The sequence below is a fragment of the Camarhynchus parvulus genome, chromosome 3 (genome assembly GCF_901933205.1).
Source record: "Camarhynchus parvulus chromosome 3, STF_HiC, whole genome shotgun sequence".
NCBI classification, from domain to species: Eukaryota; Metazoa; Chordata; class Aves; order Passeriformes; family Thraupidae; genus Camarhynchus; species Camarhynchus parvulus.
The window spans coordinates 35,007,915-35,080,003 of NC_044573.1; the positions used below are offsets into that span (position 1 = coordinate 35,007,915).

At 39.2% G+C, this 72,089-nt stretch overlaps 1 protein-coding gene across 3 annotated transcripts; it reads right to left on the reverse strand.

Annotated features, from left to right (window-relative positions):
• Positions 1–4,196: 4,196 nt before the first annotated feature.
• On the reverse strand, positions 4,197–50,359 carry RMDN2 (regulator of microtubule dynamics 2). Of its 3 annotated transcripts, XM_030946362.1 has the most exons (11): positions 49,947–50,053; positions 48,979–49,445; positions 42,751–42,946; positions 41,695–41,797; positions 37,782–37,842; positions 26,617–26,692; positions 24,875–24,952; positions 16,325–16,423; positions 14,518–14,571; positions 14,349–14,429; positions 4,197–4,427 (listed from the first exon to the last, which is right to left on the reverse strand). In XM_030946362.1, the coding sequence occupies exons 2-11, from the start codon at positions 49,431–49,433 to the stop codon at positions 4,374–4,376; spliced, it is 1,257 nt and encodes a 418-aa protein (XP_030802222.1). In that variant the 5' UTR covers positions 49,434–49,445; positions 49,947–50,053; the 3' UTR covers positions 4,197–4,373. The 3 variants fall into 3 exon arrangements, with proteins under 3 accessions (XP_030802222.1, XP_030802221.1, XP_030802220.1); XM_030946361.1 differs by lacking the exons at positions 4,197–4,427; positions 49,947–50,053 and adding an exon at positions 50,251–50,359 and having other exon boundaries at positions 13,521–14,429; XM_030946360.1 differs by lacking the exon at positions 4,197–4,427 and having other exon boundaries at positions 13,521–14,429.
• Between the last annotated feature and the right edge of the window lie 21,730 nt (positions 50,360–72,089).

A 72,089-nucleotide genomic window follows, 5' to 3' on the forward strand; every position in this document is an offset into this window, starting at 1 on the left:
CAGTTTGATTTGTTTCTTCTCCAAGGAACTTGGAAGTCTGTAAGAAGGAAAAGTGCTGGAAAATAAGAATATAACCTTACATGCAGAAGGAAAAAAGAGCAAATAATAACATTGGCCTTTCAGACTCACTCCTTCTTGAGTTTGCAATGGATGAATGCTGCAATACAATTTCATCACATTATCACAAGATTTTCTGATTTGGAGTTGGTGTAATGCACTACTGTGCCACTGAAAAAACACCACAAGACTAGCCTTCCTGTCCAGGAAAATTCCAGAAAACCCACCAATCTTGCTGCAATTCATAATACCTCCCTACAGTTCTAGGTACTTCAAGTAGAATGTGATCAGGTAGTAATGGCTGAAGGTAAGTAGATCCAAATAAGCTGCTATGTTTGGGTTCAACATGGTTGGATCTCTGGGTAGCCATTCCTTCATTGCATTTCTTTTGTCGTTGCTTTGGTTTCGGTGCTGCTTTTTGCTTTTGGGGGTGGTTTGTTTGGTTGGTTTTTTAGTTTTTTAGTAGACTTTTGCTACTATAAGGACAGAGTTCTAGGCATGGATTTACGTGAGGGTTTTTTTTAACTTGAACTGGACATAGAACTTGTCACTTTCTTTTCTAGATCATCAGCCACTCACCACTGGGGGACAGCTTTCTAACTGATTGCAGAAGTCAGTGTATTGATATTACTACACAGAAATGCATATCGCACCATGACTCTGCAAAAGGAATGACAGTGCTCTAAACAAAGTAGTAAGAGAGGGTATCTCTGTTAACATTTCCACAATGTGTCGTGCCATTACTACAAAAATGTATCACATGCTTTGTGTGTTGTGAGGGACAACTGCAAAGGAATTAGGATTCAGTGACAGAAGCCTTAGCCTCACCACAAGAAATAAAACTTACCTCAGTCATCACAGAAGGCAGAACTAGTAGTTTTAACTGTAATGAAGCACATAAATCCTGGTACCAGGTCAAGGCCCCCTGAGCTCACTTTTTTTCAAGTATGTAAAGAGACAAATTACAGAGAGGATTTACACTGTATGTACTGGAGCAGAGACCAAACAAGAGAGGCCATAGCAGAAGAATTGAAGGAGGTACCATGGCTTCAGGAAGCCTGCAGCCCCATCTGCTCCACATGGCTTCAAACCCGCAGGGGGTTAATACAGAATCACAGACTCTAGCTCCTCCACAGAGACAAAACTACGGAAGTGACTGTCTGCTTGTGGATATTTTAAACAAAAAAGAAAACATATGGCCTCTGGAGCTATGCTTGCTTTTTCTTCAGCTGGTGTGACACAGAGAACAGATAGCCTGGGCCTACAACTAAAAGCAAAAGCTTTATTCCAAGGAGCAATCTAGGGAACGTGCTTCAATTTTAAAAGTTCTCAGATTAGCAAATCAGTGACAAAAATTTGAGAATGCTCATGTATACTAATTAACAAAAACTTTTAAAAGCACAAAATATCTTAGCTGTTTCTTACCTGTGTGACTAATATTTCTGCAAACTACTAAAGACAATTTAGAATTAAATAATTAAGCCCAGCATTTCTCTCACAGATATTCATGTGTAATTCTACACATACACTAGTAATGAGCAAAAATTAAGACTGAATAATGTGCTTAATTCAGAAGGCTGAAAAGAAAGATCAGTCATTTCATTTATAAAATCATAAATTTCTTTAAAAATGTAACCATGTGGATTAAAACCACAGTTATAATAAAGAAATAGTCAACAGCAGTCATGATGCACATTTTTAAGTTCAAGTCTTGAAACATGCTGATAAATACTTCAGAGCACAAACTCATTTGGTAGTCTGGGCCCCAATGCTGAGCCAGTGTGTGCAGACACAGCCCACTGACTTCTGAAACCCTGCAGGAGTGCCTACGGTTCATAGGGAGCTGGAGTTGTGCACTCCCCAGGGACAGCAAGGCCAGGAGGGATCTCAAGAAGTCATCTAGTCCAACCTCTGCCAGATGATGAATGTGCCTTAAACGCTGCCTATGTATGAAATCTGATTTATAAGTTTTATACTAAAACTTAAGTAAATGATTTTCTAATGTTCTCAGGAAATGTATTGCAGAGCTTTGCAAAGCTACCATCAGGATTATTTTCTCCTAATGTCTAATCTGAAGGTAGGCAATTACCTCTTGTCCTGTGAATAGGGAATTTGGAGAATAAGGTTTGGGGCTCTTTTTTTACCGTCTTGTCTGCAAAAGCTTTTACAAATGTGAATACTCCTTGCTCGTGCAGACTAAACACACCAAATTCTTTCATGTTTTACATGCAAAATAATGTTGTCTAGCACTCTCATCTTTCTTGTCTCTCCACTGGATTCCTTCCAGTTATTCCTTCCCAACCTCCCTCAAGTGTGGTGCCTGAAACTAGATACAGTACACCAGCTCAGACCTCATTAGAACTTATTAGGCCTAATTAGAGTAAAAGGTTAGTTCATGTGAATTTAATGGGGAATGTTTATTTATTCAGTCTAGTATGAAATTTGCTTTTTCACAAAAACATAACATTACTGACCCATGATTAACTTGCCACTCACTGGAATCTGCATGTCCTTTTCCACAGAATTACAACTAGCCTGGCCTCCTCCAATCTCTTTCTGCTAATTACTTCAATTCAAGACTTTGTATTTGCCCTTAATGAAGTAAATCCTGCTTACGTCATGTAATTTCAGTAATTAAAGTAAGTAACTTCTTGTTCTAATCTATTTCTCCAATACACTTTCAGCTTTTATCAGCAATAAGTACTCGTAAATGAAGTATCTATTGCATAATCCAATTTATTTTATAAAGGATATAAATTACCATAAAATTGATTTCAGGAAAGGCCTCCTTATTACATCTTCCTAGGTGACAGTGAACTGTTAACAACAACCCCAAGTATAAATCACTCCTGTAGATTCTTTTAAACTATGCTTCCTGCATTGGCTAAGAAAACATCAAAAGCAGACTTTACCAAGAGCCCCTTACCAAAATCATGGTGTGTCACCTTTCCAGCTTCCCCATTCACAAGCCAATTACTCTATGTGAATCACAAGACTATGTTGTAGAAGGAAGTGTTAGGATTAATCTTTCATTTTCCCTTTTCTCTGAGATTATGTATAAAACAAAATAAGAACTCTTGAATTGAGAAAGACATATAGAAACTATTTTTCCCACAGGATGAACATTAAAAAAAAAAAAAAAAAAAAGCTTATTCCAATTTGTGAAGATCTCTCCATCTTTGCTATAAAGTGATCCACATTATCTTACACATCAAATTGATCAAGGGAACATATAGTTGTCCCTACTCAATTCTATGTTCTTCAACAGAAATGCCAACTTCTTCAAGGTACACTCCCTGCATCTAGATTAAGATCCTGAATTTAAAGTCAATCACAACTGGCCTCTTCTCTTCTACAGACTCTGGTGTATTCTGGATCAGTCCAGCAGTGAATGGAAATTCTTTCCCTATCTGCTACATTTTACTAAAAACACTGCTGTCCAACACACTCACTCAGAAGTAGCAGGTCTTAGTAGTCTATTTTTATGTACAGGTTATGTTATATAGATGGTATAAAAGGTTAGTGATGGACACATGCTAGACTAGGCTCTTCAAAGACTCTGATGAAACTAGGCAACTCTTCAAAGACAGAGAGCCAGACTTCACAAACTTGATGGAGATCCTGATACAAATCCATGAAATATCAGAGCTGTAATAGATTATTCTAAACCATTTTATTTAATTGGTCTTATCTTTAATATTGTAATTGATATTACAAATAAATTATAATATTTAATTTATAAAATTTTCACATTTCTTTGTAAAACCAACAATAGGTTTAAAGTAAAAAGAGCTTTGTTGCGGCAACAGCTTTGTTTAACTTCAACAAGACTGTAATATTTTAAGAGTAGAGAAATGTGTAAACATAAATATTAATGATTTTCTTCTGTACACATCTGTGTAAATTAGTTGATATAAATATAATTTACTGTAGAAACACTGTTTTGTTTGTTTATGCTACACACAGTTCTATGCTGGCATCACGTACTAGTTGATTCATCTTTCAAAGAGTGAGATTTATTCCTTTTGCATTCAAACCCCCAGTATGTCCATTGCCAGCAGTGGACTTCATGTTCAGAGAATCAGACTCACAGTGTCAGAAATCTAAAATTAAACTTCAGTACAAGATTATAAATAATCAAAAATGAATGTATTATTTTAATACCATAATTGCCACGACACTTAAAGGCCATGATCCAAGCCAACCAAAATCAATGACTGTTTTTCCATTGACTTAGCTGAAATTTACCCGCAGTTTCCAGTCTCATTTTAGTTTTACAATTTTATTACAGCATGAAGAGTTAAAAGTATGTAGTATCAGAGCTTCAGTGTAAGAAGTAAAGCCTCTAAGTCTTTCTGGGCCTCTTTATCCTGAAAGAAACAGACAACCATGCATCAATTTAGAGAGGATAAATCCCTTCATTTGCCTAATACATGCCTATCCACATTTCTTTACTAACGACAGACATAACACACAACTGCAACAGCCACAAAATGTAAAGACTGCATAGTAAGTTAATTTATCAGTGAATACAAAAATAAAGTTTGAAGTGAAAACAAGAGCCAGATGGCGGCCGTCCCTTTACAGCTCTGTTAAAGCACTTAAAATGTTAGCCCACAAATAGCCTTCTCAGCAGACCAGTAAGCCTTCAACCCGGGATATAATTTTTATTGGTGTACTTTGCATAAAGTATTGCCTTGCCTTATATCTGATGTAATCTTGCATTCTGACCACATGCAGTTTCTCTAAAGATGTTCTGTGATGTTTGCTAATGATTTATTATGCAACTAAGAAGAAAACATTGGGAAACATAATTAACGACATAGGTTAGATTGTGGTTTCAGAGTATACAGCCATACCTACCTGTAATAGCCACCACGGGCTGACTGCACCCTAAGTAGCTTCCAGACTGGGCTCTGCCCATGCTACTGGGCTCATGGCAGAGCCAAGGTGGGAGCAAGTGGCAGGTGACCTGCTGTGCTCAGAGCCAGCACTACACTGTACTCCTAGGGCAGCAGGAAAAGGCTCCTTTTAGGCCAATGTTTTAAGTGCACAGCTTGCACGGGGCTTCAAACCCAAGCCAGGCCTAAGACTGTCTTACAAGTACCCACTGACATATGTTTTGGCTATTCCATGTATAATCTGCTTGGAAAGGGGCACATGCATATAAGCATGTAACCACAGTACAAAAACTCCATTATTCTACTTATTTTTAAGAGTCTCCTGGACATAATCTGCTTCCTTTAGCTGCTGCTGCTGTGAAAATTCTAGCTTGCAAAATGCACCTTGGTTTAAAAACCACATTTCTAAAATGTCACCACCTCATGCCTGAAGGCTCATAAGGGTTCAAACACCCAACACATGCACCCATGGATATTTAACAGTGCAAGTGAAAAGTGCCTGCACATCACAGATTTTGTGTAAGCATTTCTAATGACAGGGTCCAGTAATGATAATGCCATGGAATATTCTGAAGGAAAATACTGTAGACAGTCAGTGAAGTAATCACTAGATTTCAGGATCACTTCATTACTCAATCAACCAAAGAGCTGGAACAAAATACAGAACATTTTAGAATATATTTTATGGGTGAAGAAATTCCTGCTTCTCTTTATTTTGGTTAGTTGTCTATAATGTCATGGAGGAACAGAGAAGAATATTGAGATGATAGAAACCATATGCCAGACATGTCAAACTACATCATATTATTGGTCTGGATTAAGGCATTAATACATTAGCTGGACACTTCTCTTGGAGTTACTGCCTTACTCCTACTGGCAACAATAGGCTAAACTATCTGCCTAATCATTTATCAGAGGCCTTTAAAGGCACACACTGCAAAGCCAGTAAGCTCTTGCCAAAATACTCTAACAGAAGGAAATGTCATACAGCATTGAGCACCCCTTAAACTCCACGTCACTACAGGCTGTCTGGAGCACCATGCCATTGCTTTCAACAAAAATTGAAAACCTCAAAATTTTCCCTTAATTCAGGGAAAATATACTCTTTTCTGTACTGACTGTGGTCAACTTGTGAAAATGATTCTAAACTCCACTAAATAAAAAAAGTAAAAAGCCAGATATTGTCCCATGCTAGTAAGAAATGGAAAAGCTTAATTGTAACTGGTTGTGCTCTTATGATATTTTTTAAAGTTGAAAATTATAAAGGTGCAGGTTTTCTCATATCTGAATAGTGTTCAGCATTTCATGAGTTGATGGGATTCTCTACTCATTTTGCAGGATACAGCATTTTAAAAATATATCTCCAAACAAATTTGGATAATTCTCTCTTTAGAAGTAAAGGATTTTATTGGGCAATGAGCTTTACAAGTTGCAAAGGTCCAGAAAACATTGGGCAATCTTCCCTGAATCTTCCTCTGGGCTTAGGAAAAAGAATGGAACAAAACCCGAGATTGTTCTGAGAACTGTCTGGAAAAGAAACTGCAAATGTGCAAAGCATTCTACCTCTGGTTTGCCAGTTCTAAACAGGCAAACATCAGTTAAAGCAGGAATTATTGTTGCAACCTGCTCAATGGGTTGCATTTATTGAGCCAGCAGCTTCCGGTCAATAAGAACTCGAACGGCAAAAGCATGGAAAAAAACCAGTAATGGCATTAAAAACAGAGCTGAGAATGGTCAGTGAAGGGAATATTATGTCACCTTTGGAGAGACTCCTTCCAGACCAAGAGGTGTGTCATGCTAAAAGGAGAAAGAAGCCACAACTCTGTTCAGTGTACTAGTTTCTGGTTTTAGGGTGAAAACTTCATTATTGCCCAAAGCTTGGCTGCTAATGGAAAGAAAAAGCCATAAATCCTGTCCTGGGCCAACTCTCTTCCTTGTTGATTTCTGGTTCTGTAGCTTTCTGAAAATGAACAATAAGGTCAGCCTTTTTTTTTTCTTCTTTTTCTTTTTTTCCCCAGACAGCAGGGTTTCTCTGTAGAGTGCGGCAAGCAGAAGAAGAGGTGCAAGTTGTAGGAGGAATGCAATATACTTGTGTCAGTCCCATTTGTTCACCCTGAGGCTCAGTTCAGCACTGACTGAATACACAGCCATTTTCAACCTTGTCTTTCTACTGTCAAGGCTTACATTTATTAAACACTCCTTATACCATTTTCAGAGTTGAATATGAGTTCAAAATGTTCTGCAAACTGCTACACAAAATGTATTCAAATTACAGGGTCAGGGACTGTATTTTGCCTTATTCCTATTTTGTTGCTTTACTTTTATGTTTCATGATTCACAGGGGATATGCACAGGAAAAAAAGACTTGGGAGGCCAGGGACTGAACAAGGGGAGAGAGGGAGTTGGAAACAAGAGCAAGAAGGAAGAGAGAACTGGTGGGAAAAAGGGAATGTTGGCTTAACTGGAAGTAGTCCACATTTTGACAGTTCATTTTTTGCTGAAAAAAATTTACTGATACATATACACGGAGAATTACACATATAAATGTGCATGTAAAAATTAAATGGTAATTAAAGCCAAGACAGAAAGATAATGATTTTACCTTCCATCTCTGCTAATTATTTCCTTATGTGCTAATACACTCAACCCAGGCACTGCACATGTGTGCACTTGTTGACAAAATCCCAAGTGTCAGCAGAGAATGATACAGCCCCATGACCACAACCAAAATGGTTACACCAGCCAATGAAAACATAATTGTGTGCAACCACTGCCAAATCCCAAGCTGACATGCATCCTGTAGGGTTTCACTGAAGTCAGCAGGGCAGCATGGTATATTAAATGAGCTGGGCTGCAAGGGTGGTCCAAAGCTGTACTCTGATATGCAGTAACAGCAATGAGGTGCTGAGAGACACTCCTGCTTTTTGGGTACAGCTGTATCATTCCCTCACAGCTCCAGCAGAAATCCTGGACTAGCAGAAGAGACTCCCAAGTATGCACAAGGGTTGACAGAGAGCAATAGCTCTTGTGGACAGTACAAATCATGCAAAGCTAAATGCTATGCTATCCCTTCCTGGTTTCCTGACAGACTCTCACAGATGGTGTGACTGTAGTGTGCACTAACAATTGTATAGTACCAAGAGTTTTCTCCTTTGATATTGCAACACACCAATGCAATCATCCACGTGATTCTTCTTGTTCTACGTGACTGCTGTATGCCACAAGCTGTTGTATTCTATGTTCTTTCATATTATCACTATCTTCTCTGGGGATTAACCATAATTTTTCAAGGCTTTTAGGATCAAGGCAAGCACAGCTTTAAAATATGCAACTGTCAATAATTACAGATTTTTGGATATTACTTCAAGTAGAGGGAAAAATACCCTTTCTCACCCAGAAGAATATGAAAATGAGCTCATTCAAGGACTACTGTTGAAAAATTACAAAACATCAGAACACAATTCAGATTAATTAGTAGTCATATAAAATTTTAATTGGCTAGTTCTTTCCTGACTTAAAGACTACATCTCACCTATGAGATCTGTTTTTCTTTTACTACTGTATACAATGTGGAGCTTTTGGTGTTCAAGACATTCTCCTCCTTCTGTGTGGCTGCTGCCTCTCCCATGATGGGACCTACTGCTTTTCTTTTGGCACAGTCATTGCTGAAACAGCCTGAAGACAATCACACCCAGTTACAGCCCTCTCAGAAAGGTGCCTGTCAAGGCTTTCCTTCACCCTGTATATTGCCTATAGACAACATATTTCAAAATCCCAGGAGTTTGACTTGGCCCAGCTACTCTACAAAAATTCAAAATGGATTTTTGCCAATCAATTTTGTAATCCTGGATTGTACCACTGTGAATACTTCTTCCACTCTGCCCCTGCATTATCAGAATGCCAGTGGAGACACACTGTTGACACACATGGAATAGACAGAGACACACGTGGAGGAGACAGAGACACACTCCATGCTTTGGGGAACTGGCTGCTGACCAGTCTTGCTGGACTAAGAACTATGCTAAAACTCTGTTAGCTTTGATAGGATGTTGAAACAAATACTGTGTGGTAGTCAGTTTCATCATAAATATAATATTCTTGGTATTTAGCAGGATAAACTTCATCCTTATGTATGAAACTGTGACACCACAAAAAAAATCTTCATCACTTTTCAGAATCATTTTCAGAGGGAGAGAAGAAATAAGTACACAATGCAAACAAAGCTTTTTTCAAGGACTTCAAAAACGTGCAGATAGAAAATTGATCTGATCACTGGATGGAGAAAATAGATGGAGAAAAATAGACTATTCTTTCAAGTGCAAAATAATGTAAAATATGAGCAGTCTCAAATTATTTTAGCAACTCTTTAACAAGTGTCTCACCTTCCCCTAGAATTTTAGTTTGAAATTTGATTTCTTTATAATGAGTTTTTAAAAAGTGCATTCCCTGCCCTTGAAGCAGTCACATTCACTGTATACAAACCCACTAATTAAGGAATAGGTTTTTTAAGCACACTCAAAAAATATTTTAGCTTTGAGTTGGTGGTAGTTATTAGGAAATTCTTGTTCAACTCCACAAACAGTACTAGACGGAAAACAATAGCCTAGAATTCAAAATGAACATAAATCTGAACACTTCCATTATTTTTCAATTGAAACATCGTTGATTTTTGCTGGCCATTTGGAGGACAAATATGCAAAAAAACTAAAGCAACAAATATTCTCCGAAAAGCATGACATTTTGTATTGAGCTGAAGATATGAAAAGAAAATATTCTGGTTGATGAGAAAACAAAAACACTTTATAAGGTTAGTCGAAATTACTCAGTTTCAATTGGTAGTTTTTTCAAAAACAAGCCATAATTTGTAACCTTCACTTTAAAAGCAAGAATAAATTACTTTTTTCTCCTCAAAATCTTAGAAAGACAGATCACAATAGCAGCTTCAAATAAGATCTGTTGGAAATATCACAACAAGGTCTGCTCATATGACCGGTTTCTCATGGCTGCTGGACTGGGTATTTCTTGGAAAAACTTGAAAATCCAGATAGACAAATGGTCTGTTGGTACAGAACAGCTGATGGGTGCTGAAATTTATACCCTGACCTCTCTTCCATCCCTCTACAAATCACACTTTTTTCCTTATAGACAATATTAAAAACAAAGTTAACAGCCAGGGAAATCAATTATGGTGTTGTACAAAAAAGTGTAAGAAAACTGTATGAGATCTCCTCAGCAGCTGCATTCTTGTGTAAAAATTCAGCCATTGTTGCTGCCTATTATTACATTTATCACCTCCTCCACACGAGTTTCAGATGTCACTGAGGCTGAAGGCAGAGCCTTTAAGAAGTCTCTGCTTCCTGCTATTCTACACCTGTAAGAAGTGAATGTCATAATCATGAATTTCTGTAAGATCTAAATCTCTCTTCTTTGTTAATTTCAACTCTGAATTGCCATAATTTCTAATTCCTGGGAAGGACAGAGTGCACAAAATCACCAATAATTTTGTAAAACACTTTCTTATCTTTAGGGAAGTTTTTATCTACATTTTAAGTAAGACTTTCAGCAACTCAGTGCAAAGAGATTTCCTTTGCATTTTTCCTGTTTTCCTGTCTTCACGTCTTCCAAGACTACACTTTTTGTAATGGAACTGCTGCTTTTGAGATCCATTTTTTTGAAAAATGTAGTAGAAACTAGAACTTTGAAATTTTAATCTCTTTCTCTGTTAGGCTGTTAACTCCTTTGTGGTGAGCTTACTGGTCGTACAAGCACAGAATTCATTGCTCATGCTTGTCTCCAAACACAAGAAAAAACAGTTCTGTGACTTTTATACTTTATAATTCTACATTGAGACTTGAAATTCTAAGAGTTCCAGCCTTGAAAACTTCCAACAATCTTTATTATAAACAAGAAATTAGGGTCTTATTCCCCTTACAAGCAAAGGACCATGTGTTTAACCATACACACACACACACACACACACACACACACACACAAACACACACACACAAACACACATCTACCTGTTCTGTCTTTCTGTATGCAAGACAGACACTCATGATTTCAAAATTAAATTACATTTTTGTCTTCAAATTAAAAAAATTAATTTTGTTCCACCACAATAGTCCACCACATCTGGTTTCAAGAGCCCTTCACACAGTCACAGTCAGCAAGGCTCTGAGCACACTACAAAGTAATGAGTCTCAGTAAGGGTAATGCAACATCCTCTAGATGAACAGAGCAGCTGTTAAGCACTTAACAATAACTCACAGCAGCCCTGAATATTGGGATCTCTTTTACTGAAGGGCAAATGTTTCCCAGGACCCTGAGGTTATCCACCTGGGTAGCAACCAGAGAAAAACTGGACAATTTAATGTCCCATGCACCTCCAGCAGTGAAGTACCACTCTATACTATTTATGGCTAAGGAAGGACTGTATGATTCATTGGAGGCTTTTTGTTTAGAAAGGATAGAGAAAGGTCTTTAAAGTTGCACTGTAGTATCAGCTATGTTTTTCCAGATGTAATTTGAACCAAATCTCACATATTTCCTTTCAAAATAAAAAGAATGCATAGACTGATAAGTTAAAAATGTGCCAAACTATTTTTAAAAACTGTCCTGTTTTTAAAAATCCTCCTGTAACTATTAATTTACTGGACGCACTCAATCAGAACTTGTTTCTTTTTTTATAATTTCTGTGTATCCTTTTTAAGATTCAGAATAGGTTTGAAACAGGCCATTTGATTTTTTTTTCCTTTAACAAGAATTAACTATGTTTGGAAGTCCCTTTACCCCATGAATTAAAAAAAACTGTAAATGGTAAAACAGATGCACAGAAGGGATATCTATATGTGACATAACATTCAAGACAAAAATAATATCACTTAACTTGAAATGTTATGTGAAATGAATCCTAGAAAAAGTGTCAAAGAAGTGTCCTGAATTACAGCAGCTGCGAATTTGACCTGAGGATTAAAATGAGCTATGGGCTACTACTTTACTGATGCCAAGCACCTCTGGTTCCCAGAAGCCACTGGAAACTGTGGATGCTCAGAAGCAATAAAAAGTAAATCACTGTCTATGATAATTTTTATGCAGGATGATTTTTATCATGAAATACTATACATTTCCTCAATGTGGCACCTTTCCAGAAACTTTGTCTCTCAGCCTGCTCCTGATTTTATGCCTTTATACAAATACATGTTTCTCACTAGAAGCCAACATTTAAAAACAATAAAGGAGTTCCCCTGCTTGAAGAAAGAGAAAATTCATATGAGAAACTATGATTATACTTGGGAATGATGGATTTCACATGACTGTGACAAAATACCACACTGCTGACAACCTTGAGATCCTGAGCTGTGGCAAATGGAAAGAAATCCTCACACTGCTGCTGACCTGTGCTTTTTTTTAGACCATGAGCCCCATCTTCTACAGGGCTGCAGTCAATTCAGGCACTAATAAAGTGCATATTAGCATCTGTTTATTACTCTCTCCCCAATGCCTCTTCAGTCTTATTACAGTCTCTTCCCCCTCTTAAACTAATCTCACTAAATGTTATTCCTACATACAGCTCCAAGCCCTGAACCACTTCACTTCCAACACATTTTCCCAAAAATCAGTAACAGTCTTTCTGTAACACAATAACCAAAACAACATGTAATATTCGAATTCAGATGGGATTTGAGGTAACAGTCAGCAACAGCAGAGTCCATGTTCCAGATCTCCATTTCACAGTAATTTCTTTCAGCATGCACTTGGTTTTTTTACCCTGTGCTGAGTGCTTGGTTGGTTTTTTTTGAATTGAATTACATACTACTGCCCAAATGCCATATTCTTCTGGACTCTTTTTTCCTAAATCTAACTCAAAACACATCCAAAGTAAACAAGACAAAAGAGATTAATCTGTGATATCTACAGAATTTGTCAAAACAGGAGAGGTCAAATCATCTTGTCCTCTTCAGATGGACAAAAGATTTTTGGGGTCCATTTGATGCTCACTCTTCTGATTACACAAATCAGTGTAATTCTTGCCCTCATCACCACTCTGCTTGTCAGAATACATACACCTATCCCTCAGACTCCTTTTGAATTCCTGCTCTCACCTCAGGCTTCTGTCTCCTTCTCAGGTCTGCTGATACTTCACAAATGTGATGGGATATTAAACAGATAATTTATAGCAGCCTTTCCTATGTTCTGTAATAGGCAAGCTGAAGGTATATTTTAACGTAAGTAAAGAATAAAGAGAATTAAATAATAGTTAATGTCATATGAGTATCAATACACATTTAAAGAAACACTGAACTTAAGCAATGATTACTTAATTTATGATTGGTACATACTACAACTGGGGCCAAAAATTAGGCCACCCAGGAGCAGCGGCTGGTGAGGCATGCAGGGGTCTTTCTTCCCAGCAGGAACACTTGACATAAACATGTTAGTGCTCCACACACAGCATTTATTGTCAATCAAGTTAAAGAGTTATTTAATGGTCTTTTTCCTTAACTTCAAAGAATTAAATGGGATGGGGCCAATTCCTCTCAGGAATCACCTCTCTTTCTCCATACAACATCTGCTGTGCTCAGAGGGGGTCCCTTAGGCTGAAAAAGCTCAGGTTTGAACTCGTCATGCTCTAGGATGGTAAGATGTTTCCAGTCATAGGTCAGTTATGGAACTTGCTTCTACATGAGATCAGACAGAGTGAACCTTCTTGCCATGACTTGGTTTATATTTGAGAAATTAAACAACTTAAAATCTCTCAAATATTTGTAGAAATTTTTTGTCCACATACCAAAAATGCTCTAATGGGCCTAAAATACTGTAATGGGCCTGAAGAGGAATCTAGTAACCTCTTAGAACAAACTCTAGGCCAGCAGATGTGACTTGAAGAACTGTGCCCCCTTAACTGCCCTCTGCCCTGTGGTTGAAGACAAAGCCAATCTTTAATAACTCATCTGCCTCTGCTGTAGTTGACATACTGCCCTTAACAAGAATCACAAATCAGAGGCTTTCAGGAGCAGAGACAGAGACCGTAGGACAAAAATCCAGAGTGCTTTCAATTGAGAAAAGCATAGGTCTGGGGCAAAATTTCAGCACAGCTAGAGTGACACACTCAACTGCTTATGCTCAAGATGATCTAATGAAGTGGGTTGAATTACAAAGAGTACAGTTCAATTTCTGATACGGACAAGTCCCTGACAGTTCCCCAAACAAATTTTTTTTAAAGCTGTTGATACAAACAACTGTAATGAGACAACCTAGAGTGGAGGAAAAAGGAATGTTCTGTGTTCAGAGGAAAAACTGAAACATTATGTTGTTACCGGCAGTGCAATAATGGATGCCAAAGACAAGAGAGCAGTCACAAGGGAACAAGTTATCACTCTCAATACCCACCTCATTAGTAACTGAGAGAATTGACAGTGCAGAATCACAGCACTTCAGTGCATTGCTTTTCTGGCCAAGATCTTTATAGCACTGAAAAGAAAAAACATTTTGTTTCCAATCACACCACTGTAAGAACACCAGAGTCTACAAATCATTATTTTTAAAAGAACTTGATTACCTTTGCCAAATACACATAATTGCATTTGGAATATCCTGGATGCATTTCTTCTGCCTAAGTAATAAAAAACAGGAAAGAAAATAGACATAAAACTTGCATGATGAGATTTATGCAGTCTGCATAACATTTTAGAAATGCACTACATTTCCTCAAACATCAGACGAATCATCCCTACTCTGTGTAATGCAATCTGTTTCGTAGCACTTCAAAAAAAATCAAGAAAATACAAAACCACAAAACTCAAACCCTAAACCAGGCACATGAGATGCTGGCAGCAAACACAGAAAATGTTCTGCACTGCTTGCTCTCCTCTCTCCCTAAGCACTCTGTAAAAATCTAGGGTCACTTTGTACAAGATCTATTGGATTCATTCACTTACAGGATAGGCTTAAACATACCACTGTCTACAGATTATTAAGATTTATTTCCTCATCAAAGAAATAAGAAAGCAAGCAACCATTCACACTTTGTGTAATGAGTAAAGAATTGTGTTTATCAATTTTACAATTATTTCCCTTCCACATTCTCTTATCTTCTAGCTTTGGGTTCACCTTTCTTTTCAAATTATCAACTTCTAAAAAGTTCAGGTAATTAAAAAAGTTAAATAATGTCTTTTTTTTTTTTTTTAACAAATCAAGGGTATAGAAGCTTGCAAAATAAGTAAAACTTTTAATAATTATCTACTAACAAAGAAGCAGCTTTTAATCAAATAACAGCTATTGGGAGGGGAAAATTACATCTGTGAAATTTATAGTAGCCGTAATCTTTGGACCAAAACAATGCTGCTTTACCATAACTCTGTAGAATCAAGCAACTGAAAAAGAAACCTAAACAATTGTCTTTTAGACAGTAATTTGATTTTTGTTGCTGAAGATGACTTAAAACCACAGTCACTCTGCAGCCCACCACAAAATATCCTGAGGCTAAAGCAAATGTTTCAAATTATTTCTACCACTTTTGGAATTTGACCTTCAAGATAAAATCTCTTAAACTGGGAAGATGGCAATGTATTGCACTGTCCAAAATTCAGGAGATTTTCAGTCTTTAAATAGACTAAGAACACAGAAAATAAGAACATTTTATAGTGAGGAAAAGATGCCTGTCCAATTTCTTTGAAAAACTCTGATAGTAATTGTAATGATAGAAGTTTATGCTTTGAATCTAGTCATGTGAAAAACTTGTACGCTTTTGAGCTCCAGAAGCAGAAATTATTCACATGGAAAGCAATAAAAGGTAGATTTATTTTATTCATGTGGTCTTTTCTCATAGCTGTGTTCAAATAGAATGCCCAGGAACATGGACCTATATGACAGAGCTTTCTTCTCTACTTCACTACAAATCCATTTCATCTCCATAAATAAGAAAAGCTTCTACTGAAATTCAGTGGAAAATAGTTTCAGATCAGAAAAAAGAGAAGCATCACAATGTCAAAGTTTTCCTTGCCTATGTCAACTCTCTTGCAGAAACAGGCAAATCAGCAATCACTATCACTATGGTTCATCTGTTTCAGCAGCATATGTAACTAATCTATATCCATATCATATTCAATTCAATAACTATTAACCATGGCAATTAATGGGAGAATTTCCTGAAACTAAATAAAGAAAAGAAAGGTGATAACCACTCATGTCCAAACTAATTTTAAAACTGAAAAGAAAAAAAATATTTTAATAGAAAGCTCAGTGGTGTTTAGAAGAGCCCTGAATGTATAGCCACTGAACACAGTCTGTTGAACAGACATCTTGATAATACTCACATATAACAGTTGGCAAACAGCAATATAGGAAAACCCTTGGCTAGGACTTACCTTAAGGAAATTCTGCAATGCTTCTTCTACTGTTGAAGTTGGTGGAGTCCCAAAGAGAGCAGCAGCTACTTTCTTTTCAAGCCACGACAACTGAGCTACCTAGAAATAAAAATCAAACAAACAAAAAATTAAAATGTGAGATTTCTCAAAAGTTGCTTTCCAGTTTTGCAGTAAATACTGTCTTTTGTATTGTACTACCTATACAACATATTTTGGAAAATAACCTGTAAAAGAATGCTTTATAGTGTCAGTTTGGCCAGCTCAAAGCAGTCTTTTGGATTTTAGAGTCATATGACCAAACACCAACATCCTCAATATAAGGTTACTTCCATGTTCAAAGCTTAAAGTACATTTTAGGTTTCATAGCGTCTTGTCTTTTTTAAAAACCTAAGGCTAGAAATAGTACTTGAAACCTGTTAAGGTTTTCATGAGATAGACAGCTTTGCAAGATAATCTATGCACTTGACTACTTTCCTACATCATAAAAAGGTGTTGCTGCTGTAAAAATGTGAGCAGTTTTGGAGCTTGTATAACAAGTTCAGTTATTACACAGAAGCTGGTGACAACCACTGTTAAGAAATAGGCTCAATTTTTAGCTCCTCCAATCTGACAAATAACACTTGCCAATGACCTCTTCTCATTTCAGGAAGATCGGCTGCTATAAAAGGACTTTAGGGAACTGTCATATTGCCACACAATGCATATGACATACATACACTGACACCTGACAGAAACTGCTTTTGTTACTGCCATAAGGTATTTGGCTCCATCACCTCACCCTCACATCTCTAGCAAAGGATAGAGTTGCTAAGAAATGCAGTGTGAAAGAAGAGCCTGTTTAAGTGGAGGAGTAAAGCCACTTTCCTTTGGTCACTTCTATAAAGAAGCCACTTTCTGTAAAGAAAAGCCAGGAGTTTTTTCCTTCACATCAGTATTTGAAGCATAGCACTGATGGCTCCTGTCACAGAGCAGATGAGTCAAAAAATTGTAAAAAACAAGGTTCTGTATTTTCTGGCCTGATCTATGCAGAGACAACCCAGAGAAGAGGCACACACAGAGTGTGTGAAAGAGAGCCCCTCGTCAGAGACTTGGAGATGAGATATGAATCACATAGGGACATCTCTATTTCAGAAGGAGCTGCACTTCAAATAATGGAGTTCAGCCTTGATGTCAAGTCTCTCCTACTGCTATAAAATTTAAAATGGTTTTGCTTTGCTTTAGATTTTTCCTGCCTCATTCCCTGGCTTCTCAGTATTTGCAGGGCTGCTGCTGCTCCCCGTACCAGCTCCACCTATATCCAGCAATTATCCAGGAGATGTCAGCTAATAATTGTAAAATATGAGAATCTATTCTGTCATAACTATCCACAGCTACCAACCAGAATGCTTCTCCTTTGAACAGACATCAAGTTCTACCTACTTCTTCTTGCAAATGAAAAATACCATTGCAAAGACCAGAAATACAGGTCAGCATGCAGCAGGGAAATGCACAGGATCATGTTTTCCCATCTGGCCCCAATGTCTGTAGCTACTTGAGAGCAGCATTGCGTGGTGACTGTTCCAGTCATGCTAGCTGCAGCAGGGTCCCAAGGCCTTATTTGTTACATGTTGTCAGTCAGTGTCTCACACCAAAGCCCTAAATTATAACCCTGAGAGAAACAATATTACAAAAATAAAGCTTTTGTTTTCATTCTCTTTCACATACCTCGCCTTTGAAGCTTCTTCTGAGAACAGAAAATGTTTTTTACAAAACCTCTCCAGCAATCATAGAGTTCTTACTCATTGGAGCAACAAGATGCTGTTGCCCCTGCATGCTTTCCCACTGTGTTACAAACTGCAACATGCTGCTTCTAATTGTAGGTATAGATATAATTTCCTTTCCCCATTTCATTTCTCTCACTGTTGTATAGCTTCTGGGACATATTCTGCAAGAGTTATTAAAAGATTTTTTGCCAAAGTGCTGTTTTTTTCATGTCAATCTACTGTCGCCTTGTTCTCTCTTCTCTTGGAAGAGGAAGGGCGTTTCTGTATTTCTAGGTCCATCGCATCAAGAAGGAGGAAGAGAGGGGGTAAAAATAAAGGGAATGTGTTACACTGTTCTCTGCAAAAGCACACAACACCCTGGAGATACACACTGCACATATACAATTACCACACTCATGTCTGCTGTTATGCAATAATGAGGAAACAAAATTGCCGTTTTTCCATGTGGAGTTATAATTAACTATTGAAAACACAAGTTCTTCCTGGCAGTTACTTTATTTTCTTATGAGATTTAATCAGAACTGATTTGCTGAGGTTTTAGTCTTTATTTTGTCTGGCTTGGGTGCTGGTTTGCACTACTCAAATTTCTAAAAAGCCCAAATATATATGCAGTTGGCCATTTTTATTTCACCATCCCCATCAAGCTAAAACAATGTTTAAAAGTGAAATGCATGTAAGCACATGCACATTTCACACAAAACCACCCACACTGAAAGGAGGTTGTAGTGAGGTGGGTGTAAGTCTCTCCTCCCAGGTAACAAGAGATGGGACCAGATGAAATAGCACCAAGGGGAGGTTTGGATTGGATCTTAGGAAAATTTCCTTTACTGAAAAGGTGGTCAAGCATTGGAATAGGTTGCCCAAGGAAGTGACATAATTACCTCCCTGGAAGTTGAAAGACATGTGAGTATGGCACTTGGGGACATGGGTTGGTGGTGAACAGGACAGTGCTGGGTTAACAGTTGGACTTGATCTTAATAGGTCTTTTCCAACCTTGATGATTCTATGATTCTATGGCACTAGTGAGTTTTTTTTAATGTGCACTCTATCCAGCATTATACTTTGTGACTATTCCAGAGACAATCTGAGAATTCTGTAATGTTTCAGCAGTGAGACTTACATGCCACTGGCTTAATGAATTTTTCAGAGCAAGCCTAGCCCTCCATATATGAAGTACCTAGTTCACACAAGCTGTCCAGGTTCCTTGCATGGTCAATACAGAGAGGCACTTCCATTAGGCAATACTTCTTCACCAACCTTAGCCTGAGATGAACACTCTTATCTTTCTTTTCTTCAACTACAAAAGGAGCAGAGCCTGGGGATAGCTAAAGGCAGCTGAAGTGAATCCCATCACAACAGCTTAACTGTGCTCCACCTGAGTCTGTCTATACCCCTCTACGACTGAAGTGGGACAAATGGAAGAGACCTGTTATATGAATACACAAAAATGTGTCCCAGAGCAATAATGATGAACAGGAACCTATGCTCTTCCTCTAAACACCCATAAACAAAGTCTTTAATTTGAAATAACTTCATTTGAGTAACTTTTACACCATGTTCAATGAAATGGAAACATCATTCCTACTATACCAAGTTATTAATGATCTTCTGTCTGTGAGCAAGCACAGGGAATGGACCCCCTGGTGTAACATGCTCTAGCATAGTGCAGAATTGACTGCTACAGTCAAGGTTACTCCAATAGTGCAAAATGAATCTTGAGGTCCATACAAAATCAAGTATAAACAGAGGGTAACTGTCATCAACTACAGCAGAACCATGATTTCACTTAGTGAGTGGTCCAAAAGTGGTAGACTTTTGGACAGCAGATAATAAGGCAAAGAACTACTGTTGTAAGTAATAGCTACAACAACAACAACAACAAAATTAAGGAATGAAGCCTGGTTTTGCCCTACAGATTATTTCCAAATGTTAAGTGAGTTTTGGTTTTTTAGGTCTCCTAAACCCTGATATCAGTCCTGCCAGAAGCCTGAAAATTCAGAGCAGCACTGCAAGGAACACTGTGTTTCCACAGAATATCAGGTTTTAATGTGCTGGGTCACTCAAGAAAAATAACTCCCTGGCTGCCAAACATAAGGAGAGCTACTCCCACCCACTCAAGAGCAACAAAGGCCTGAGGAACCATCAGCCAACTCCTGACCTCCCCTAGAGCTGAAGCGTAGTGGGTCATCCTGACAGCCCAGTCTTTGCCAAGGAAAGGAGGTCACTCTACAGTATCCCAAAGCAAATAGAGATGCTTGTCTCAACCAACCTCTCCTACAGATCTGTCAACAAATTGTCATCCATTTATCCTATATCAAAACCTCTATTATATCCAGAGATGGAAGAAAGGCACTCCCAGAGTTAAACTGCAGCTGAATGTTAAGTTCATACTCGGCACTCTTCCATCAGGCCTCTTGGATCTCTGAGGGCCAAGGCAAAAAATGTGGTTCTCCCCTAAATACTGGGAAAATGAACTTCAAAAATATCCCTTTCTCTTCCTTAGCCTAGGATCAGCAAAAGTCAGAGATATATATATACTGTAACACTGGCTGGATTTTTGTCTTGTTTGTTTTTTATGAGAAGCAAACCCTCCCAAGTGACAGCTCCTTTCAAATTCCAGGATGTTGGTACGAAGGAAACTGACCCGCCGGAATTGCAAAACCATCCACGATTAACTTTCAGTCCCAAAAGACATCCTCTTCCAATGCTTCTTTGCTAATAGCTCACTGAACACATATCACACCATTGTCTTCCATAAAGGCAAATCACAGCATTGATCCAGCTTCAGTAAAATATTAATGGCATCTAATTAAATATCCCCAGAGAGTTTCTTTTTCTTTTTCATTATAATGTATTAATGTAAAATTGTACTACATAATTTTGCAATGTTTTGACTTCTGGAAGAGATTAAGTAACTGGACACCAATTTTGAAATACTGGCTTCCAACAAAAACATTCTCTTCCTTGCCAGCTGAGGAACCTGGACAATCTGCACAGGCAGTTAGGTATTTATCCAACTTGAATTGGGCTTTTCACTTTCCAGTAAGGGAAGCCCACTTAGAGAGCACACAAAGGAACTGTATCAATTTATTCCCTGATGTAACCCAAACAGATACTGGGATACACCAGAGACAAATCCAAAACATGGCCTATAACCTGAGGAAGGAAAATCCCAGGAGATCTAATTTTTAACACACTACTGGCATTTACCAGGGACTCTGATCCAGTTTCACAAGTACATGATAGCTGTTCTGTGCCTGTCCTGTAATGGCAAGTAGACATAAGTCTTAACCAGAAAGTTTTATCAGCTATTTGAAACATTAAAACACTTAACTCCCCTCCCCTCCAACCATACAATTATAAAGAATTATCAGATAATTGTGCCCTAAACTTTAAGGAAATAATTCTTATATACCACGCACCACAGATCCATTCACTTTTTCTATACACAGCAGGTCTCATTGGCAAAATTTTGCCCACCATGACATCTATGAAATGACTGCTGAAAATCTTGCCTACCTGACTGTGATACCAGAAGTAATTTTCTAACAGAGCTGAGAGGATTTAATGATCCTCCTCTTTTGTACAGCTCTACTGACTTTAAATGGTAAGATAAATAAGAAACAGCAAAAACTGATTTTTAGACAAGGTGGTGCACAACTGTCACTGGCTCTGCATCACAGACAAACCCCAGCTAATGTGAGGCAGTGAAAACCCAGCTCATCCTTTCTGCTGGAAGGTGCTATGACACCTTGCATCAGGTTCATTTCTGGCCCAGCAAGAAAAACTACTGGTAAGAAACTTGGCAGCACTGTACCACTGCTCCTTGCAAAGGACTGTGCTACACTGAGGAAGGTGGGAAATGGCAGTCAGGCCAGATTAAACTTCACTAATTAAACAGCTTTTACTAGCACAGCATGCAGTCTTTGCATATAGATTTCAGTCTTCAATAAATCTTCTGCATCTGCCTCCACTTGTTTAGGGGTGACAGTATTGACAGTTGCACTTGATGATCTTGAAGGTCTCCTCTAACACTGATGATTCTATGATTCTATACTTTTTACCTCAAAGTCTTTTCAATGGATTTTCATTTGTGAAAATGAACTGTAGCCCTGAGTTACACTTGAAGCATCCCTATTTACAATATCTTATGCAACTCCTGTTTGTCAACCAAAAAAAATGTATGCTAGACAATAGTAATAAGATCCCCTAACATTAAATCGGGAGTGAATGGGAAATATCGACTATACTACGAAGACTTAAGTATATCATATTTCACAAAACTGTTACCAAAGCCTATAAAATATCAAAAACTTGTTATCTTTTTGAACTACACTGCTACAGTAAAAGAATATGTGACCAAAATTACACAAAAATACCCTGGGAAGCAATACCTACGAAAGAACAAACACTGTGGCCAACCCTAACTTGCTCCTGAAGTCAGCTAGGCTAAATGTAAAAACTAACCTTCTTGCTTGAATCATCCCTTTTCTGCTTTAATTATCTCACACTGGACAACACCTTCCCAGCCTCAACAACAGTGAGACTGAACATTAAAAACAGAGCATCCAAAATGAGCATTATCACTCCATCTACAGGTACCGGAATAGATGAGTGACAAAAAAATTTTTCAACACTCCATCATAATCTCTACCCTGAGGCTAATCAAGGCCACAGCCAACAATCTTCTTTTGGGATAATTACCACAGCATGAAACTTCACAGTCTGCAGAACAGGAGCAAGGAATTTGGCATACCTTCCACAAGCTCCTATGACTACCTACATCGCATTCATGGCCAAAACCTGGGTTAGTGGATCAGCACAGAAAAAATTCACTCTGCTAAAACTCATGAGGATATTACCAATCTCACTGGGCTAGGGTTAAAATTAGTAATGCCTCAAAACTAGTGTTTCCAAATGACCTCACCTTGCTACTGAAAGTGTACAAAGACAGTAAGTTTTTAAGAGCTGACAGCCCCAGAAGTTGAACAAGATGTTATTCAGTCCTATACTTGCATTTGTTTAGACTACGAAAATCTGTTCTATGTGTTTCAGGTTACTATTTTGTCATGGCAGTCACAGAAGGCAAGAATTTAAAAAAAAAGAACAACAGAAATCTGAATTCAATCCTTACATATTTCAGTGGCTGCATCTGTTTAGGTAGATTGTTTCACTTAAATAAATGCAGGTCAGATCATAACCTAAAGCAAATACTAATCTGTGGTTTCAGTGTTTAGTAAGGAAGTCCTGCATAGATGTTGCAAGTGTGGGATATGAATTCGCAACAATACAGTACAACAAACCACATGTATTACTCAGGAAGTGGTGATTATCATGAAAATGAAACAAGTAAAAAAAAATGCAATAAGAACAAAGTGAGGTATACTGAGATTGTGTGTTTCCAAAAAGCAGCAGCTCACATGAGAAATAAGCCATGAAAAACATCTGGGAGTATTTGGCTTAAATGGAAGCTGTAGTTAGCTGTTGGGCAGAGCTATAACTATAAAAGTGCTTAAGGAATCATTGGTCAGAGAGATGCTCCCCAGAGGCAGGACAGCAGGCATACTATAGGACCATCTTCAGCAACTTATTTTTGCATAGCTAATGCTGATATTCAAGAGTAGACTGTGACAAAAAGAAAAAAGCCAAATTCCTTGCAAAAGCTGGTGTCATTCCTTATTCAAATCAACAGAGAAAAAACATGGTTGCTGAAAGCTCTTTGGAAGTTAAATATATGAACTGAAAAACTGCTGAAAGATTACTTTGCATTAAGTCTTGTTGCAGATAAAGACAAAGTCTGCAATGTGTCACAGCAAATCCTTCTTTCCAGTTTGCCGGCACTTTGTAGTGACTCTCACTGGAAGTATCCAAAAGAAAAAAGCTTGGCTGGAATTCACTGTGCATTAGCAGTCATTATTCTGAGAAGACTCACAGTGATATTTTACAGCATAGACAATGCAGGAATGTTTTCTTCCAACAAAAGATTCCTCAAAGCACTAGAGATGAACCAGTATGGACAGCCAGCTGAGCCCTCAAAGATGTGGATTACCAAAAAGACAACTCTCTTATTAAAGCACAAGCACAATTTTTCTAAAAAATTTATTAATAGTTAATCTTGTAAGCCAATTATCCTATTTTTTTCATATGTGAGTACTTATCACTACAGAATCTACTACAATCTAATATCATCTTTATAAAATAAAAATATATAACTAAAACTTTAAAAGCAGCTGTTGTACCAGTAGGACACAAATTACATTTCTTGCAAAACTCATTGGTGAATTACAGATTTTTATGCATGAATATTTTTTGGACATTCTTTGGAATTTACTAAGCCAGTATGGTAGCCTTGCTGCCACAGACATAATCCCACAGCATTGTCAGTGCCTTTAACTTAAGTTATGGATGGGAAATAAAGTTACCACAAGGCTATGCTACCAGCCCGGGTCCACCCAGAAAATTTATGGCAGAACAAAGAAGTAAACTCAAGAGGTCATCCTTCCTCCCTTCCAAAAATCAGTTACTTTTCATTAATTCATTCATTCAGATAAAAAACCTGAACTGACAATGAGGTACATACAAGCACAGCTTACCTAATTACATTGCAGGAACGGTCAGCATGTGAGCATCATGCATCTGGTATTGAACTCAGGAAGTGTAAATGCCTGTTCCATTTAGCTCAAAACATCTACTTAAATAAACACCTACTTTGTCTTAAGTCCCACTATTTAATTACAATTCTTTATTATACTCAATTCATATGTTAGATAAATAAAACACAACTTACTGAATAGCACCATCTTCCATTCAGGTAATATAAAAAGGGATCTTGAGGCTTAAGTTCAATTGCCTTGTCTAGATGCTCCTATTGGAAAGAAAATTATTATCACTTTAGATGTTTGTTTGGCAAGTGTGTTTACATTCTAAATAGTTTGCTGCAAGTCAGAAACAAATTCAGAAATTCTCTCCTGCTGCAATTGTCTTCTAACAACCTGAAACTTCAACTAGCGAATCCCTTCCTTGTGGAGGGAAACCACAAAATTATTTAGCAACGTTGCACACAATGCAAGAAGGCGTGCTGTATTTAGAACATGACTAAATCGCTCTAAAATTCAGTCAAATAATTCAAGAACTTTTGTCTTAAAAAGGCAACAACTTCAATTAAATTAATTTCATTTACAGTTTAATATTAGGAAACTATCACAGATCAAATCAGTGAGGAAGCAACTACTCTTGAAGAGATCTTACATGCCAGCACCCATCACTGAAGCATAGTTCCTTCCACCCTGGAATGCGACAGCCCCAATGAAATGGTACTTGACACAAACAACTGTTATTATATTGTGAAATTCAGAAAACAAAATGGTTCTGTTTATAGTGGAACTACAAAACCTATAAAGTATCTAATGAGGCCCTTCCAAATCATTCTCATTTCAGGTCATGAATACCTTTAATTTACCAAAAAAAGCTCTTATTGCTCAACCTGAGCTGGAAGAAAAAAAAATATTTCAGCCTTACCATTTGCCTCTCAAAATAAATTTCATTCAAACATTTCTTCTTTTCTCCCCACATATCTTTCTAATTAAGCCGGTCACAAAAGTATTTGACTTACACATATATAATCATACCCACATACCTATATTATCATACCCACAAACTATTCAAATAGGGGCTGTGTTTTCATACTACTATTTTCCCAAATCAACAGATTTCAGGATTTACTTGTGAGGAGCAAAACTTCCCTGAAATGGCTACTGCTTACACTGCAGTGACTCTTTTAAAACTTTTAAAAACTCCATCCTTGAACGGCTGCAGCACTTGTGTTATTTGTCATTTTCCCTTTGTTCCCAGCCTGTCCCATTGCTTGGGCCCTAGCTGGCTTGGCACAGCTCAGATGTAATGAATGCTCTCTCATAGGAAAGCTCTGCCACACTCCAAGTCCTAACACGGACATGATGTGAAAGGAGCCCACCCCAGGCATTCCCCAGGGACTAGAACACGTCTGTTGCCTTTCACTGTCACCCAGAAAGGGGGGATGCCAGCTTGGAGGGCAAGGCATGGATGGAAAGTGTCTAAGCAATGCTGAGGACAAGGAGGGCGAGAGTAGCACATGTAACACAAACAGCTAACTCTAAAAAACACAATTACCTTTGCAAGGACAGAGTTAAAACAAACATTACTTAAGGGCAACATGAAGAATGACTGCAGAACTGTGTTAGTTCATCACTTGCTATTTCATGTGTTTTGGCTTTCTAAACAGAATCATTATTGCCTTTTCTCCCCCCTTTGACTACAAAGGCAATCAGAAATCTTAATGCTGTTCCCAGAATCCTACCTCAATTCTTATACTTTGCAAGCATATAATTTATTTTCATATATAACAATAACCTTTTCAATTTAACTTCAGCACCAAAATAGATCTGTGAGGCTGAATTACTGTGTTGGAAAAACCTGTCTTTGACACCATATTAGGAAATAACTTAAAGGAATAGCTTAAAAAAACCAACCCCAAATCCTACAAAAACATACCTTAAAGAGATAACCATTCCTGATTTTGTTTTGTACACTTTCAAACTGAGACATATAGCCACACATAATTGCAAACCTGAGAGGGGAAAAGAAAAACACACACACATACTTTTTGTGATTTAAATAAACCTTTGAATCATATTACAAAATATTTCAATACCTAATGCACACATTTACACTTCTATTTTTCCATCTGAATGGCTGGACGGAAGTTTGGTATGAGCTATACATATTGAAGAACAGACAAAAACACAAACCAAAACAAAACAATGAAAACAAGGAGAAGTTTAAATGACACTATTTGGGTTGTCAGTTAAGTGACAAAACAGATTTCTCCTCCAAAATTTAACCCATTTAGTTCAGAGTGCAACACTTCCAGACTGGCTCTACTGACAGCAGTTTACCTTGACACATTGTGTTCTGCACTTCACCGCAAAAGTGAGCACCACCAGCTGCAGAAACTCACCCAGGAAGGCAAATGCTTGGGGTGTGCCCAGTTGGAAGCTGTACACACCTCAGAAACACTCACAGTTGCCTTCTACCCTTCTCAAGTATCCCAGTGCATTCCTGCACTTCTGACACTCTTCTAGTATCTTTAAAATTTGAAAACATACACCCACATTCTGCTCTAACAGGATTACTACTACTATTACTAGATTTCTATTGCTAAGATCATTATTATTTCTATGATTATCATAAATTGGGGAGTGGTAAAAGAAATGTGAGGTAATTTCTATAAAATACTTGTATTGTTAACCAGTTATAAGTGAATATATTTTCAGAGGTAAGCCTATAACGATTCGGAACTCCTAAGCAGCACTAGTATCTTATTGACACTCCACCTAAATTTCTATTGCTTTCTTCTTACTTCTTCAACAGTTATAGAACCTTTATGCATAAGGAATCTCTTGCACAGATATCAATTACAGTTTCCTTGGACCTATTTTCATTGGTATTAAGACAACTTTGCACCTCTGTATAAAACTAACAAAACCACCAAAGAAATGGTTAAGCAGCAAAACCTCATGTAGATTACTTTTCTAATATTTTTCAGAATTTTGCTTTTTTAATCAAATATTTTACAATGCAACACCAAACAAAAATAAAATATAATCCTAAAAGAAGGAAATCAAGTTGAAGTCCAGAGGAAAACATGAGTTATGCAAGAAGCTTACTGAGTTAATTATGGCAACACAACCACAATCTGTACGGCACACACAGTTTATAAGCACTATTAAACATCAGCTTTCTTGAATTGCTTTATATAATTAAATTATTCAAGCTTCAGTGAATCCTGATTAAAATATCATTGCTAACACAACTCAATAAATAGCTTTATTGCTCAGTTATACCTAACGGTTTTAAGTCAGAAATGCTCATGCTACAGGTCATTTTGGTCAGTAGTGTTTTGGTCACTAAGTGTTCCCAGGTAAGGCACAGAGTCAGCAGAACAGCAGTTGAGCTTGTAAGAGCTCCATTCACACTGTCAAACACTGTTGGGCAGGGTGTTTGCTGCAACCAACGTGCACTGGACAAAATCCAGCTAATGGCAGCACTAGTGCTGACAGAGCTGCAGCCAGAATGTATTTCCTATGGGAACGAGCTGCAGTTGAGGGAAAAGGCAAGGGGTGGGGGTGAGGAAAGTTCAGGTATTTAGAAAGAGGGGGGAGGTAGTGAAAACTTTATTAGGGTTAAGTAACTCAGGCAACATTGCCCCTATTCCCTTCACTCATTAAGTGCTAATCAGATAAACTCAGCATACCATAGCTAAACGGATTGCTGCTACAAAAGAAAACAATGAAAAGCGAACAAGCTAATCCAGCATCTTGCAGTATTTCCCTGTCTGTGCGTGACAAGAAAGAGGGCCTTAGTTTAAACTAGTTCAAAGAAAAACTTCTACTTACAGCTAAAATCTCTTGGGAGGGAAATCCCAATGAAATTTCCACTGAATTAAAAGTAAGCTAACCTACTAACTTTAAATACCCATTATTTTTCCAAAGGAAAAAAAAAGTCTTTCTTGGTTTCTTTTAATTTGGTTTGGTTTGGTTTTTTTTAATTTTATACTTTTGAAATGGACTAGACAGCCAATTGATAAAAAGTAATTATTTCATTTTTGAAATTCTATGGCATTTTGGATATTCATTTCATTTCTAAAAAATCCCCCAAACAAAATAAAAAATGTGTCCTTTCTTTCCTGAGAAGAATTTTTAGACATTTTAAATAATTTTCAAAGAGTTTAAAACACCAGGCAAACTTTTATTTTCAATGGTGCAAAGGGTAATGTTAATCACTGAATGGTCTATATTGTAAGGGACCTTAAACATCAAGTTTCAACCGCCCTGCCACAGGCACGGACCCCCTTTCACTAGACCAGGTTGCTCAAAGCCCCATCTAGCCTGGCCTTGAACACCTCCAGGGATGCCCATTCTCTAGGCAATCTGTTCCAGTGCCTCACCACTCTCATGGTGAAGAAAATGACCAAAGAAAACGAGGCAGGGAGTAACTAGAAATGCTTCCATGTCCATCTTTCCACAGCCCTGGACTCCATGGTCACCTGCCCCATCTCGTGGTGACGGGGAATACTGAAAAGATGATCATACAACAGCATGCAAATATCTAATGAAATGGGTAAAAAGCACACCTGTTAGAAGTGCAAGCAATACTGGTTCTCTGCACAGACATTACCTCCCTCACACCCTCTGAATATCAGAGTACTGCTTACAGAACTTTCACGGACAAAAATAAAGAGGAAATTGTAGCAGCAAAGAGCTGCCAGCAATGACCTCGTTGCTGAGCTGATGTTACTCCTGGGTAATGTAAAAACCAGCCCCAGACACATTCATCTAGATTAACACAACAATAATCACCTCAAGTGACACAGTACTTGGTTGGTGTAAAAAATGTTATTCCCAGATGGAAGAAAAATTACTGAACACAGTGTAGCAGCACATGATTAATCCCCACAATTAGCAAACCTTTATTAAGCATAAACACAATCAAACTCAATATAATAGGTCAGCACCATGTTCCTCCATGATGTCCTGGAACTCAGACTTGCAAGAAACTCTAGCTAATGGAGATGGATGCCAAGTACCTATGTAACCATCATGCAGAAGGTCCTAATCAAAGTGAATTAACATTTTCCCTTCTGGTGTGACATGTGTATTCAGGCCAGGGAAAACTCTAAGGGACATATCTTACCTATTGCCAAAAAAAGAGAAGCAGGTTGATCCAATAATTTTATCAATTTGAATTTTAATAGAAAAAATGATACCTACACTTAAGACTCTGTCATCCACAGCTTATTCTACATGAGACAGATTCACAGAAAAGATTTTGAAGTCTCAAATGAAGATTAAACCACAGTAGGGCACTTAAATATAGCATTATTTATCTTTTCCCTGATAAATTTCACATGGCCAAAACCAGAAATAACATGCACGTTCCCAGACTTGTTCCTTCCTCTCCTATATACCCTTTTATATATCCCAAATCTAAAAAAACCTTTTATGTCACATAGACTTTGGAAATGTGTGAGTACAGGTTACATTTAGAAATCCAGATCTCCATTTTAGCATCTCAGTATCAATAGGAAAGAAAAACATCAATTTTTAAAATTGTATCTGACAAGACTTTGCAAATGGGAGGAGAGTTTGTGGTATTTACCACCACCTAAGTTTAATTCACATGTTTCATAACTGTTTTTCACTCCCTCCTCATCTGAGAAATATTTAACATGTAAAGTAGTGTGAGCAAAGGCTAATGCGTGGGCAGCACACAAGAGGCCCAGTGAAAAGAAAGTTCATTCCCACCCCAGTTCTAAATGTGTTCCTGCATCTCCCCACCTCTGCACAGCTCAGTTCTGTGCATGCCATCTTATATTTTAGCCCCCAACTCCCTCACCTACCAGTTTCCCACCCACTTATATATTCTGACAGTCTCCGCAACGTAGTGAGACCCATAGGATTTATTTTTGACATTATTTCAATGAGATACCAATTTCCATGTAGAGAGATTTTGCAACTGAAATTACTAATTATGATCCCTGTTGCATTGACCTTCCTGAGATCCCAGTTTTTCATACTTCATATTGTATCACTTTGGTCCCAAGATATTTAATCTACAAAAATGCATCTGACACAAAGTTTCCATGGAAAGGTAAAGTATTGGTTTGTATTGGTATATGATCATCCTCACGGGGATATGGAAGCAGTGCCTGAGAATGCCTAAGATGGCCAACACACCAAGTAAGATGTGCCAAGGTGCAAAGTGAAGTGTTTAGGTGATATTTTGTTTGCAGAGATTTTTTTGTTAATGGGGATTTCATTTCCCTTTCCCTTTTTCTGGGAATATAACTGAGTCCACACTGTAGAAATTGGCAGAAATACACTTTTCACATCAAAAATTCAACAGAGCATTGAAGCTGAGCTCCAGGGAAACATCAGATGTAGCGCACAGTTGTGTAGGAAACACTTGCAAAAACATGACAAACCTCTACTTTGGTTTAAAAAAACCTCAAAGGTAAGGGCATTAAGAATTCTGGATTTATTTACTGCAACACATGCAGTATACCAAATCAAAGGAAAATGCTGCTGTTAATGTGTATTCACAGAAGTTCACTAGTAGAACATGTGGATGCCATGTTCAGCATTCCTTAGGCTGTGAAACCCACAACTGTGCTAAATTCCTGTTTCCAGAAATTTAACTTTTATTTTTATAATAGACAGTTGTTACAGATGGAAATACAATCTTGAAGAAATTAGCAGGATAGTCTTCACAAGTGTAGAAACAGAGTGAAACAATAGCTTTCAGAGACAGTATCACAACAATTCTCCTTGACAGAAATGTAATAGGCATCATTAGGTTGTCAGAATTATTTCCTCTGTGACCATTCTGGCAAAAAGCTTGTAGTAAACAGATCTTTTCACACGTCAAACCTTCCTCCTTCACACTTGCAGGAGTATGCTGCAGTGTTTCATTGATCCACTTACTTCAGGATAACTTACAGCTTTTGAGAAATGGCTTCTGAATTTTAAATTTTCAATTATTAAAAAAAATATGTAATTCAAAGATTACTGACTAAGATTACACATAATTAAGAACAAAGATTGCTGTAAAATTTCTTTGGTCTTTCAATGAACCAAATACAGGGCAAACAATTAAGAGCTGGAAACCTTGTATTTCTGTACAAACCATCAATTCCTGAAAAATCCGACTGCATGATAGAAACAATGCTTGTCACTTCCAAGTTATCTGCCTGATCTAAGTTTAAATAAGGGATAATTAAGGGCAGCAGGTAAAAAGCATTTAGTTAGAAACAGATGAGGATTTAATTTTAAAAGTTCTTGGTAGTATGACTATATCCTACAACATATTCCAAAATTTTGAGAAGTTTTGTTTCACTGGAAAATTACTTTTATGCCATTACACCTTACAAACCTGACAAATTATCTGTTAGAATTCTATTACTGAGATGGAATGTTCACTTTTTTGTAGGAAGTTTGTGTAAAATCACCAAAATACCCAAATGACAATGATTATTTGTGTCCTTGATGGAACCAACCTGCACTACTCTTCTGTAGTGCTGCCTGCCAGTGAGAGACTGTACCTAAGCTCTGGAACTCACTTCCACGGAAAACCCAGGGCTTGTGAAAATGTCTGTGCTTCTGATGAACACCCATACACATGACAAAGAAAACTCTTGGGGGAAGGTGTGTTCAGAAAGGGTCTTCATTTACAGCCACTGGGTTTTCACTTGCTAACTTCACTTGCACCTAAATGAGACATGTTCTATGACTCCCACCAACAGGCGACTTCTAGAGAGTAACACAAACTCAAGAGCAGCACCAAGTTTGTTTGTGGCAAACAAACCAAAGCTCAATGCAAAGAATTACCTTTTTAAGCAACTTTCCTGAAAATTTGCCATAACAGTAACCTTTTTGTTCTTTGCAAAGCCTGTAACAAATTCTCCACAACAAAAAAGGAAGTGTGGGGATCTGCACAACAGCAGAGAAACCTTCCAGACCTCTTCTGCAAACTCCTGAAGTAAACCAGCAACAAACCTCCCACAAATATAAAAATTCACTGGTTTAATAAAAGAATTTAAGAGTGATTGTTTGGTTTTAAATAAAAGCACTGTTCTTATGCATCTACATTTTGTTTTCTGTAACTGTAAAGTTGTAAAGCAGCACAACTATAAAAGCAACTGTAGCCCCAAATTATTCACCTAGCATTTCTAATTAAAATCTGAGTAATAAAGATGCTCCATTATCCAAGATGAGCTGCAAGGATTCACAGCTGTCCTTTGGGAATCACTGACCCACAAAATGAATTTGTTTGAGGCTTGGAAATAATAAGAGGACCTGCAATGGCTGATGATAACTTTTGCATGCGAGTTCCTCCACAACTTGAAAAATTGACACTGGCTGAACAAAGCCACAAATCACTTAGAATATTTACTCTGTCTTTCTTTAGGGTGTTCATACAAATATTAAAGCTCTCTTTTTCCTTTCCAGTGTTGCCATTTACTTCAGTTATTTAGAGGTCAACATTCAAAAAGTCTGAAGGTTTTTGATCTCATTGGCAACTACAAGATTAAGTATTATCACATGTTTTCAAAAATCTGGATTCAGATATGAAAATTATTTGCAGCTGCAATTCATTACCAAAACCAACTGACTACTTCAAGATATTTTTCTTTCTTTGTTCTGCATATGTTTCCTCAAATTTAATTTGAGGCTGAATACTATTACTATTCTAATCAGTAAGCTGAACAGTTGGAGACTTGATCATTTTATCATACAATTTTACAGAAAAATATAGGTGATACACTAAGAAGATATATGGCATCTTTTTGTTCTTAACTGAAGTAAATATCAAAAGTAAGGCAATACAGCTGAACTCTAAGCCTCTATTAGCAAGTTTGCTCATGGAACCATTCCACTAAATTCCACTGGACACAAAAAATGTGTTCTGTCTCACAGACACCTTAGAGCAGTTCCACAAAACAGAAAAATACCTGCTCTGGAAAAGGGATGCTTTTTCTTGTATAACTCTGCCTACACTAGGAAAATTATGTGTGTCAAAGTGTCACAAGAACCTGTTTATTTGGTAAATAGAACTTTCAAGCAGCAGGGATAAGCTTCCAAAAGAAACTTCCAAATGGGTCCATAAACCTAACCACTGCATGACAGGCATAGTGCATATTTTTAATGGAAAAAAAAGAAATCATTAAAAAATGCCTTTTCCTAATATTTCTAAATATTAGGAAAAGCTCTATAAAAGATTTAGTAAGAGACAATATTCAACAGCACAACTCCAAATGACTCTTTAGTCACAGCAGGGAATATTTTTAGATCAATTCAGCTCCATTGAGTAATTCCCAATTAACTTAAAACCCAAAAGAAATTTACTCTAAAAATAAAAACAAGAGTCCACATCTAAGCTAGGGATATTGGTAAGACAATAAGAGGCTCTATAAATACACTAGAAGGAAAAAAAAACAGAAATGAAAGTGCAGAACAATTAGCAATGAGGAAATAACGGCAAAAGATGAAACCAATGAGGCTGAATTCAATTTCTTCCTCACTTATATCCCCCCTGCTCCGCAAGGGTTAACTGTAAGTAGAGAGCAAGGTACAGGACCAGGAAAAGAATAGGCTATCATTTAATCCTCATTCACTTAGTAAGCCATAATATATTAAACAGTTTAAGAGAACACTAGAAATAATGTATGAGTGGACAACATAGATAGCAGCTATACCCAATGTGAGTAAAAACCTCAGTTGTGCTGATTGGAAATATCAAACCCCCCCAGAAATTAGTGAGAAATCAACAAAAACTTTCTAAGACTTTCTTCAGTCAAGGTCAGAAAACCAACTTGGTCATCAATAGCTGATACAGACTGACATAGCCTTACATGCAACAAACAGATGGGCTCATCTTACACAGGCTAGGATTATTTACCTTGTACGGCTTTAGAAAATGTTATGTTGGCAGTGAGATGAAAAGGAGGGACTTTGGTCTGAGACAGCATTGCTTTCACAGTGACCTTGCACTCATGCTGAGCTTCTCATTTCTCTCTATTACAGCCAGCAGAGACCGTGTTCAATTCACAGGACCCCTGCCCAGACACAGATGCTTACTGCCACTGGAGATGCCCTAGGGTTTCTCACCACTTCTGGATGATGGCCTGGAAGTCTAGGGACCCCAAAGGTCCGCTATAATGTCTGTCATGCCATGCAAATATCCTGGCACATCAAATGGCACATGCTGACTTTCAAACTCTCCATCCCCCCTAAGTGCAGGATCAGGCCCTTGCTCACATGCAGGCACATATGACAGAGACAGAACATCCACGTGTCCGTCTGGAGCTGGGCACTGCCCTTCAGCTCTGATCTTGACCACCCACTAGTGATCTAGAATCTTTCTATATAAATATTTGTTCTATTTTTTTCTTTTCAGTTATTTTCTCTCTTATAAATATTCTTATTAACTATGGATTTCATATTACTTTCACATATTATTTATTCATAACTTAATTGTATTGCATCGTTATCTGTTTATACACAGTCTGTTCTATTTATAACCTCAGGTAAAATTCTGTTTGTGTACAACTTTGAGAGAACAGTTTTTACAGAGAACATTCCCTAAAGTCTTATTTCCTGTTCATGGGGATTAACATGTGAAATAATGTTTAGATAAACTGGAAAAATTTGCATTAGGCCAGACTCAAACAATATAGATCTGGCACAGAGCTGACTACGGAAGTCTTGTGAGTAATGCAGAAAGCCCCAACAGCAAGCAAAAAGGCAAACATAGCTGCTATCAGGGAGAAGGAGAAGTGTTACAGGCAAACCAGCCTAACCTGAAGACAATATAAGATAAATTATTCTGGAAGTGCATAAGCATACAAAACAGTTAACACAAGATTTTTGTGAAAAAACAGGATAAAAGAAGAATTCTGGCAAGATAAAAAAGCCTGGGTAAGAGGAATGCAACAAATGAGACACACCTTGTTTACGTGGCCTTTGACTTTGTCCTACCTGATGTTCCTCAAAACAAAACCGTGGAAATATTCAGATTAAATCACCTGTAGAGATAGTTGCAGAACTAGGTTCATGTGAACCTGAGCATCCCTACAGGTGTCACCCAAAGTTTAGTGCTGGGTCCATTATCTTCCAGTAATTTCATTCATTAACTTAATGATTTTTAAAAGCCCATACAACAAAAACCACTTTTGAAATAAAATGTTAATCCGTGAGGGGATGCATTTGCAAACCTAAATGGCCTCAAACCTCAGAAATGGTCAGAAATAAACATGAAATCAATTAAATGTGTGTAAAATACTTTATAAAGAATAAAAGAGAAAAAAACAAGTTTAAAAAGTAAGTTACAAAACAAGTCCAACTGGTTAAGTAGCAGCACAGCACAAAAATATCTTTTGGAACCACAGATGAAACAACTATTGTTATGCTAAACAAAACTATACCAATGCCCTGTGGAGCATGGAAGTCCATTCTGCCCAGTATTTAGAGCCTCAGTTAGATTGGCACAACTATTACACTTACATCACGCTTTAAAAATCATGCAGTAAGTCAGAAAGATGTCAGAAAATAAAGACAGGCAGATAATATATTCAGAAAAAAAATTATAGTGAACTATTTTCATCTATAATGTCTATCTATACCTCTAGAAAGACATCAGTTGAACAATAACTGATAAAAACCTCATGTTCACTTGCAACCCAGATACATGAAGGATGAAAACTGCAAACCATACAGAAATCCATTGCCTGTTACAAGAAGCAGTAGCTTAAAAAATGTAAGATTTGCCTCTGAAACCTCTCAATTTGGCTTTCTGAGCTAACCACTGGAACACATCTCCTTACACTCATAATTCTTCCCATGCTAGATGTTCCTGCCAGGACAGGATCTCACATGTGAAGTCCAGCAGACCACCTACATCTCCCTGCACAATATGTAAGGGTTTATCAGGATAGTTCCTGCCTGTGAAGCTGCATTTACACTAGGATATTTTGTCAGTCTTGTGGGCTGAGGAGGAAGGGAAGGGCAGGATTCATACTTGAATGTGATTTTGTGGTTGTTTATACATAGAGTTCTAGCTGAGAGGGGTACACCAGCATTACCCTGAGGAAGTGGCCATGGCTATGGTGAAGCAAAGAGCAGAAATGGCTTTAAATTGTTTTCAGAATGAGAAAAAGCAAGACAGAGGATTACCTAATTAAATGACAATGTCTGTGACTAATCAAGTATCTAAACCTGATATAGCTGACATGTGCTCCCTTTGTTGGCAATGGAGATGTTAACTGAGCCCCAGGAGGAATTCATCTCACCCTCATGCAAGACTAAATGAGCAAGACTGACACCAGTGAACTGCACTCCAGAAGTGGCTGATTCCTTTAGATTGTGAAAGGAGCCTGGGGTAAAAGTATTTGTTTTAGATATGAAGAAGTTTGGTGAAATCCCATCCTGCAAGTCCAAAGACAAAACTAATGAAGAATGTAGAAACCAAAATTGAGAGGAAAAGCTAATAATATTAGAAATCAGGAGCTCAGTAAAATTTACTAATAAAATACTAAGGTGAGGAATTATCAGCTAGAACTCAGCAGAATTATCTTTTACCTGATAATGTTGATTTGATAAAAAAAGTTAGTTCTGGCAAGGTCTACAAAACTAAACTAAGAGTCACACTTGGAGAAAAACTGTATGATAAAACAAAAATTGAGAAGTTAATTCAAATTTCCATAGCCCTCTACATCTATTTTTAATTATCACAATTTAGACTATTACAAGAAAATGAAAGGACAATTCAAGGTCAAATGACATTATTTTGTGAATTGTTGAAAGGGAAGGCAAATGGAAAACTACGGCTTCTCTGAGCAACAAAATAGTGGCTTAAGCAAATACTGTTATGTCCATTTCTTGGTACTTATTGAAGTATGGTTATTGAGTTGTTTCACATGCTATAGTAAATGCTTCACAGAATATTTCAATGTAATTTTCAGTAGCAACTGGTAATAACTGGATTTCATAAAACTATGAAAAAATATTAATGACTAATTTATGAAACTGATGTCAGGCTGGGGTTTTTCTCCTTCAACTTAATAAATGTACACAAGTTTGTAAAAACTTTGTCAAACTTACCACTGGTGACTCTCAGCACTCCCAGCATCCAGTTGAATAGCTTTTTCAGCTTTAATCTTTCCTGTAAATGGAGTACAGTATATGAAAGGATTTATTGCACTCTTCCACATTTTAGGTGACTCCCAAGAACAATCTGATTTACTCTAGCAGCAAAGAAATTGTTTTCTGTTCTTAGAAACATTGAGATGAACAATGTAACATCCTGGCTTTACTTCATTTACATAGTCATACACTTACATATAAGTATATATAAACTATACATGTAATTTTAGTATTTTCCTTTAAAATCCAGTTCAGATGCAGTTAAATCAGGGAAGGATTGGATCGGACTGCAAAGGAGGCCATCATGTCTGAAAGACTGAAGAGCCTTAAAAGCAGGTCAGACAAGCACCTGTCAGAAGAACCAGCAAAGCCATTTCAATGCCTTGGGTACAGGAATAAACTAGCTGAAGTTCCTTTCTAGCACAAAGCCTTCCCTTAAGTTCCACTTTTAACTGAATAAAGATGACAGTAGGTGATTTGATCAAACCCACGCCCCCAGTAAGAAGTTCAGATGAGATGCTTGCTGTTTGCAGTCTCAGCTGCAACCAATTAAGCTGCACTGACATTTCTGTACTGCAAGTTAACTTCATAAAAACAAAGAATAGCATACACAGTCCTCCTACCCAGTGGAATGAAAAATAACCATGAAACTACTGCCAGCTCTCCTGCAGTCTCAAGCCCTCTGCAGCACTTCCAAAAACTGAGATGAAAAAGGCTGCCACCACCCCCACTTCATGAGAATGAGCCAAACTAGACTGGTTACTCAACACCTAAGACTCGCTTTCATTCCATCATTCTTTATCTCTCCCTGTCTTCTGCTATCATTCATCAGCTGAGGTTACATGCAGTTACAGAATCACAGAATCTGCTGAGTTGGAAAGGACCTACAAAGATCATTGAATCCAATTCCTGGCTAGCACAGGACCACCCCAAAGAGTCACACCATGTGCCTGACAGCATTGTCCAAACGCTTCTTGAACTCTGTCAGGCTGTTCTGTGACCACTTCCCTGGGGAGCTGTTTCAGGGCCCAACTATACTCCAGTGAATAACCTTTTCCTGATATCCATCCTAAACCTCCCTGACACAACTTCAGTCCATTCCCTTGGGTCCTGTCACTGGCACCACAGAGATCAGTGTCTGCCCCTCCTCTTCCCCTCACGAGGAAGTTGTAGCTGCAACGAGGTTTCCCCTCAGTCTCCTCTTCTCCAAACTGAACGGACCAAGTGACCTCAGCTGCTCCTCATGTGGCTTCCCAACAAGTCCTTCACCGCCCTCGTGGCCCTCCTTTGGATGCTCCCCAATAGTTCAATGCCATTTTTACATTGTGTCACCCAAAACTGCCCCCAGCACTCAAGGCGAGGCTGCCCCAGTGCAGAGCAGAGCAGGACAATACCCCACCTTGCCTGGCTGGTGATGCTGTGCCTGATGCCCCCCAGGACATGGTTTTCCCTCCTGGCTGCCAGGACACTGTGGACTCATATTCAACTTGCCAGTGACCAGGATCCATGCTGCTGCTTCCCAGAATCTCATTCCCCAGCCTGTCTGTACATCCAGGGTTGTCCCATCCCAGGTACAGAATCCAACACTTTCCCTTGTTGACTTCATACCACTGGTGATTGCCCAGCTCTCTGGTTTGTTGAGGTTCTCTCTGCCCTCAAGGGACTCACCAGCTCCTCCCAGTTGTGTATCCTCTGTGAACTCGCTCTGTATCCCTTCCAGTCCTGTGTCCAAGTCATTTATGAAGATGTTGAAGAGCACAGGGCCGGGAATGGAGCCCTGCGGAACCCCCCTAGTGACAGATCCCCAGTCTGATGTCACCCCATTCACTGTAACCCTTTGTGCCAGGCCCGTGAGCCAGTTGCTCACCCATCCCATGATATGTTTATCCAGCTGTGTGCTGGACATTTTGTCCAGAAAGATCCTGTGAGAGACAGTATCCAAAGCTTTACTGATATTCAAAAATATTATATCAACTGGTTTCCCTGGATCAGCTAGGTGGGGTACTTTGTCATAAAAGGAAACCAGGTTTGATAAGCAGGACCTTCCTCTCATGAAGCTGTGCTGGCTGCGATCAATGACTGCATTGACCTCCAGATGTTTTTCTATACCTCCCAGAATAATCTGCTCCATAACTTCACCAGGCACTGAAGTAAGACTGACAGACCTATAGTTGCCAGGGTCCTCGTTCTTGCCCCTTTTGAAAATCAGGACAATGTCAGCCAACTGGTCAGCTGGACCTCTCCAGATTCCCAAGACTGCTCAAAAATTATCAGGAGAGGTTTTGAGATGACACCAACTAGTTCTTTGAGGATTGTTGGATGAATCCCATCAGGCCCCATAGGTTTTTAGGAATCCAGCTGAAGCAGCAGATCATACGCAATTTCCAGGTTGACTGGGAACTGATCATCCTTGCAGCCATGGTACTCCAGCTCAGGGTACTGATAACCCCTAGCTCCATCATCCATGTTGAAAACAGAGGCAAAGAATACATTAAACATCTCTGCCTTCTCCATGTCCCCGTTTGTGAGGTGACCATGCTCATCCTGCAATGGGCTGATGTTATTTTTACACTGCCTAATGCCATTAATACATTTGAAAAAACTCTTTATTGTCCCCCACAGTCCTGGCCAGCTTCAATCCAGTCACTGGTAAACGCAAAAGATCCAACAACAGAATTTACTGTTTTCATTTACTTTATGTCATAATCCTTACTGTGCTGTAGGATTTATGTACAAAGCCAAGTTGCTACTAAAGCAAAGACAGTATCAATTAAGTTGCTAAGAGAGTGCAAGTCTTCAGGAGTATTTAGATGACAAAAGGACTGGAAAAAGCAAGGACCTTGAACAAACTGAGGTTGACTGTGGAATATGTTACAACAGCATGAAGGCATCACACTGCCTTTAAGGATGACAAAGGACAGCTGAAACTGCTTTGTCAGTGACACTGTCACTGCCAACACAACAAAAAGTCAATGAGAGGTGTCACAAAAGACAAAATAACCCAAACTTGGGTTACACTTACAAAACCTGATTTGGTGTGGCAAAAAAGTTAGGGGCAATGGAGAGACAAAAGAAAGAAGTACTCTGAGATAAAGGCAAAAAAGATTATTTTAAAAACAGTGCCTTGACTGGAGGAGAGTGAGACAGTATAGAGAAGATGTAGGTTTTAATGTAAGAAAACAAAGGTCCAAAATAAAAAGGGAAACAAACTGTTCCTCTAGCCAATATCCATCCAGACAGTGAAAGAAAGGGCAATGATTTTAAAGGCTACCAAAAAAAAAGTGCTATGACGGAGAAAATTAAAATCTTGTAGAGATTAAACTGTCAAACAGGACATATGGGGAGACATGTCTGGAAGCAATCAATTGTCACACACCACTTCTGTTTCTGGTCAACAGATCCTCCAGATTCATAGTTTCATCACCACAAAAGAGACTGCTGATATGAAGGAGTGCTCCCTGACCACAGGAAAGCAGAAAAACAAACCTTGACCCAGCCTCAGCATTTATTTATTCCTCTTGCTCTCCCAAAGATGTAATTAAGAAACTGTGCTAACAACATCTGGGAGTTTTCACATTCTGTATCCATCTGTTTCTCAACAAAATACAGGATTTTACAACCATCTGCAGAGACAACAGCCACCAATTATGACCAATTATACTTCTCTGCCACTGATTTTGGATCTCTCATTGAGGAAAGAATGAACTGAAGTTGCAAACTGTGGTGGTTTACTGTACAAAACATCATCATTACAGTACAAATGCTCCCATCTATTGAATCACAAATTCCTTATATTGGAAAACTTAACCAAAGTTCAAAGCATGTTTCACTACATTCATACGGCATCCTTCATAAACATTTTTCCTCTTACCATCAGTTACATATTTCCTCTTCTCCTCAGCATCAGTAGTCATTTCAAACAGATCTCCATAAGCACGTGCAAGCCTCCAAAGAAAGTCCACACAGTTTTCGTACTGAAAGCAGAGGACAGCTACATAATTAAACTGATCAGAATGTGATTTAAACAGTTCACTTTCACAATGCTAAAAATTAATAACATGCTTAAAGCACGTAATCAGAAGATGGAATAATTTTTTCTTAATTTTCCATCCCTCTACATACTACTTTTAGTTCATGTGGGAATCAATTGACCAATCTTCTATGGACAAAAGAGAATATAGCTTTTGTAAACACCCTAGACTGTCTAAAGAGGTTTTATTTTATAAATCAGTTTAAACTTCTCTCAATATAAACATTTACAAGGTCATCCAGCAAAGTACAACAAATCCCTGAACAAAGTGATGTGTATTTTCTTTAGGGAAGCCATAAGCACCACACTCACTCACAATATCCCATTTACTTTTCTTGGTATTCCAATATTCAGATGAAAACACAGTCAGAACTAATGCTTGCCAAACCAGAATAAAATGGTTCACTGAACTGAGCACTGCACATCAAACCACCTTTAATTTTTACCTGGAGTTACATATGGGCCCAGTAAAGCCAACGGAAAAATTCACATGAATGGTATTAGAAAGGTATGAGCAGACTAGATGCTCACAATTTCAGAACAGTAGGTCTGGTTACTACTTAATTCTACAGGATTTTCTCACACAGACTATTCCACACCAGCAGAAGTAAGTGTATTTTACATTGTAAAAAGCCCATGATCTTTCTTTCATGGAAGAACTCCTATGTCAAACACAGCTTCAAGGTTATTGAATCCGAATGGGATATAAAATAGAAGAACACCTATGTCCGTCCACACAACATGAATATTGACACCACTCTGCAATACTGCTTTTTGACTGTATTTTAAAAATATGCTTGAAATTTCATGGTCCATTTCTATGTGCATTTTAAAGCTCTCAAAAGCAGAGTAAAGTATAAGTTAATAGCAACATAATATTAAGTTTACCCATAATACCTTGTCATCGTTCTCAAGCAGCAGTCTGAAGCCCTCCTTTTTATCAAGCTCTGAACCCTTGTGCAAATTGTCCACCTGCTGTAAAAAATTAAGCAAGTCTTCATCTTCTTCTGATTCCACCATGGTATCAGGTGATTTCATCCATCTCTTTTCTTCCTCGGAGTCTCCTTCAGAATCAGTATGAGCGGTAAGGTAACTAAAATCACAGAAAATAATAACCATTTTTTTCTTTAAAAAAGGCATTGTTAAATAAAAAGCAAAAATTTCAGAGTACAATTTATCCTGGTTGTCCAACTTTAAAGGATTTTTTATTAATTATATAAAGCTTATTGTTATTATTACAAAATCTTTATCTTCAAAGGGATAGCACAGTCATATTCCAAACATAACAGGTAAGTTAAGCTGCCTAATACTCCATTAAAAAAATGCAGATACATATTAGAAACACATGTAGCCTTGTGTTTCATATGCAGAACACCTGAAATCATTAATGTGTTTTAAGACATGCTCTGTAACCCTGAATAGGCCTCTTCAACTCTTTACCTCAATTTCCTTATTTTTTGAACAAGGAATGAGCTTACTAACCAAAATATAAGTGCTATAACAATCATTTATACAATATTTTCTTAAACACTTTTAAGATCTAAATACAAGCCAATAAAAATAACATCATTGTTATAAATTCTTTATTTCTCCTGAGCATTCTGAAGTTCAGAGTATCTGAAACTGGAAAAGAGCTTACATTGATTCGTGATGCTTAGTGCACAAGGCGGTCAAGGGCAAAGAAATACTTGCAAAAGCATAAATATCACACAGAGATAAGCAGGTGGCCTTCCTGTCCAAAGTGCTGAGAATATATTAGGGTACTCCAATTTCAAAGAGGAGCAGCTGATAGCATTGTTTTTTAAAAGCAGCCTTTTGCTTATGTACTAAAAATGGACAGAGAAGCCTCATCTTCTGCATTTCCACTTTTGAAAATATTGCTCTGGGGAGAAGTAATAATGGAAACCTATCAGCTGCCAGGTTCAGAGATTTTCTAAATGGTTACTACAAGTATGAAAAGCATGGAATGTACTATACACATTAAGTAACCAAATAATTGAAATAGACCATAACAGTCAGAATATTAAAAAATCTATTTATTTTTTCAGAAATATAACCAGGACAAAATGCTAGCAGCCAAAATGAAGGTTATTAATCATGGCTTTCAAATATTCTGTTTTCAATATGTTGCTTTCAGAACAGACGGGTGTATCAGAGCAGATACACTTCCAGCCTGTAAATGAACAAATGCTTATGAAGCTACAGAAGGGCTAGATGTGGCACAACAGTTTTGCTGCAAAATTAACCCAGTGACACCAGAAAGAGGAGTCAAAAATACATTTGGATAAAACAATATATACACAGACCATGTGTACATATTCAAACTGAAAAATACCATTGAGCAGAACAGAGATGGGAAACTTCGTATATTTCTACAGATTTGTTTTATAAAATCTTGATGATGCTGAAGTTGATGACACATCCTATGCTGTATCTTGCAGAGACTATATTCAGTCACTGAACATTTACTTTCATTTTCTGAAGCATGTTTAAAAACACAGTATATTGTTCTTTCATAGTTATTTTGAAGTGGGCACAGATATATATCATAGCTGCATTTGTAAGAGCCCCAACTTAATCAAATGTATAAGGGAGTTCCTGGGGAGTGGGACAATCTTTTAGCTCCAATACAAAAGTCTGTGATGTGAAGTAGGCTTGGAAAGTATCTTTCCTCACGTGGTTTAGATGCTCCATTCCCCCTAAATGAAAGATAAATGCACTGAGGATCTGGGCAATTCCCAACCTAAAATAGGGACACTAGACAATATAAAAGAGCAACAACTAAGTTGCTGACACCCAAGCCCATTGGGCTGTCAGTCCAAACAAGCCCAGCAGAGATTTCCAGCAGCACTATATCAAATGTCATGACAAAACATCAAATTGACGCCAAACATCAAATTCACATGACATCAGGTAAGTAATATATTTATTGGGAGACTCACAGAAAAAGCATGAAGTAGGTTAGTATCTAACATACCATGTGAACCCATAAGGAGTTAATACAAAACAGCAGAGACAGCAGGGTCATGTCTTACCCATTCCTGCTCATCTCCACTGTACTTGCAAATTCTCTCCTAGCTCCTCTATTTACCTGCTTTATGAACCCTCGAAGTATTTAAATGTGGAACAGACCCTCTTAAACATTTATTAGAACATCATAAATTTCAATTTACTTGTTGGGCACTATCTGCCTTCAACAAAGCAGCTAATAGTCTTATATATCTATGCATTCTACAGCACTGAAATCAGTACTGACACAAACAGATGTGGAGATTCTTCTTAACACAGCTTAAAAACTCCAAGACTTCAAGGACTGATAACACTACTCCAAAAAAGAAATAAACAGAAAACAAGGAACAGTCATTATTGTTTGTTTTACAAATACAAAAGAAAGCTGCGATTTTACCTGGTATTTTCCTGCAAGAGGTTTTATCAGATGATCAACAGAAAAGTGATTTACAAGTGATAAACACATTGATCAATATTTGAAAAACAGAAGAATGTTTAAAAAATGTCCAGAGTCAGTGCCAACTTGTTTTCACCTTTATTACCAATAGATTTTAAATAAAAGAGAAAAACAGTGATAAGAATGTGAGGAGCAACGATCAACCAACAGGACTCAGTTGTATCACAATGGACTGTTCAAAGTTCAAAGGACAAATGGAAAGTGTACTGGAGACTCACCCCACTGTGGCTAAGCAGTTCAGTAAATCCCAGCACCCAGTACTGGATTAAAACAAGCTACATGGTGTAAAACACCCCTGTGGTATAAACACAGTTGGGTGGTTCAAAACCTGTGTTGGGGTGTCTGTAACTTGGCAGAGACTGGGCGTAACCAGGTATCATTTGTTCACAACACTTCAGCTTTTACACAGATCAAATATTATGTCATCTCTCTGCCAACTTAAAAGAAAAACACAAGCTGACACAAACACCCTCTCATCTGCTCTGGCTAATTCCACAGAATGGTGATTTTATGTCACAGATGGATCTGGATCAAATTTGTACTGTATGATTCAGCAAAGTGCATATCCATCAGTAATGATAAGTGGCTTTCAAGGAAAGGTTTGGCAAACTGGATTCTTAAGCCAACTGAAGGTTGCATTTAAAATAAATGAACAGTAAAATAAATTAGAAAATGCTAAGTGGGATGATACTCAGAAGCAGGCAGGGCAAATTTCTTTTCCTGTTGACTAAACTATTTCAAGGAAAATTCATAAATAGAGCATCTATCAGAAAAGAATTTACTGCAGTGAATCTTTCTGGTGCCTGATGCCAAATGCAATTTGAAGAGCTTGGATGCTGGGCCAGCTGAAGACAGGTTCCAAAATGACACTGATGTCCAGGGTTCACCACTGCCATATCAGGGAGGAAACAACTTGAAAATCACAAAGAGGAGAATTCAGTAGCATGTTCAATTCCAGGTGATCATCTAGACACAATTTATTTTATTTGTAAATAAATGAGTGCTTGTTACACATTCTCAAACGTTAAACATTGAAGTTTTCACTAGGACATTACTGGAACTGAAACAAACTAAAAAAAAATAGAATACAGAGAAGCACAGACTAGAAACCACAGACTCTTTACCATTTAATGTCTCATCCATTCAGTGCACCTTCCACTCAGACTGTCATGTAAAAATATAGCTCATTTATTAAAACACGCGGGACATTTCTCCACTTACAGAAATACATAATTTTTGAAAGGCAAAACAGAAAACTTCTCTTCCCAAAGTGTTGAATACCAACAGTGACATTGAGAATATGCCCAGAGCAGATCAAAGCAGTGAGAGCCTTATCAGAGACTGTAAGCTTCCAATATTTAATGAAAAAACTAGGTAGTACTAAAATCTTTTCTGGAAGAAGTTTACAAACCTGAAACCAATGTAGTCATCCAGCACAAATCCATAAAACTCTTCAGATTAGTTTATCTGTCAATTCCCAGCATCTACCCATTTGTCGATTAAAAACAGAAGCACTTAACTCAAGCAAAATCCTATCTTCTAGATCATGAAATTACTGCTGAGGCAGTGAAGCACAATGCACTTTAGATGGGAGTATAGAAAGGTGAAAAAATGTTTTATCAGTAATGAAGAGCAAAATTTTTTTTCTGTAGTGCAAAAACAAGCACCTGAATGCACCATTGTGTGTGGAATTAGCCACAGAAGAGTATAAAACAATGCACATGGTGTAATGCCTACAGCATATGAGGCAGTGATGTAGAGTAACTGGAAAAAACCCAAGTGTTGCTATTGACCCTCCTGGCCATGCACCAGTCATTAAAGTTACAGAAGACCTTGGAAAATGCTATGTATATTGCAACTGTACGCATTAGGATTAACAATCTATTTGCAAGAGGAAGAAAAAAATACTATTTACTTAAATGAAATCAAATTATCTCAAATTTAGAGAAGATATGAAAATCAAACACATCAAGTACAAGGTGTTAATAGGAAAAAAGCCCACCTCTTTTCATAAGGGATTGAAAAACAGCATTGGGAAAGAACATAGCCAAATGACTAATGCTAACTGTAACCTTGAATTATCTTCCTTGCTTCTGACTGTACACAAATACTTGTCAGAGAAGGCCTCTCTTAAGGACACACTCAATGCTCTTGCACACTATAATCACTTGTATTGGATCACCGCATCAGCTTCTTCGTCACACACAAGAACCTGAACACACAAGTCTCCTTGGCTTGTTTTCAAACAGCAACACATCACTCCTGATCAGAAAACAGGATTTTCTCAAATAATAAATAATGACAACAAATAATAAATTATACGAACGTGTGGAATAACCCTTGCATTGCATCTGTGGACTTGGTAATTTGTAAACTGGTCCCTTTGCCTTATCTGCATCTCTGAATATTTTATTCATAACGTGAAGGCCTATGCAAACCAACCAATGGATGAAATAATCTAAGAAACAAAGAGAACCAAGATGTTTCCACACCAGATGAAGGAGGACTGTGGTTGAATACTTATGCCAACCCCAAATACTTAAAATAAAGAACTGGTTCAAAATAGAACTGACAAGTCTTAAAATATGGTATCAAAATATAAGACTTGTGAACCATATGGGCTGGGATGTAACATAGAAAGAAATTCTGCTCACAGGAACTGGCAATGAATGTGGAGAAACTGTTAAATATAGAATTCCATTAATATGCAGCATGTTAGCTGTCTCCAGAATGTTACAGTTAGTTGAAATATTTTAAAGAGAAAAGGTGACATAAGATGGGCAATTTACAGACATAATGCTGCCTACACAGACGTGTAAGACATGCTGAGAAGTAGCTCAAAAAACTCAGTTGCTATAAACATAGTATTAGTAAATTGCATGTAAGTATCTAATCTGATTATACCAAAACAAAGTTGTAATTACAGGAGATTAATGTCAAGACAAAAATATAGTGCCTCTCCTGGACTCCTGGTACACATCATTCCTCAGCAGGTTCCTCAACTCATGAGAATAAAAGACCCCATTAACTATAACGTGACTACAAGATGGGATCAAAATTACGAACTTTCCACCTGACTGAGTCAGTACTCTAAATTCCTCATGGTCACTTTCTGAGCCATCAAAGAGTGTATACAACAGCTCATATACATAAACATTGCCACTTGTACAGAGGTTCTCCCAGACTTAGTTCCATAGTACGCAATGCCTCTAGGCAGAACACAGTAATAACTCATCTGTGAGGCTGATAAAAAACAATTCTCAGGAAAAGCACATGAGCATTTGTACAGTTCGAACAAACTCTGTCAAAGACACTTTGCACTAGAAGAACTTTTAAAATTACACCATTATTCTGAACTTTGCCCCTCATTGCATAGCTATGTAGCAATACTGCATTAGTATTACCAAACACACTCTTAAAAAAGAATCTCTATTATGCTTGGCATTAAGCCAACTTCAGCCATCGTGCAGACTCAGAGATGGTCACCAAGAGTCTTCTCTGATCTAAAAACTGTTAATCTGAACGTTTGTAATTATTTTTCCAGAAGTATAAAATCTATATCAAACTTTTAAAAGGCTCCTGTTTACAGTTTCATATAGGTAATGATGCAACTTGCACTGCATGTGTACAGTAGAATATGCAGATTATTAATAACTCACCCTCCTTCACTTTCTGCCTCCTCAGAGCTGGTAGTTTCTCTTGCACTAGGAGCTGTCTCTGCTTTTCTCCGCCTTGTTGCTCTGTGTGATGGGCTAACTCTCTGAACATCACCACTTCCTTGAAGCTCATTTCGAACAAGCTCTTCAAGTTTTGGAATAGCTTCTTTCAGAAATTCCACCTCTCTCTTCAGTTCGTCCACACTTAGTAGCAGGCCATTCAATTTTTCTAGTATCTGCAGTTGCCTTCTATGTAAAACCATTACTGCTCCTTGGTCATTAGGAGCCTCATTTGGCAAGACCATAGAATTAATTCTGTTACCTATATCCTGCAACCCTCGAATACGCACAGCTGCACCAGGCTTTCGGATCTTGCGGTAACAAACCAGCACCAGGCTTAATCCAGCAGTCCCTGCCATTATGCCCAGCATTAGTCCTCTGTTTTCGAAGGGAGACATTTCTGCAGGCTCCTAGAATTGTTAGACAACAGTAAAAGAGTTTAAGATGTTTCCCAGTGCTCTACGCAAGCGACTTGCTCTGCTCTGAAACCACGAAAGGATAAAGCAGAAAGAACTGCAGACACAAAGTTACTCTTTTTGCAGGTTCTGCAATACGAGGCAGCAAAAACAAGACCAAAGTGGGTTTGGGGGTGTGAAGGGCGCTGGCACGTGGGCAGGACCGCAGCCTGCACTCTTAACCGTCCCGGCATCTTGGGATTTTTTTTGTTTTAATGCGAGAAACTCATATAATCGGATTTTCCGCCACCGCAAAGAGGCGGAAACCCAGCTGTCAGGCCGGAGCGCCGCCCGGAGGGGCGTCACGCCGGTCCCCCAGCCCCTCCGCGCTCCGGGCTGCCGGAGCCCCGCGCTCGCTTCCTGCCCACCCGCAGCCGCCCCAGCCCCGGCCCCGGCCCCAGCCCCAGCCGTCCCGGCAGCGCCGGCCCCGAGCCCAGCGCGGCCCCCGCTACGTACGTACGGCCGGGCCGGGCCGGGCCAAGCCGGGAGCAGCAGCGCGTCCGGCCCAGAGCCCGCAGCTCTCCCGCCGCGGCACAGGGGAGCGGCGGCGGAGCCGCCCCGGGGCGGCGATACCCGGATCGAGGGGGCCGGGCCTGGGCCGCAGCGCCGGCCGGGCTGCCCGGGTGACGCGCGCTGCCCGGTGGAGGAGGGATCCCCGCAGCGCTGGGAGTCCCGGCGGGCCGTGCTGCCGCTGCTGCGGGACGCCGGCTGCACCTGCGACGGACATGGCTGGAAATAGGACGTTCTAGAGCAAGTGTACCTGTTCGTGTGTCTGTCCTCAGTCTGGTGGCCGCTTGATTTCACCGGTTTAACCTTTTGCTACCTCTAGGCCACAGAGAAATTGTGTTTCCACTGCATTGGTGGAGACCTGAAGCTGCAAAATCACGGAGAAACCCCGCCCAGTTGCCAGGAGGACGGGCAGTCCCGGCAGAAAAGCCTCACTGCAATTCAAGCCATCTAAGGGCCCAAAGCTGATTTTACCAAAGTCCATTATGGATTGCCCAAAGTCTGGAGAAACTTATCATAGAGTGATAGAATGGTTTGGGGTGGAAGGGAACCTTAAAGGCCATCTAGTTCCAGTCTCCCTGCCGTGGGCAGGAACACCTTCCACTAGAACAGGTTGCTCAAAGCCCCATCCAGCTTGGCCATAAACACTTGCAGCGTTGGGGCATCCACAGCTTGCCTGGACAATCTGTCCCAGTGCCTCACCACCCTCACAGTAAAGACTTTTGTACTAGTGTCTAATCTAAACCTATTCTATTTCAATCTGAACCCACTTTCCCTTGTCCTGTCACTCCATGCTCTTGTAAATGGTATTGCCCCATCTTCCTCTAAGTTCCCTTCAGGTCCCAGGCCACAATTAGGTCACAACAAAACCTTCTCTTTTCCAGGCTGAACAATCCCAGTTGTCTCAGCATTTTTCATAGGAGAGGTGCTCCATCCCTCTGATTAACCTGGTTTTCCTCATCTGGACTCATTCCAACAGATCAATGTCCTGTGTTGGGGACCCCAGAGCTGGATGCAGCAATGGAGGTGGAAACTCACCAGAGCAAAGGGGCAGAAGTTGGATTTATCAGAGTGTAGAAGGTATTTCTCCGGTGCCCCATCTGAGATCACTTTTACTGGTGACTCTCACAAGACTCTCCTTTACCCTTTTATGACAAAATGATCTGGCTCCTGTTTCTGGCCTTGGATAGAAGAAGGATCACCAAAGACAACTTGCTCTGATCATTTGTCTTGGAGTGGCAAGACCTTGAAGGCTTGTGGAGAGCCTGTCCACAGCATCCTGCCAGAATTTACAAGCATAAAACTCGTGTTGTTCTGTGTGAGGGCTTAAGGAAACCATCATGGATACCGCTGTGTCGATGCAATAGAAGAACCACTTCAGCAGCTGAAATTGTCCTCAACCATACAATCAGAAACAAAGGAACACAATTCTTAAAAAACATAGTAATTGCCTTTAAAAAGTGAGCAGACTGCTGTTCAAAACAAAAAAAAGTACCTAGAACAGGTAGCAAGAACTCATAATTTTTCAGTCTTAGTAAAAATTAGCAATTTTAAATCAGTCTAATGTCTATTTATTGTCAAAGAATTTAGCTTAAATCAACTACAGCTCTAAAATAATTTTTCATTAAGATCCTGAGGATGAAATTACCTTATGAGACCAAACTACAATGTGAGACAAAGGTAGAAATTTGTTGGAATGAAGAAATGAACACTGTTTCAGTATTTTGCAGGTTTCCCAGTTACAATATAATAATAACAAAATGTATAATCTGTTCATATGTTTGTAATTTGAAATTTTTAAACAAAGGATGGAAATCTCTTCAATTTTATGGAAACCTCACTAAACTCAATTATTTTAACAAATTTCACTATAAGTAATGGTTTTAAGATACACAATCCCTCAGTATTTTAAAATGGAACAAGAAAACATAAATCTTCATATGCTGATAGTGTTTCAAGTGTTCAGGAATGGTAATATAAATGTGTTGGGAAACCTTTAATTTTTGTTTTCCTTGTTTTTCAATATATTCTGCCAAAATCTTTCCATAAGCCAATTAAAACAGGAAAGGATTTCTAAAAGAGAATTAATTGGAGGGCAAACGTGGCACAGAGCTGAAACAAAATACTATGGATGCAAAAAGCTAAGCAAGTATAGTTGAAGATTTTCCAAAGCAACTGTCTCAGACTACAGGCCTTAGACAAGGAGAACTGTTTTCAAAAATAATGGGCCAGGAGAACTACCATCTACAGCTGCCTGGATATGTAGCAACTATGAAAATCAGGTCACCTGTCTGGTCCCAAGAAGTTATTGCATATATGTAGAAACTTGCCTAAACACAGCAGCTTTCCAAGCTGGAGAACTAAACATCAATTTAGCTAGATTTGACGTAATTCAATTGGCCTAATTTTGACATATGTTCTAAAAAACCTGAAATAAATGTTTTTAGAAAAGTACTGTTCTTTTGCATATGGATTTTTCCTAGTTAAAAAAAAACTTTGTTCCTAAAGTCCTAAAAAACAAGTACAGACAACCATCTGTTATAAAATGGTTAGCCCCAAATATTTTTAGTGTATTTTCAGCCTTACTTCCAAAGAACACAAAGTTTATGCCCCCAGGTTGTCCATGTGTTGTCCATGCCATACCATGACACTTTCTCCACTCACTAGCTTCTGAACATGGAGCTTAATTTCAACCAGTTGTGACAGAATATGTCAAGATCATGAAATTGTAGAATCATAGAGTGGTTTGGGTTGGAAGGCATGTTCATGATCGTCAAATTCCAACTGTCCTGTGATGGGCAGGGACACCTTTCACTAGAACAGGTTGCTCAGGCTGCATCCAGCATGGCCTTGAACATTTCCAGGGATGGGGCATCCACAGCTTCCCCGGGCACTCTGTTCCAGTGCTTCACCACCCTCTGAGTAAAGAATTGCTTCCTAACATCTAATCTAAATCTCTTTTCTTTTAATCTAAACCTACTTGTCCTATCATGATTTGCCCAAGTAAAAATCCACTTTCCCTCTTTTTTGAAGACTCTTTGAAGTATTGGAAGGCCACTCCAGGTATTTTCAAGAAGGCCAACACTTTGGAGTGGCAAGACCTTGTGAACATCCTGCCTCCCTCCACCCCCAGCCCCAGGCAGATGCACAGGAATGAACTTAGCACACCAGTGCTGCAACACTGACACACCTGCACAGAGCACCAGCCTTCTTACAGCACTATTTTTGTAAAACCAGGACAGGCAGTTTACTGGTCTTTTGGGAAATGTTGAACTTGGACAACATTTTTGTGTCATGGTAGAAAAGTTAGGACATTATTGAGTGGTTGTGTTCAATGGATCAGAGAGCCATTACATAGTAAGTAATTGATGCATTCTGTTTCCAGACAAGGTAAGAATAATCTACTGGTGGTTTCACTTCTGTATGGAAGGGATTTGTATTTTACAATTTTCATCATTTTCTTTAGCTGTAATTCTGTCCATTTTCTTTCATGATACGCTTTTCTTTCTGAAATGCCCCTCCCTCCCTCACCCCCAAGAGATTAATCTATTGCTTGTAACAGATACAGAAACCTTTAATGAGCTAGTAGCAGTTCATACTTATTACTTCAGCAGTTGTCTTGTAGGTGTAAAGTCAAATATTGTTAATATGTCACCAAACATTGTGAAAGCTTAAATACCTTTGACCAGACTTGCAACCAGCCTGCCAGAAATCCTGTCTGGATGTCAGAACAGTCAGAAATCACTCTTCTGTCAAGTTTGGTTAAATTCTTCTGAATTTTTTGCTGTAAAGTTATATCTTACCTCAAAGGGAAGCACTCACTGTCAGACTTGTCAGTATTCTCTGCTGCTTTTGGCCTGAACAGTTGTCCAGTGCCCCTAATGAGAAATTAATCAATTTAAGTTAAAAGGAGATGGGTAATAGCACACTGATATTTTCTGTTTTCTTAAAGTAAAATATACTGCTTAGCACAGTTCCCTTGGGAGATGAGGCTGCCTCTGCCTTTATGTCTCCACACATGCAAATGTAACTGTACCTTTCCCTCCTCCCCAGTATTTTTGAATCTTTGGCCAGTCTCAGTCAACTTCAACAGAGAAATTCTAACAATTTTTGTTGAGTTAGTTGATCTTTTAAAGAAGAAATTTCTGAATTAGAGTCATTGTTATGGGGAAGATTGCTTATCCCTTGGTGCAAAACTGAGAATCCACACCAGAGAAAAGCATTTTGCAAGGACAGGAAAAGCTAAAGCAGAGCTCACATTTTATCAGATGTGAACAAACAGAACTACAAGTTATAACCTGATGGGAAACCTGGCTTTGTTAGTTCAACTGTACTCACAATCATCTGTTTGTTTATTTATTGTGTTGATAGGATCCAGTGCTGCAGTTTCACCTAAGTACAAATGGTCACTGATGGCATGGCTTTTCAAACAGCAAAAGAAAAAAATGTACGTACTGTTCCTGCTTCTTTGTGTCTTCAGGAATTTCAAGGACATTATCAAAATATATTTATAGAAGCTCTGTTAACTTTTTTAAGGCCAAGGTAGATGATTCCGTTTCCTTGATGTAAGAGATGATAGCTGGCAGTCCAAAAGAGTTTGCATATGTTGTGTTGACAACAATAGGAAAAAATAAGCAAGGCTACATCTGATGTAATTTCACAGCACTGCCTTATTTCTTCACAAAGAGAAATTGTCCTTGGAGTGCCTGGGTAAAAAGAGGAAAAATATATGAACAGTCATAAAAAGAAAAATAATATGTGTGTATAAAAATATATTTTACATGTATATGTATATGTTCCTTGGGAGTTAAAACTCAAAAAGAATCAATGTTTTTATAAAGATGTGTGTATGTGCACACTGTATTCCACATCACCCACTGTATTTTCTTTTACTGAATGAAAAGTGTCCTTTTTTCAGCTTCTCTATAAATATGCTATTTCATATTTTAGTATTTTAAAGTACTAAAAGTATTTTAAAGAGCTTTACTGTTTCCACCTGCAAATGGCAGCATGCCCCTTCCTGAACTCCAGTAAATATTGCCTGATGGCCCTCGGATGTCTACAATTTCACATTAAAAAATCATCATCCAGGTGATGTGGTCTGTTCTTCCATCATTTCTGTCCCTCTTCTCTGTTACCTCTTGTGAGCTTATAAAAACATTTCCTTTCTGATTTCAAGTTTCCATCTAGGGCACTAAGGCTTTGTGTACATTAGCGAGCAGTGGGGTCTGACAGCAGTGGGTCTCTGGGTCAAACAGCTGGTGCTGATGCCATGACATCCATGTTGTGCCCTGGGTTAACTTTTGCTAACTCCAGCCTGATCACAGGGGCTGTGTGCCCGTTTGTGGCTGCAGTGACTCTGCTGAGCTTCTGCAATGGATATTCCCAAAGTGCAACCATGCCATAATGAAGCAAAGCTTGCCAAACTGGGACAATTGGGAGATTTGCCTGCGAGGTGCACACCTGACTCAACCCAAAGCATTGCTGTCCACATACATATTTACACTAGGAGGGACTGATGGGGCTCCCACAACCATTCAGGGCAGAGTGAACACAGCAGGAGTTCACCTCTCCCCATCAATTGCTGAGTGCTGGCAGAGGGGCTCCTCCTTCATCGTGGGAGCGCTTGTGAACAATGGCAATCAGTAAGTGCCACTACAAGCACCAGGAAAAGTGGTGAAACCAGGTGAGTTAAGGGGAAGCATAAACAACACCTAACCACTTAAAAGAGTTTTCCTAAGTACCGTAACAAGATTATTACTGTATGCAATGCACCCACACATACACACTCACACAAATATATTTATGTATACAGCATTTTAGTTTTGCAGGTAGTTTCAAGACACCTGATGTGCTTTTTCATAAGGAGATAGGTGTTAAAGTAAAATATAAATGTAGATTTTATTCTTTTAATTGATGTTTGCAGCCCATCCTGGTGTTTAAGAAATTTTCCTTGTGATTCTGCGCTGCAGATTCCTAAAGAGTAAATAAACCAGGTGGGCTTTCTGCATTTTGGTGAGATGGGCTCACACGTCCTTTGCACATTCATAGTTACAGTGCTGCTATCTTGTGGGAAAAAAGGCAGCAGCAACTGCAACACTTGCAAAAGTTGATATTGAGTCATTGTCAAGAATGTAATGATGGCCTTTTAAATGTTTGCACGTTTCTTTCTAATTTAGATAAACTGTGTTTTTGTGATTAATCCATTATGTTACATGGGGAACCATTATTCAGTGTGGTCCAGAATTTTGTCCTGCATTTCAGCAGAAGTAACAAAACCCCTCCCAGGACATTCTGAAATATAAGCAGTACTGCTGTTCCTGAAAACAGTGAAACTGCTTCTTCTATTGCCACTTCTGAGAGATATTATTTAAAGCTATTGCATGGCTGTGCAATGTGCAATTTTAAAAATCCATATCTAATGAAAAGATAGAAAAGTAGCTTGGGCAACATTACAGTACTTCTATGAAACAGGCAGATTTTTGGCCAGAGTAGTTGTTTTAGCTGTATTGTCTTTGGCATGTGCTTTGATAGTCAAACTGAAATACCATTTTTTTTGTTGTTTTTTTTTTCTGAGAACAACAGAGTATGATTCCAGAGCTAGGAAGAAATTGTACAAACAACCGAAACATGTTTTTATTTGGTTTGTTTGTTTGTTTTGCAGTTTGCAAAACCACATGGAAATACAGATTTGTATGTCAACAGGCACATAGAATTTTTGACAGACTTCTATTGCATACTGTTATAATCCATTTTACCAAGTTACTAAGCAGCTTTTCAAGATCATCTGTTTTCATAAAAGAAATATTTTATATTTTACTCAATAGTCTTGGATTATGAAAGCAGGACTTAAGCAACCAAAACATCTAGAAAAGTCAAATACAGCCCTGCCCTTCCAAAGGGTAAGAAAATAATTTCCAAAAGTATTATGATATATTTTATTTATACTAAAATATGGTTTATCTTCCAGTTGTGAAACAACCATTTTTTCACTTTCTTGTATTTTAAAAAACATTATTTAAATTTAAAACACTTTTAAAGGAGTCTATACATCTGTATTCCTCAACAACTACAAGTCCTACTGAGCAAGAAGTTTGAAATATGCATAAAATTTAGCACTACACCCTGAACAAATCTGATACTAATCAAGAGTTACTCAGAAGAGCCAACAGCATGTGAGGCATCAAATACTGTGGATAAGGTATCCACTGCACTATTTTGCATCAGAACCTGATTCCAAAATACAGAAAGAATGCTAAAAAATGTACTTATTTTTTAACTTACTGCAGCATTATCCCAAATGAGGGTGCAAATGGAATTTGTAAATGTGCAGAATAGGAAATCTGTTTCATCTCTGGGTACCGTCTACTCATTTGTGTAGGGCTGCAAACCAATGTTGTGCAACAACATTTAAAAATTCTTTGATATTTTCACTAAAAACAATACCGTGCCAGTGTCATGATGCAATTACGCCTCTGGGTCGTGATGTTTGGAACTGCTGTTGCGGGCTTGCAAGTGGGAGTCTGTAGAGGGCAAGGTGGGGCTGTGCACATTGAGCAACACCAGGCTAGGGAGGTCAGGGCAAGAGCCAGCTACTGGCTGCCTCCAAGGCTATGCATGGATTAAGCTGCTCCCTATAACCAGCCTGGTTCTCTCCCAACAGCAGAGCTTTTGCAGGGCTGGTTTAAGGCACACGTGGCCCACAGGATTTCCCCGAGGCCACACACCGTCCTGAGGGCAGCACCTGCCTCACGGCCACACCGCCCTGTGTTTGCCACCGTCCCCTCACCCCAAAGCGGCAACAGCCGCCTCCTGCCGAGGGCTGGGGTTTGTCCGACCCCAAAGCCACCTCTTGCTGAGGGCTGGGGTTTGTCCAACCCCAAAGCCACCTCCTGCTGAGGGCTGAGGTTTGTCCAACCCCAAAGCCACCTCTTGACGAAGGTTGAAGTTTGTCCAACCCCAAAGCCACCTCTTGACGAAGGTTGAGGTTTCTCCAACCCCAAAGCCAGCTCCTGCCGAGGGGTGCTGCCACCGGAGCTCGGGGCAGGGCAGCCGGGCTCACACGGGAGAAGGGGGACCCGTGCCAAAGCACACACCTGGCACAAGAGCAAGGCGGTCCGTGCTAGGCATGGGCAGGCACAACCTGCAGACTCGAGCTGTCGGAGGAGCCAGGTTGCACAACAGCCTGGCAACAGAGCGTGAGAAGCAGCGTCGCTGCCTGGTTTCACAGGAGCCGTGAGGGGACGGTTTCCCCTGGGACAGCAGGGGACAGGAGCCACACCGTGCACTGCGCCATACGTGGCGTGCGTGCTTCTGGGGCAGGAGGGGCGCGGAGCCCACCACGTCCCCGAGCATGTCCCCACATACCACAGGTTCTCTGAGACGCCCGGCAGCCACACGGGTCACTGTCCCTGAGGGACTGCCACCCGAACTCCGCCTCTCCCGGGCGCCCTCAGACGCGGCCGCACCCAGCGGCACCACCGGGTGGCGCCCGAGCGCCGCGGCCGCCAGGGGCGGTCGCTCTCTCGCCTTTGCTCCCTGTCTGTGTCCCAGAGGCCGGCGGCGCCCCTGGACACGCCCCTGGATACGAGGGAAGGAAGGAAACGTTCTAAAGCACGCCCGTCCCCGGTGCTCCTTGCTTCTCCGGGTGCTTCGCCTGTGCGTTTGGAGGGATCGGATGGCAGCGGCGTGCCACGGGTTCCTGCTGCCATCCAAAGCAGTACTTTTACATCCTTCCTTGCGCTGAATCCAGTATGCATTAGATAGCTCAGCTCACTGCCTTGGCTGAGAAAACCGCGGCTTTGTTGTCGCTGTTGTGCCAGGTTGCTGGGTTGAATCAGCTCAAGGCAAAGCCCTTGGTAAGAAAAAATGGCAGGAAGCGCGTGGCCAGGAGCTGAAGGAGAAAAGTGACTGATTTGGCTCATCTTATGGAAATGCATCGCTAATTGCAATTGTTGTAGGAGAAAGGGTGCAAGAGGTACGAATTAAGAAAGGAAAGACAACACCTTGTATTCTATGCCTGTATCAGAGGCAGACTATCAGATCTCAGGACTAGTTAAGAGAGCAGCATATATTTGCAGCATATGCTCTTGTTTCTAATGTAGATCTTAATGACAGTGCATTATCATGATGTGGCTCTGTGCAAGTTGTCCCTTAATAACAAAAATTCAGCTCAGAGTGGCATGTCCTTCAAGTCTTAAAAAAAAAAACAAAACAAAAACAAAACAAAAACAAAACAAAAAAAAAAAAAAAAAAAAAAAAAAAAAAAAAAAAAAAAAAAAAACCAAAATAACCCAAAGAGACATGGAAGCAGTAGAACAGATGCTCAGAAGTAGAATAACCACAAATGAAAAGTAAAGGTAGAAACAAAGAAGTTGGAGAAAGTCTCTGTACAATTTTAAATGCCAAGAGAGCTTGTTTCTGCAACAAAGGTGGTCGTGACTTGGATTCCTACCTCCTGAATTTACATGTGTCACCAGGGTACATAGCTATAGGTTTTCTGTAACTTCTCTGGGGAGAAAGGCCCCATGGAAAGGGAACAACTCTTCAAGTTCAGTGTCAGTAGTTGTCCAGCTGCTTCAGGCTGTAGACTTCAGTCTTGCTCTCTGTGTGCCTAGGGTATTCTGACCTCTGCCACCTGCAAGACATCCTTGTCATGGAAATTATTTGAGGCACGTATTGGGTTGCATTATATGGAAGGTCAGCCCATGTGATACTCATTATCTCTTTGGTAATAAAAAGGGTGACTTTATTTACAGCCTTTGGCAAAATGTCCTGCAATCTATTTTGAACTGAAACAGGAGGACGAGCAGAATATCACGAAGTTGTGGTGACTTCCCTGCTTATCTTGGCTGCCTTCTCCTCTAGAGTTGTACTGAACAGCAGTCTGGTGCAGCAAACAAGCTTGGCCAGTATTTATAAACAAGCATGGGTTGCTTGATGCATTTTTTCTTATCTGCATATTTTTCCCCTTTTTTAAAAAATACTTTAATTGCTCTGAGGCAATGGCCATCTTTATCTGTGATGGTTCTAAGACCACAATCACTGTTCAACTGTAATGCATAATAAAAATTAGTTCAAACTGAGCTAGAAAACAGCATTGTTATAGGTATTTTAGTTAACCGGTCAAGTTACTGCTTGACTCCTACTTCATTTACTAATGTCTACATCTAAATACCATGAGAAAGTAAAAAACTTAGTGCACTAAGCAGATATTTTCATCATGTTTCATCATAATTTTCATCATGTTTCACTTTCTAATATATGGGAAAAGGTAGTAAATGAAGAGTTATTATTTAAGAAAATAACATGATAACTGATTTGTTGTATAAGCTGAGCCAGCCCGTCATGGTAACACTTCTACAATATTACCCATCAGGAGCACTGTCCTAATTCGTTTGAAGAGCCCAGCTTCAGTGGTAATAGTTTTGGACCTTGTAATTTTTGTAGTTGTGTATACATCAGATAGACACCATTGTCCAGCTTGGCTATTTCAAGGTAACAAAATGCAAGTTATTAAACAGTTTAATTTGCAAAAAAGCAAACCCTTCTTTATGAAAAAAAAAAATCCAGAAGAATTCACTTACCTCTTAAATTCAAAGAATATTGACCAGGACTAGGACTCTAATAAGAAGCAGAACTTTTTATCAGAGGACTACAGTGTTGTATAAAGCCTTTGAAGTCCTTGGCAAGGCACATGCAGTTTTTTGGCGGTCACACTAGAGTGAATATGCATACGTAATTCTGGAGGGAACATCTGACATTTCGGAAGTGCATTCGTGCTTGGATTGTGGCAGCCAGAACTGCAGACCTGCTATCATGCCAGGGCTCCCAAGGCCCTGCGCCTTCCCTGTGTGAGGCCCTCTGGGCCATTTTGCCTTTCTCATTTGGAGCAGCAGTAGCAGCATGGAGCAGAGCTGGCTGGAAATTTCTGACAGCAGATTTCTCCACTGGGAAAAAAAAATAACCCAAACTGTAATTGACAGGTTTCTGAGTAGCACATTGGCTGTGAGAGAAGCCAGGCAGGATCCCAAGCTGCCTGCTTCCCCTGCAGGCTTACTTGGCTTTCTCTATTGGCAGCTCTCATACTTTCTGGGCTTCTTGACAGCTCAATAGGGAAAGTGAGGGAACCTGTGAACCTGAGAGGTGGGAGTATGCTCAAGGTCTCATTGCCACTTTGGATGGGTAGTCTTTTCTAGAAATGTGGGAGAGAAATTCTGGTTCTCCAGGGCTCTTTGCTCCAATGAAGTGGACAGCAGTCAGTCTCTTATTCCAGAGCACCTCAGGCAATGCCAACAGCCAAAAGACCATCCATCCTTCTGCAACCCAGAAGAAGCAGCAGGGATGAGGTGCTATAAGGTATCCTCTCTTCCTTTTCTGAGATGCACTGGCAGAAGGGACCCATTGACTTTTAATTATTTCATCAGCTACCTGGGACTACTGTGTTTTCCACTCCTGGCACACAACATTTTCCATGGGGATATAGTAAAGGGCATTTAACCTCCACCAGGGAGCGAAGGGAAGAAACAGAGAGTGATTCATAGTTCCAAATGACAGTTCTCAGGCTGAGAAAGGGGTTAGTGCGTTCTGGCTGCTAGCTCAGCTATGCTTGTGTCCTGTTTGAAACTCTTCTTTGAAACTGCTAGGTATCTACAGGTTATTTCAGCAAGCAGTGAAATATAGCACATATAGTTCCTTTACCATAAATGCAACAGAACAGATTAGCCAGACAACACAGGGGGACTCTGCTTCTCTTCAGCAGAGGTTAGAAACTGCTCTACAGGGAATTTAACTTAAGCACAGGAACACCCAGTCTCACGTAGCCTTCAGAACAGCTCAAACCCCAAAGCCTTTATTCAGGCCCTGATTAAACAAACTGAACAAGCGTAAATCAAACTAACATCATGGCTTTGCTGAATTCATACCCTAGGATATGAATTCATATCCTAGTCTTTCTCAAGTAAACTATTCAGGGAAGTTAAAACTGGGCTTTAACTTTTGATTTGCTCTTTCAAATTAGATTCCTTACACCTGTAAATGAAGCATATGATCATTTTTTCTTAAGTTGTCTTCATTTTTTCACAGTCACCTGTAACTTATTTTCCCAGTTAGAGGTATTTGTTAGAGAAAATAGAGCAGTACAGCCTTGTAAGATATCTGATCAAGGAGTGGAATTAAACTTGTGACAACTAAGCAATTTGACAGAAAATTGTGAAAACCACATAAACATTTCACTGGTTCAGTTTTATTTTGTGAGAAGAGAGGTGAATGTTTTTTTAAATATGTCTTCTGTACACAGCAACAAGAAGTTATACTTGTATTTTCTTCTTTATAAGCAAGTCCAGAAGTGTCTGGCTAAAGTCCAGCAGACATTTTTCTTTGTCCATTAAGGCAATCTCCTACACAGTTTACCAGGGGAGGATGAAATTCCTCAAGCTGTGTTGTAAACATTCATCAATGAAATCATGTTCCTAGTAACAAGAACAGCAGACAAAATTTAAGACAGTGCTACACTGAGTGTGCTTTACAGATGGAGACTGTAGAATCAGGAGTGAACCAGCAAAGCCTAAGACCAAGTAAGCCACTGTGAAAAGATTAAACAAGAGAATTTTCCATCACAGAGAGTTTTGAGGTTCATGGAAAGTAGGAAAACCTGGTTCTGTCACTCCAACTGTAAGACAAAGGAATATTTAGATGCCAAAGGAAATAGTCTGAGAAAGGATCTTTTTTGCTGTGTTGAAAAGCCTTGATCCTTCCCTGCAGCAGTACTTTACAGAGACAACCTACACTTAATTTAAAGGTGCACAGCCTGTAATTTCTTCTGGATGAACTTTTTGAGAATTCTATGAAATGTTCCTATTGTTCCTCTGTCTTTGTATTGCTCAAGTTCATTCCTGTTGAATGAAGTCTCTAGAGATGACAGCTGAAATGTGGGTCCTGTTGAGACCATGACACACAATGGGCAGCATTGATTTTAACTTGGTGGTTCAGCATGGGACAGAAAACAGGCAGTGTTGACAGCAGTGCCTGCAAGCTGCTGGTCAGGGAGGCTTTTTATCAGTTCACCTTCCTGTCTTCCTTTTAAGCTGCAATTTATCCCCTCCTCTGCCAGCCTCCCTAATTAGTGCAGAGGATTTGTTTGTGTATAGCCCTAATAAATCATAATCACCTTCAATATAGCGCTTCCCCAGGCGCTGACCTTTTGCTCTCCGACCATGTCCATGCCAAGTTCTGGGTGGAAGGATTGGGCAAGGATTTCCTATGTACTGCCATCACCAGCAACAGGGAACCCAGACTTCCCTTCCTCATTTAGGCCTGTGCTAAAGGCTACTGCCATTAATGAATTATTTCCTTTATTAAAGCATTTCACAAAATTAGATAAGGATAAAGCCAGAAAGTGACCTGAACAAATTACTGCAGAACTCCTAAAGCATTTAAAAAGAAAATTAAAACTTCTCAGGGTCTTATATTTTGTGACAAAACAAAAGGCATATTGTTCCAGAAAAATAATAATTTATAGGAGACTCTGGAAAGGTTTCTTAAAATGCTGATGGCAAGAGGCTGATGAGGTGGGATTTTCTGGACATACTGTGAGAATATCAATACCAGCCTTTCTGCTGCTGCAGGCTGTAACTGGCTTTCAAAGAGTTACTTTTTTTGCAGCATTGCTCGCAGGTTTCTGGTGTGTGAGTCTAGTGAATCTGGGAGCCCCATCAGGCTGTAACTTATGCAGAAGGCTGCACTGAGTCCTGGCAAGTGCAGGCCTCTGGAATTTAGCAGTGCAAGAGAAGGAAACAGGCCAAACCATCTACCTGAACTGCTACTCCCTCAACACATTCCTCTGTGGTGTTTCTTGGCTGGCTGCTTGATCTCTCAGCTCTAGGACTGAAAAAACCCTAGTGCTTGAAGTTATATTTCTCACAGTCCTTTACATAATGTATGTAGCAAAAATACCCTAGAATACTATGAAAGTTCCATTTCCCAAAACAAAAAAAAATCCTGAGAACTAATTGTCTTTTCCTAAAATCATTATTTATTTTAAGTTAATAGTCAAGAGTAGCAGATGGGTGCTCATGAATTAAGATTCAAATATATGAAAATCAGAAGCACATGGTTAGATATTTAAGTTTCCAATTTTGTTTTGAGTAAGATATTGCAAAATTAAAACTTTGAATAGGTTGACTTTTAAAACATTCATAATTAGAGAAAGGTTTTAGACTAATACTACCAATCTAAACCTACAAATTTATCCTGGTCTGTCATAACCACATACAATTCTTTCTTCATTGTGGATGATTTGGTCAAAATCCCATCAACTGCATCCCCTCCTCTCCAGGGGATGTCTATTCCTATGGCTGTTTAAAGCAGATACACAACTGGTGTGAAATTGAGGTCCTACAGAAACAAAGAAGCTTAGCACAGGAAAAGATCCAACATACAGTTAGCAAAGTATTATAGAGCTTACTTAATTTGTGTTTCCATATTTTACATATGTAGATGACTACAATCTTTGCTACAGAGGGTAGAGAGGTTTCTGTGTTTGTCACGAGAAAACAGTGTGGGTTAGACAGAAATGAAAGTCATTCATGTCAGCCAACGGGAAAAAGCAGGGCAGAATTCCTGGAAATTATGAAATTAATAGTTTTGTAAATTGTGGAGTATTTCAGATTGAAAGTGTATGGAATTGTTGCACATTTGTAATTCTTTTGGTGACTGTCACAAACATGGAAGGTTGTTTCCAACAGGAGTAGTGTTTAGCATGAATATTTCTTAGCTGTATGGTAGCTACATAGTGAACAGCACATTTCAGCAGGGTAGCAGTCTCAGCACAGTGATTGTGTGCACAACACGCTGCTGTACCTATTCCACACACCATACAAGCATCACTCAGCAAGGAGAGACAGGAATTTAGAAGTAGTTTTGCCCTATGTATTTGTGGGCTCTTTCTGTTTGTGTTGATGAGACAAACTAAAGCAAGGATTCCTATTACCGTCCAGGCAATGATTGCCACTGGTAGCTTCTACTACACCACAGACTTACGTCAAGATAGTCTCACATATATAAAATTGAAGTTCTTTGTTGTCCTTATCCATAAAGTAGATAATCCTTCCAAATGTCCTGTGTCCAAATGACCCTAATATGTCATAACATTTGAGTCACAGCTCTCTATTTCATGGTGCTATTGGATGTCGCAGAGTCCTTAGATTCATGTCCAACTGAAGAGTCCTTTCAGTGCCTTCAGCAAGCCTTGGATCCCACCTTGGCTTGCTTAGCACATTGTTTTGGGAAGTCATTTACTCTCCTAGACTTCACCCTCTCTTCATTCTGGAAAGCTTATTAATTTATAAGCCTTTAGGATCTCAGCTATTGTCTTAGTTAGATTTTGGAGTTTTTTGTTTGGTTGGTTTAGATCTTGGCATTGGAATATGAGTTGTTCATAGACTAAGATGACCCTCATGTTTATAGGCCTCTGGAGAAAATAGAATCACAAGTCTTCAATAAAATCTAATCAGCATTTTAAGTAACTCACAGATATGAGAGTTTAACTAAACAAAGAAAATACCCTGGTGTCCCACCCCACAGGACCTTATCATGGTCAGCTTGGCTTCTGTACTACAAAAATATCCTCAGTTCTTCAAATATGCCAATAAACTTCCCCTGAGAGGCAGACTTCAGCAAATAAAGCCCTCTCCTCATGCTATATGACCAACATTTTCTTGATAGACTTCAGACAAAAGAGTCAAAAATTTCTCCACTGACCTAACAGGCTGCCAGAGGAGCTTAAACTGCTGTAAGTATGGGAAAACAGAACAGTTTAAACCAGAGAAATAGGATTTAGGACAAGGTGATGTCACAGCCCAGCATCCAACAGGAAAACATCAAACTCTGGAATCCTTCTAGCAGCCGAGCAGTTCTGTGTTAACATGGGTGTCACAGGGGAGTTTTTTAATAGACTTGCTATACTGAGCCAAACTGAGATCTTCAGAGAGTTATGGGAGAAGTGGAATATGCACATCTGGGAACCAAACCAAACCTGCTCTGATACTTTATTGCACAAGGCTTTCACTTGCTATCACCTATAAAGGAGCTTGTACAGTGTTTTAATTATTTGTAAAAGTTCACACTGATTCTCCAGACAATTGAATTATACATGGACATATACAGAATAAAAGGCTTTATTGATGGATATCAGATGATAACATCAACAGCCAGAATAAAAAAAGAAAAAAATACTGTGTTCCTATAGTAACGTGTTATTTTTCTTTGAATAAAAGTAAGCTAGAGAAAATAGTATGTTGCTAGCCCCTCTTTCTGAGTTGGTAAAAAGGTGATTGAATACATCCAGAGTGTAATGATGTTCAGATGGGATACTGGGAAACAGAACTGGTCAGGAATGAGCAATTAGTGTGAAGGAAGGAAACATAAAAATGAGGTTAGAAACATAGAGAACATTTTTTAAATGGCATTTGTTTTCTCTTAAAAAATAATCTTGCAAAAAAGATATTTTCTTTTCTAAGGTAATTTCTTTGGAATTGGCTAATAAAGCAAAAGGTCAGTCTAAGAACAGCAGAAATTAAATTTCCAAGAAAGGTGTAATAGCAAATGCATAACTGCTGTTAGATGCTAAAAAATATAAATGCTTTACAATAACAGCAAACTAATTAATGCTTTATGGGAAGGAGAGCTCTGGGGACCCTCTCAAGACTCAGAGAACTTCTGAGGTAGAACTATGCTGCACCCAGCAATCTCTTCTTTCCCCTCATATGCTGTGCTAGCCATGACACAAGTGCCATTCTGCCATCACTTCTTGTTCATAAACCACCAAAAATTATTTTAAAATAGCATTAATTTCTTCTTTGGTTTAAAACTGCAGAAATGTTTAAAACTGCAGATATGTTTGCTACTTGTCTCCAGAGAAGGTGATTTGAGGAATTAGTGAGCATATGGCCTATGGCATTTGGCTTTCAAATGTATGTCCTTTTACTCAGTCTTTGAATGTCCTAATCAACCTAAGTCTTTATCTAATTCTATGAAAATTTCTAATTCTAAATAAAATCCCAGGGATGTCTGTACAACTTATTAATGGTCATTACATTTACAAAGATGCTGAATTATGGAAGACCTCAGGATGTGTGTTATTCTGCATTTGTTAGTAGGGTCTGTACTCTGTATCCCTGGACTTGCTGAATCTGAGTGTACCCAAACCAAAGCACTGCACCATTGTGTTGTCTCCTACTTCAGCCTAAGGCTGACTTAGTACTCAGGTCTGGACCACAGCTCAGGCAGGCGGCACTTGCCTGGAAACCCAGACTAACTGAGTCAGTTCCAGCCACCAGGCAAATCTGGGCCCCTCATACATCATGCAAAAATGCTCAGTTAGCAGAATTTAGTGGTAGCTTATTTAGGTGGCAATTTTTAGCAGAAGTCTTTCTAACTTGCTACTTTGCAGGGGGGGAGGGTCTGGTGTTGACAGATGGAAAATAATCCAACAAATTCAGAACAAAAAAATATAATGCATGGTTTCTTCTGGTGTTGGCTTTTACAAACCAGAGCCAAAGACTGCCACAGTGATGAGAAATATGGGTCAGGAAAATACATCTAGAGTTCGATATTTGAGGGCTAGCTGGGGTCTGAATGTGCTCCATGTTACCGTGTAAGCACTGGGGGAGCTCCCACTCAATGGAGGGCAGTGGCAGAGCTCCATAAATCTGTCTCTAAAGGCTGTGCTGGGATACAGCTGCCTGGGCTTGTGGCAAGGTCTTCCTTGCAGAAATCACAAAGACTTCTAGCAGTCTAGGTTTTTTTTATGAACAGCACAATTTCTCTTTCAGTCATGCAGAAAAATTTCAGTTTCCTAATCTGTATTTAGCAAACCATGGGAGGATCAGGCCCCAAATGGGCTGAGGCACCCACCTGCCACTTCAGCTACCTGAATTCAGCCCTCAAATCTCCAAGTAGCTTTTCCAACATACCGGCCTAGGGAGGCAATGGAGCTGTCTGACTGCCAAATTACTGCCTCTCAGCATGTCATAACTACTGAAGTGTGGATATGTCCATGCTGTTACCTGTTTAAGCTCTTCTTAAACAAGCTATTAGCAGATCTACATTGCCTGGAGGTCTGGTTCTTTAGGCATTTTCTGTTCATGCTCTCACAGGGCCTGACACACAGTGTTCCTGGCAGAGGTGTTTCCTCATGATTCATCTAACAAGTGAAACCCATGGAAAACACGAGAATGTGCACCCCACCTTTCCCAAAAGGCACATTCAGTATATGTAGAATAAATAATAACACTACTCTCTTCTCATGAAAAGAGTCTGACATGGTTTTAGGACCTCTGATGAGGATAAGGCCCGTACTGATGGGTATTGAGAGGTAAATGCATGCAGCCCATAGAGTTAAGTCTCACGTCTTCCAGAGTCTTGCTCTGTCTCCCAGCACATTTCACTGGCTTCACAATCAGCATTTCAGCTTCCAGAAGACCCAAGGACTCCATACACAGCGTCTGACAAGGTATCCAGGTACTTAATGGGAGTAATGGATCCTCTCTGCTGTTAGTGCAGGACATGAGAGAAAACGTGGTCAGGGACAGCTGGGGGCACACAGAGCACCACCCCTGACAGCCTGAGTTAGAAATCTGAAATGCATGCTCTGCAAGAGACTGGTTTCCCTCCTGAAACATTGGAATAAAGACCTCCTTAGTAAAGAATTGTGCTTAATGTAGGTACATTGCTCAGGCTCTGGTGCATACACCATAATAAGGTAATACAGCTTTTTGTGTGTACGTGTGTGACAGTTCCCTCCATGCACAGTGGCCAAGCCTTAAAAAAGGCCTGTAGCAATTCCTTTAACCCAGGTGAAGTTATAAAAGTGTTAATAGAAAATTTCCCTGCATTTTTTTCCCCAGGCAGCAACAGAGGTAGCATTTCACAAATTTTCTGTCTTGAAAGAAAATATTCCTTCTTTTCCAAATCAAAATCAGGAATTTCTTTCCCCCTCCTTTATCTTCTTTTGTAACAGGCTTATGCAAAGAAGTTTGTGAAATATTTGGATTTTGGAGGCTGGTTCAGGCCCATTATGGGGCCTCTTGAGAGGAGTTTCTCTTAAGCATCTCATAAAAATCTTGTCAAGTTTTTGGTATGTGGGTGAGTTTCCTGTCTCAGCTAAGTTCGTCTCTTTCACCTTCTCCATTCTGGGTTTCTAGCATATTACCTAACAAGATGCTGTTTGCTTTACTTTTTTAATGTTCTGCATCCTGTGTGACATGAGTGTGCACAGCACTCAGGAGTTAACTGCAAATTAGGTGCTCTCAGGTACTTGTTTGTGCAAATACTGAGGGCATTCACACCTGGAGGGTATTTTTCATGCTGAAAACAGATGCATGTTTCTGAAAAGATTGGCCGTTCATCTTTTCCAAACTATTGATAATAGTTTAACCTATGTTTACTAAGCCACTGTCCCACAAACTACTTGTAGGTTAGCACATGTACTGTCCGTACAGTCTTAGGGCTATTTGGATGGAAGGAACCCTGGTCTGGCCCATGGGTGTTATACGACTTGATGTGTTTGTGATGTTGGGTTAACCTGCAAAGAAACTGGACTAAAATCTTGGAAATGTTTTCATTGCAGCCTTCACCTGGCCTGACATCACAGTCACACGAAATAAACAAGAGCCTCACCCACTAAAACATTTCAGGCTTTATGTTTTAATGAAGTTTTGAGTTTATGCACTACTTTTGGTGAAAATCTATTTTGAAAAAATTACACCCTAAGTGCCTTTATGTTTGTGGGTTTCCCCTTCCCTTGATCATATTTTATTTTGTTCTGTTTTCTTTACTAATTTTGCCAAAACTAACTTACGCAGACTTTGGTTTGCTTTACTCTCAGGTTTCTACTTCTAACGTTATTTTTAAAAGTTTTAAAATTTGGACTCAAGAATAAATGTCTCAAGTTTTCAGAGCCAGAGTAATTTGCTTTAGTGAGATGGTGTATTGCACCTGTATCAGCTTAGTGGCACAAAACATCTGTCAGGAATTTTTCATTAGAGTTTTTTAATTTTATTTTCGTTTAGACAGCAGAATGAGAGCCTAGCCAAGAACTTAAAAGACCAATTATGCTTTAAATAGTTTTACTAATAATACTGAGAAGAAATGGACTGCTTAAAGGACTTGCTTGCTGTGCACTTGGCCAGTGTGAGTGCTCAACCATTATTACCAAAATCCTTCATACTTGTGATCAACAAAAAAATAGAGTGTCAGAAGTTCTATCTGAATCAGGCATGGGTTCAAACTATGACCTGAAGAAAAATGCGGCACTTTATTAAAGCTGTAGATCTGGCTCATATGCCTGGGAATCATAATTTACTAGCATTTTAAATCACAGACATATTTGGTGATATGTACTGATATCCTTATGTGCTCTGAAGAGGAACCTTGTGCAGTATTTTGGGTGCTCAGAGTCAGACATGTCCTGCTCACCATACTTGGTATTTCTGTTCATGACCTAAGCAAGGTTTCATGTAGGCAAAACTTGTGGTTTCTCCTGTTGCTGCCATTTTAGCAGGGATGAGTCCCTTTAATACATAAATTAAGTGAAATCAGTTTAATTACATTTTATTTGCCCAGTCTGACTGAGCCCTTTGCCTAATTAAATGATTTGACATGTAGGCAGGGCTGTCCATTCTGAACCTCTTATTTCTCCCCACATGCTGCTCTGCCAAATCTTTTACTTGTATTGGGAAGGCAAAACCAGACAACAGACTGCAATGGTGAGAAAAACTAATGAACAGGGTCTGCATTTGACAGCTTAAATGAGCTGATGGCAGTGAACACCTAAATTACCTTCTGAGGCCAGTTAAAGGCATGTCTGAAGCTGGGGCATTTACAGGTAAGATGCAGATCTATAAAATTGCTCACAGCCAGTCAGACTCAGGCTTCTGGCACAGCAGTGAAGCAATTCATTCATCCTGACCGTGAGCAAAGCAAGCACATGTGTCTCCCTGATGGAGTAACATAGCTATAGGCACAGCTTGCGGCTAAAGCTGCAAATACCTTGGTCTCTGATGGGGTGCTATCTCACTCCTATCTTTAAGCTACCCCATGGGAAGGTCATGAATGTTGTGTGTGTCAGCCCTGGTTAGTCTCCTTTCTCCAGACCTCCAAGGTGCAATTTTCTGGCACAAAGACCCAAAAGAGACCAGGGAAATGGATATGCTTTAGCCTACCCTTCTGCCATCCTTATGTTGGGTAGTACTTTCCAAAGAGCTGCTTGAGGAGTATCTAAGTAATTATGCCATGATTGGTAGGCATTGAATGATCAGCTGAAGCCAGCTGGGAGGAAAAGTGAGAGAAGCAGGTGATGACCAGAGCTGAATGAAAAATCACTCATGCCAGACCCATGCCTGTTCCCAGGCAGCTTAGCATCCATTTGTGCTGGACACAACCCTGTATTCATTCAGGAGGGGTAAGAGGACTGAGGCACACAGTAGGAGCCAGCCATATCTCCACAGCCGCCGTGCCAGCATGTAAACCCTCTCCAAACAGCCTGCTGAGTCTCCACCTGTACTTCTTTTCTCTCATTCCAGAACCCATGATTTGCCTCACCCATTGGCCTCCTGGTTCAGCCATCTGTAGTGTCTGCTGGAGGAAGGCTCAGAGTGCTCCTTCAGCTGCTTAGCCCCTTCTGATGTCAGCTGTCCAGTCACCTGTACCTCCAGAGCACTGTTCAGCAGTGCCTCCTTGCTTTTTGGGTATCTTCAGAAGTGAGGCAGACAGAGGTGCTCTGCAAAATGTTCCCCTTCTTGTCTTTAACTGTGAATTGACAATAATTTATCTTCAGCCTGCCATTGTTGTGGTGGGTTTTATTTAATTTTACACCATCACAAAGTAGTTGACACTGGGAGGGAACTCTCATGATCTTCAAGGCCAAGCCCCCCCCCCATCCTTTGCTCAAAGCAGGGTCAGCTAAAGTAGGTTGCTCAGTCACTTTCTGAATACCACCACAGATGTAGACTCCACAACCACTCTGAAAAACTTGTGCCAATGTATGATCACCCCTACAGCAATTTTTTTTCTTATGTTTAAATGGAATTTCTT

What these genes read in the sequence shown, in the direction of transcription:
- RMDN2 (XM_030946361.1), bottom strand. Translation starts at nt 49,433, where the DNA reads ATGTCTCCCTTCGAAAACAGAGGACTAATGCTGGGCATAATGGCAGGG. An exon ending in GAGGCAGAAAGTGAAGGAGG is followed by an intron (nt 42,947 to 48,978) that starts GTGAGTTATTAA and finishes CTGTGATTTTAG; the next exon opens with TTACCTTACCGCTCATACTG. An exon ending in ATGGAAGATGGTGCTATTCA is followed by an intron (nt 16,424 to 24,874) that starts GTAAGTTGTGTT and finishes TTTTATTTCTAG; the next exon opens with GTAGCTCAGTTGTCGTGGCT.